Below are 68,641 nucleotides of genomic sequence, written 5' to 3' on the forward strand. Positions count from 1 at the left end.
CCATGGCCGCCTTCGCTCCGTTTTTCTCTCTTAGTTGTGGTCTCTTTGGAGACAAAACTTCTGTCTGCTCTAACTTCCATGTCCTGATCTGGGCGTCTGCTTTCCCTTCACCTCCATGTCTCCTCTCTCCACCTCTTTGATTTTTTCAAATTCTCTCCCCCTCTCAGTCTCTCTCCCCACCTGGCTGGACCCCTCGGGGTCTCTCTGATTGCTCCCCCTGCCCCATCAGTTTTCACTAGGCCCCGCACTAAGGATCGGTGGCGCAGGGGCTGGGTCTGGAGGTCTCCGTTCCGAGGCCTCTGACTCGGGCAGCCGCAGCCTATGTCTCTGGCCTCTTGCCCCTGAGTGGGGCTGGTGGAACCCGAAAGGGCAAGGCTGCCCCCAGCTGCGCTGGTGGACGGAAGAGAGCAACTGAGGCAGAGACAAGCATGGAGAGGTCCAGAGAGAGGCAGAACCAGAGACAGAGAGACAGAGAGAGGCCCAACGGGAGGTCGGGAGGCAGGGAGACAGGGAGGCAGAGAAACTGAGTCACAGGCAGAGACACAGAGAGCACAGAGATGGAGATAGAGGGATGGTTACAGGGAGAGAGCACGAAATAGAAAAACAGGGGGACACAAAGATGGAGACAGAGACAGAGATGCTAAGAGAGGCACAGAGACACAAAGAGGCTGAGAGACACAGAGCCAGAGAGAGAGAAATGGCAACAGACACATGGATGGAGAGAGTCAGAGATACTGAGAGACAGAGCCGGAAGAGACAGAGGTCAAGAAACAGGGGAGAGGACAGGAGAGACAGGCAAAGGCAGAGACAGAGGCTTCCAGAGCAGGAGAGACTGAGGGAGGAGGGAGGAGGGAGGTAAGGCCCGAGAACCCGAGAGGGAGGAGGAGAGGTGCAGAGAGACCCCTGCCAGGCCACAGGGGTGGCAGGTAGCAGGGGGGGCCCCCGGCGGCAGCATTTGCTCCCAGCGGGCACGTGCATGGTGTCTGGATGTGCGCGGCTGTGTCTCCACACTCTCCCCCTCTCCCGCCGCGTCTCACCCAGAGTGGGAACCACACGTGTGCCATGGAGCGGGTGGAGCACCCGCACGCGTGGTGTTTTCGTCGCCGGGCGTGTCTGCGTGGGTTGTGTTGGTGCGTTGCCAGGCATGTCTGTGCGTGAGTGTCTCGTTTCCCCGTGGCTGGCGGATCCACGTTCCTGCATGACAGATGACACGCGAGGGAGAAGGGTTGTGTCTGTGAGTTCCCTCTCCAGTGGGACCCACGGGGCCGCCGGCTGGGTCTCGGAGGTCAATGTGTGCGAGGTGTCTTGTGTCACCAGGCCGGTGTCTCCCCAGGGTTTGGATCTGTTTCCCGACGTCCGGGACACCGTACGTGCTGCTGCATGCAGTGACAGTCCACGTTGCGGGTCACCCTAGGAGTCGCGGTGCATCACCCTGCACTGCATTTGCTGTTCCGTGTGTCACTGTGTTGTGTCTCTGTATGTGCATTGTGCGTGTCAAGGCGAGCTATCATTCAGAGATGTGACCCTGTGTGTCACACCCAGGGGTGTGTCCATTTGGGCGGGCTCTCCTTTCCCTGCCGAGAACACAGCCTGGGTGCCCACACTCGAGAGCATGCTGTGTTTGTGTGGCTGTGTATTACACCGCACCGGAGGGTGTCCCCTGGGGTTGGGTGTGGTGTTGTTGCAGGCCCAGGTGTTGGCTGTGTCAGTGGGTCACACCTGACGTTTTATGTGATCCGTGGTGTTCAGAAAAGGTTGTGTTGGGAAAAACTGTGGCAGCGTGTTTTCTGTCATTCTGTGTTTGTGCGTTGGAGTAGACGGTGTGCCGGGCCGTGGGTGGGTGTGGTTCGGAAGTGGTTTGTCAGTCAGAGGAGATGATGCATTTGGGCATCAGGGTCCATGTAGCCTGAGCCCCCTCCCCAACCCCTGGGGTACCATTCTGGGTCGTGTCCCTGGGACGCACCAAAATATATCAGAATGTCTTTCTTTTTGCTGTTTGGGTTTCTGTATGTGTAGGTGTGCATTGTGGGTCTCTGCACGTGTCCGTTCACACTGTTCTGACCATATGTTTGGAGGGCTCTGGGTGTGGGGCGTGTTGCATGTCGTGGTGAGTCTGTATGTACCGCGAATCGTTCTCCGAGCGTATATATTTGACTTGCCATGTGCCACAATGTGTCTCCGCGTGCATTTCTCTATGTGCTGGGTGCTTGAGGGCTGCCATGGCGTGTCCCCAAACGTCGTGTGTCTGCACATGTCAGCTACCATTCCACGGGTGTTTCACGTAGGGACGCTGTTAGCGCCTGGTCCACACAGGTATGCTGAGTGCAGCATGTGGGTGTCACTAAGTAGAATGTTGTGTGTCCACGGAACCACTGGTATGTGTTGTGCTAATGTAGCAGTAGAGTCTGGGGGTGGCTGTTTGTGCAAGAGGATGTTGTACCAGTTACAACCACAGTCTCTGTGCCTGTGTGTGGACAGTTTGGGTGGTCATGGGCGCCACGGGGCACTGCCTGCCGTGCTGAGTGCCGGCGTGTGTCACACCATCTGTGTGGTGTCTGGGTGTGGCTGTGGGTTGCAGAGCTCATCGGGAGTTGTGAGTCACTCACTGTAGGTTGTGTTGTGTGCCCCATGTGTGTTCGGTTCCGTCTCTGGCCATGCTGTGTGTGAGGATTTATCCTCCCCGGTGTCTTGCGGTGTCTGGGTGTGGCTGAGTTTAGGTGTGTGTTACAAAGCGCAGACCGTTGTGTGTGACGCAATCTATTGTGTGCCAGTATGTGTCTTTATCCACGTGGATGCACGCCTCTTCCTTGCTCTGCCCCAGGACACACCCCAGTCCCTCCTTAGGCTGAGAAGGGAGGTTGGGGAGCCTCCCCTCTGCCCAAGGGCCACGCCAGCCCCTCCCTGCCCTGCCCAGCCGTCACCACCCCCCGAGGGCACAGACTCCTCTGTGCCTCAAAGCAAGAGCCCCAGAGTGAGGAGCAGAGCAGGCCGAGGACCTGCAAGCCACAGTGGCTGCCCTTTGTGTGCTGCGAGGTGGGGGACCCTGGGCAGGAAGCTGGCTGAGCCCCAAGACGGCAGGGGCCATGGGCGGGGAGCTGGTGCCAGGCCTGGGGGCCCTGCAGAGGCGCAAGCAGCTGCTGGAGCAGGAGAAGTGGCTGGCTGGCTGGGCCCTAGTGCTGGCGGGAACTGGCGTCGGACTCATGGTACTACACGCGGAGATGCTATGGTTCGGAGGGTGCCCGGTGAGTGGAGCTCTTGTCCTGGGCTATGGGAGGCTGGGGGCTGAGACTCCTGGGTCTGAGGGGGGAGGGGCTGGGGGTCCGGAGTCCTAAGTCTGAGGGGGGAGGAGCTGGGGGTCTGGACTCCTGGGTCTGAAGGAGGAGAGGGCTGAGGTTCTGGATTCCTGGGACCCAAGGGAGGTAAATGCTCAGGGCTGTCTCTGCAAAAGGAAGGGAACAGGGGTCACAGTGCCTCAGTCTTTGAAGGTTTTCAGTGGGACAGCTGGACGTCCGGGACCCCTGGAGGCCAGGGGGGTGGCTGATCAGATCCTCCAATCTCCCAAGAACAGATCAGGGGAGAGGTAGCCTCAGGTTCAGCGAAGGGAGGGTGGGGAGAAAGATTAACTTCTTCCAAGTAGGCGGCAGCTCCTTGGTCCTTATCTAAACTCAGGTTTACCCAGTGCCTCAGCAGCAGCGAAGGGCAGAGACTAAAAGAAACTGGCTGGGGTGGGGGTGGGATATGGAAAACAACCCCCTGCCCCTCCCATGTCCATCATTCTCAGCCTCCCCAGGGTCTGCAAGCTATTTAGTCTGGGGCATAGTGGAGAAGTAGGTGTACAGTGGCTTGGACTCCTAGGTCCCAGGGGAGGGGGCTGGGAGCCCAGGCTCCTGGGTCTGAAGGAAGCTTAGAGCGTCTTTGGGGGGAAGGGGGGCCTGACTGAGGATAGTGTGAGTGGGGAGGAAAAGGACAGGTGGGGCCAGGACCGGTCTGAGCAGGCTCTCGGCACATTCCAGCCTCGGTCTGGGCAGCAATGGGGCAGATGGAGGACAGGGGTCAGAATCAGTGGATTAAGGACAGAACAGAATTGCTTAACCGGAAAGGAGGGGTTGGAGAACTGTCTAGGGTAAGGAATGTGGAATCGGGCTGGCTGGGGGGCGCTGATGTGAGGATTGAGTTGGGGGGCATTCCTGGAGGAGGGAAGCTCAGGCTTGGATTCGGGGGCCGCGGAGGAGGAGGGCAGTTCCGAAGTGACCAGGAGCCACATGGAGGGTCAGGGCAGGCCAGCTTCCTCTGGCCGGGCAGCCGAGGCCAGGGCAGCAGGCACAGAGGGGGTGGGGCCGCCGAAGCCCATGCCAACAGGAAGCATGGCCAGGGCCTACCCGCCGCTCCCACGCTTCAGCACCCCACCCAGCAGGGGAGGTGGGGACCTGAGCTCCTGGCAGATGGGAAGGGACAGGGGGTCTTTCCTACTCCACTCCCTCTCTTCCCCTTCTCACCTCTCATTTCTTCCCTCCCTCTGCCATCTGCCAGGCTGCTGCCTCCAGCAGCTGGACTCTGGGGAAGCTGCTGCAGCTTTCTGAGCCTCAGTTTCCCCATCTGTAAACTGGGGGTGAGGGGTGAGATATGTGGCCCTAGGGGTCCTCCTCAGCCCCCTTTCTACTTGTGCCTCAACAACATCCATGCCTCCTCCCCACCTCCATCTCAGTCTTAGGAGCTCATTTTGCAGGGACCCAGACACCTGCTCCCCAGGGGGGAGGGGCTGGAGGGGAGGAAGGTGCCCAAGTGGAGTGCAGGGGAAGAAGATGGAGATATCAGCAGGGGGAGGGGCGGAGAGAGACTGCGACTGAGAGACAGAGACACTGAGAGACAAAGGTGGTGTGAGACAGAGACGACGATGCAGTAAGAGACAGAAGTACAGCCACAGAGAAAGACAGAGCTCCCCAAGTTGAGATACACACAGAGAGATGGGAAGTCTGACAGAAACAGAGACCCTCAGACATAAATAGAGATCGAAACAGAAGCATCCCCAGAGACAGGGAAATTTCAGACTGACTCAGGGATTTGGGGGAAGAGGAACCATCCAAGTAGAGAGAAGTGGTGTGCAGTGTGGGCAGGGGGTATGTCTAGTGGAGTAGAGTTTGGGACAAACTAAAGAAAGAGACAGGGGACCAGGGAGCCTTAGAAGGATGAAGGGGTAGGGGAGGACTACCTCCCCTAACAACAGCACCATTGTTCGGGGAGGGCTGGGGGGGGCAGGCCCCCTGGGGCAGGAAACTAGCCCTCTTCCCCTGCACGGAGGTGGGGCCCTGGCCCTGCAGTGGGGAGCTGGCAGACATCTGTGGAGAAACAGGTGCTAAGCTCAGCATGGGAGCCCAGGTGGATCCTTCTCCCTGACAACACTCCTCACAGAGGGACCCCTCCCCACTCCTCCTAGGGAATCCAGCAGTCCCAGTCCCCACTAAACCTCTCCTTCCAGAATTCTAGATCTCTCCAAGGTATTGCCACACAAAGAGAGGGGGAAAAAAATCTCTCTGTGGTTTTTGGAGGCCATGTGCTTCCGGCCAGATCTGCCCTGGGCTTAGAGCCAGAAGAGAGGGCAGGCGGAAGGAGATGCAGGGGCCAGGGCCCCTGAGAGACCAAGTGCCCTGGGTGGGGTGGGGAGTGGGAGGGTGTCATTCACTCCCTGGATATTGGGTGATCATTTCTAGGCTCCTTGGGGAATTGGGAAGGTGGTAGGACCTTCTAGGGCAGGTTGCTTTCTCAGGCCGGACCAGCTGTGTGGTCAGGGAAGGTAAGGGGAGCTTTTTAGAGGCCAGATGTCTGTTTCTAGACCTCCCCACTCCCCCACCCCCTAACTGAGGAACTATTTTTGGTGGGGAAGGGGATGGAGGAATTAGAAAGGGCTGTAAGTTGCAAGGTCTCCCCTCAGGTGTGGATCCTAGGAGAATGACTGAAGAGGAGGGTATATACTGGCGTCTGAGCCAGGGCTGTCAGTCTGGGAAGGAAGAGGGCACTCTCCCTGGGGACCAGATGATGGTTTTGAGAGTTCCCCCAAACTGAGACATCGGGTGGAATCAGGTTGGGGGGGAACAGGCAGGGAGGAATGGGTGGAGGAGGCCAGGAGATTGGGAATTGAGAAGGGATGGCATTATGGGAGGAAGATGGAGGGAACTGACCGGTTGGGGACCTAGGATCTTACCCCTTTTTCTGTCCCTCCCCACAGTGGGCGCTCTACCTGTTCCTGGTTAAATGCATGATCAGCATTTCCACCTTCTTGCTCCTTTGTCTTATCGTGGCATTTCACGCCAAAGAGGTCCAGGTAGGGCAGGCCCCACCCCTGGGCCCCTTCCTTGCTCCCCCCAGCCCCCACCACTCCCTGTCAGCTCACACTTTCCACCCTCCTCCTCCTCCTGGTCTGAGTAATGAGGTTTCTCCACCCTGAGATTTGTCCACACCCTCACCCACGAAGATGAGAATAACCACAGATAGACAGACTGAGCCTCCTGGAGCAACCCAGTCCCATGCTCCACCTGCAGCCGTCTCCCCTTGCATGCCCATGGATGCTGAGAGCTCCCACCCCCAGGCAGCGTCACTCCAGGCCCAGCCCCCCAGATCTCTGTCTTCCATCCCTGAGGACCCACCTATTCTAGCCCCAAGCAATCTGAAATCCAGACTATGTGCCTGAGGGTCCTTCCCTACTCCTGAGCTCCCCACCTCTGTGCCAATTACCCCCTATACCCGGGGGGGGGGGTGTCTTCCCACCCATTGCCCCCCTCCCATGTCGTGTCCCACCCAGACACTCAACTCTTCACCCGAGCTCTCCCCTCATCCCATCCCCCACATCCCTATATCCTGTTGCCTTTACCCCTTCCCCCATCCCCCGAAATCTTTGTATATAAAATGCGGGTTATCCATCATGTGTGGTAATTCCCCCTGCAGTGCCTGCTCAGTAAAAAGTACATAACAGCAGTCATTGAAACAGTTAAGTGGCCTGGATCTGTAGCTCAGCTGTGCTGCTACACCTGAGAGACCTGGGCCTCAGTTTCTGCATCTGTAAAATGGGGGTAAAAAGGCTTTCAGTTTCACTGTGTTGTGAGCATCCCCTGAGTCATAACATGCAAAGGAGATAGAGCAGTGCCTGGCCCGTTCGTTCCAAGTGCCCTGTAAATGTTCGCTATTGTCATTGCCAATGGTATATGCGGTTTTCAGTTAGTTACTACCCCTGCCCCCAGAAACAGGAGGAGATGGCTCCGTGCATCTGGACTGTAAGCTCCGGGGAGGCAAGGCTTTCTGCTCTGTGCACCTGTATCTTCAATATATAGAACAATGTGGGGTACACAGGAAATTCTGGAAGTGGGCTGAGACTGAGGGCCAGGGGGTGAGGAAGAAAGGGGAGAGACGTCCTCCTGAAGGTCCTGTCCCGCTCCTTCCCCACCCTCCCCAACCCCACCCGCCCCCCGGCTGTTGGGCGCGCCCCCCCCATGTCTCGTCATCTCTCGGCTCTGGCAGGCGGGAAGAGACGTCCTCCTGAAGGTCCTGTCCCGCTCCTTCCCCACCCGCCCCGGGCTGTTGGGCGCGCCCCCCCATGTCTCCTCATCTCTCGGCTCTGGCAGGCGGGAGGCCGCCTGACCTTCGTGTGACCCCCTCCCCCGTCTGTCCCCTCCCCGCAGTTGTTCATGACCGACAACGGGCTCCGGGACTGGCGCGTGGCGCTGACCGGGCGGCAGGCGGCGCAGATCGTGCTGGAGCTGGTTGTGTGCGGGCTGCACCCAACGCCGGTGCGGGGTCCGCCGTGCGCCCAGGGTTTGGGGTCCCGGTCCATGGCGACGCAGTCCTGGCCGGGCTTCCTGGATGAGGGCGAGGCACTGCTGTCGCTGGCCATGCTGCTGCGCCTCTACCTGGTGCCCCGCGCCGTCCTCCTGCGCAGCGGCGTCTTGCTCAACGCGTCCTACCGCAGCATCGGCGCCCTCAACCAGGTCCGCTTCCGCCACTGGTTCGTGGCCAAGCTGTACATGAACACGCACCCCGGCCGCCTGCTGCTCTGCCTCACGCTTGGCCTCTGGCTCACCACCGCCTGGGTGCTGTCGGTGGCCGAGAGGTGAGGGTGCTGGGGGTGAGCGGTGGGGGGTCCCTGGCGCATCTGAGGAGCCGTTCACAGCCACAGCTGCCGCGGGCAGTGGTACAGCTTGGGCCCCTTTGGGCCAAAGCAGAGGAGAAAGCTGTTTGTCCACACTCATCCACTGGGGTGGGAGGAACCAACGGGCCAGCTCTGCCCTTCCTCCACCTTCCGCCTCCCGTCTCCCCAGACACACACACACCCTAGCAAGCCCTTCCTTTCCTGCCTCCACACCTGTCCTGCCTCAGGTCTCGGGGCACCTGTTCAGTCTCTAAAGCCAGGTGCTGGGGCCCTGCCAAGAGTTGCAACTTCCTCCTTGGAGGACGGTGACACCTTTTCTGAATTAGCACAGATGCCCTGTAGGTGCTCCCCACGATCCTGGGGCGGTGGAGATTTGGGGCTTCTCTGGAAGGGAATTTCCTGCAGGGAATGGATACAGGATTCCAGGCTGCCTGCTGGACAGACTGGAAGCCGGGCCTCAGGTTCTCTCTCTTACAGATAAAGAAAGTGATGGTAATCTTAGCCAGTGGGTCTTAAAGTGTGGTTCCAGGACCGGCAGCATCACCTGTGAAACTACTGCAAATCCAAATTCTCAGGCCCTACCCACACCTACCAAATCCAAAACTCTGGCAGGTGGGGACCCAGCAATCTGTTTTAACAGGGGATTCTGACCCGGGCTCAAGTTTGGAAACCTCTGGTTTGGTACATCTGGCAAAGGATTCTTCTTTTTTTTAAGATTTTATTTATTTATTTATTTGACAGAGAGACACAGCTAGGAGGGAACCCAAGCAGGGGGAGTGGGAGAGGGAGAAGCAGGCTTCACGCGGAGCAGGGAGCCCGATCCGGGACTCGATCCCAGGACCCTGGGATCATGACCTGAGCCGAAGGCAGACGCTTAACGACTGAGCCACCCAGGCGCCCCCCTTAACTACATTCTTGGCAATTTTTTTCCCCTCCAGAAACAGAAGAGTCTCACTTGCTTGCTTTTGCCAACCCCCTTCCTCTGGCCACACTCTAGTTTGCCAACATCTTTCTTTTCTTTTTTTTTTTTAAGACTCTTTTTTAAAAGATTTTATTTATTTATTAGAGAGAGAGAGCTTGAGCATGACAGAGAGAGAAAGGGAGAGAGCAGGAACAGGGGCAGGGGGAGAGGGAGAAACAGACTCCCCGTGGAGCAGGGAGCCCGATGCGGGGCTCGATCCCAGGACCCTGGGATCATGACCTGAGCCGAAGGCAGACGCTTAACGACTGAGCCACCCAGGCGCCCCTGGCAAAGGATTCTTGAGGGGAAGTGGGGAATGACAAGAACTGGCTTTAGATCCTTCCTCTCTGTTTCCTCATCTGTAAAAGGGGTGTCACATTTTACCATCTTTGAAGTCTCCCCAGCAATTCTCATCTCTCAGGATTTTAAACTCATTCATCTTGTAGGATGTTTTCCTCCCACCATGTTTCTCATCTGAAAAATGGGAGGGTAGGCAGGAGGTCAAATTTCTGAACCCCAAGGCATAAGTTCCTCAAACCTAAATGTACTTCTGGATGAGGGGAGCAGGGCCTAACAGTGCAAATTCAGTCCCCACCTCCAGACACTAGATTAGTGGGTCTGACATGTCTGGGGCCTCATGAATGAAGCTTTCCCTGCTGACCCTGATGCAATGGTCTGCGGGCCCAAGTTTAGATACATCAGGATTTTCAGTCCCTTCCATGGCTGGAACTAAATGTCCCCTTCTATGAAGTGAGGGGAAGGGAGGGCAGGGTCCTGCCTTTTTAGTCTCGACAGGGCCACCTGTAGGCCACAGAGCATCTTTATGGACATTAGAAAAAAGCACTCCTGGCTGGCCTAATCAGTGGAGTGTGCAACTCTTGATCTCGGGGTTGTGTGTTTGAGCCCCACGTTGCGTGTAGAGATTATTTTAAAAAAGTAATAGAATCTTTAAAAAAAAGAAGAAGAAGAGAAAAAGTCGCCCCTTCCCTCTGGGTGGATGCTGACAGGGTGTGACAAGAGGACTTTGGGCTGGGTTTCTGCCCCCCTCAACCCCTCAACCTGCTCTGAAAGCAGCAGTCCTGGTAGCCCAGCTAAAACCAAACAGGCTTTGAAATTGGCTGGATCCAGGTTCAAATCCCACAGCCCAGAGTGGCTGAGTGAATCTTGCCCAGCTCATACAGCTGAGAGGAAGCCAGGCAGGCCCTCCAAAGCCCAGAACTTACTTTTTCTCTGAGTGCTTCTGGGGACTGTAGGTGTGTTAGGAAGGAGAGTATCAGACATCATGGGAACCCTGGGGTAGTGTTTCAGGACTAACCCATCCTTCCCCACAGGCAGGCCATTAATGCCACCGGACACCTTTCAGACACACTGTGGCTGATCCCCATCACATTCCTGACCATTGGCTATGGAGACGTGGTGCCAGGCACCATGTGGGGCAAGATTGTTTGTCTCTGCACTGGAGTCATGGTGAGTACAGCCCCTTCAGGGACCCTACCCCTACCCCCAACTGCTTATCCCCTGGGCCCAAAGAAATCATGGAGCCAACAAAGGCACCCAAGGCCACCCCTCCCAAGAAACTTGGGTGTCTGGATGCCACAGCCCCATTTCATTTCAAAATCCAGGAATCCATCCCCTAAGTCCTTGCTCTCTTTGGAACTTAGGACCCTAGGCCCCACCGTCCTCGGGAACACAGGCCCCTGACTTCCCAGCCCCATTTCCTTCCAGAATCCAGGAATCCAGCCCTGAGCCTCATGAAGGCTCAGACATCCTGCCCCTCACCCCCCTGCCCTCCCAATCATCTAGGACACAGGCCCCTGGTTTCCCAGCTCTAGGCTCCTCCAGGACCTAGGAACCCAGTCTCCAGCCTCCATCAAGGCTTCATCAAAAGCATGCCTGTGGGGTCAGCCTGCCTGGCTTCAAATCCTGCATCTGCCACTTCCCAGCTAGGATCAAGCCTATAATCTCCCAGTTTCCTCATCTATAAAATGGGGATGCTGATACTAGTGTACTCCTCATGCAGTTCCTGAGATGAATTAAACCACGTAAAGGGTCTCAGCACCCAGCACATAGGAAATGCTCGGTAAATGGGTCAAGGGGTGGGGGGCGGGGAGGGAAGGCTTTTATTTGTAACTGGCCCCAAGCATCCAGCTGCCCCTACTCTAGCTCATGTCAGATATGAAGCAGAGGCTCCCCAGAGTCGGGCTCCTCCTGAATCCAGACTTCTACCACGTTCCCTTCATAAACCCAGGCATCCAGTTCCCCCTACCTAGCCCCTATCCTCTTCCAGGACCCAGCACCCAAGGCCTTGGCCTTCACCTACGCATGAGGCTCTGGCTCCTCCCACCCTCAGAAACTCAGGCTGCCAGCCCCAGCCCTGATGTCCCAGAAAGGATACGCTACATTTCCACTGGTGGTGCTTGGGGTGATGAGGAAGTGTGATCCCCTCCCCACAGAAGTGGGAAAGAGGGGCAGAGATTCAGCCAGGGAAACACTCCCAAAGGGTCAGGGACCCTCAGGGCTGCCTGGGACCTCCTCCCTCATTTGACACAAAGAGAAACAGACCAAGAGAGATCAGGCGATTTGCACTTGAGCTCACAGCCCACCTCCTGGCAGAGAGGTTCCCCGCAAAATGGAATCATCATAACTAACTTTATCGAGTACATACTCTGTACCAGACACTGCTCTGATCACTTTCCAGGTGTTAGCTTAAGGAATCCACAGAGTACTACTGTGAGGGCATGCCCATCGTACAGGGAAGAAAGTGAAACCCTGAGAGATTAAGTAACGTGCTCAGAGCTGGGCTTGGAACACGAGCGGTCCTGGAGCCGGCATTTGTGACTAGTAAATTGTTCAGAGTTTTCATGAGCTGAGACACAGCTTGGGAAAGGGGAAGACTTCAGAAGAAAATTCACTGTAACTCAAGGAAGAGCAGCAGGTACCACCAAACAGCTGATGGATCAGAGGCCTAGGGAGAAGGGGAGAGTGTTCAGACCAAGATGCTCGGGCAGGTGAGGCAGAATGAGGCCAGGCTGAGTTGTCTGGAGGAGAGGCCTAGAGCTCTGAAGGCTCTGAAAGCAAGGGTAAGAAGTTTGGGGCAGTGGGAGCCTAGATTAGGGTAAGGGGGCAGGGTCATAATTGTTAGATCTCCCTAGCATCGGGTCAGGAGAGAGGAAAGCTGGAGATGGTCCAGGAGGGAAGGGACGGGGCCAGAACTGAGCAGGAGCCATGGGGGTGGGAGGAAGGGGAAGGACACCTTTGGTGACCTCATGGCCAACTGGGTGTGAGCAGTGGGGAGGAATGGCTCCCGCAGGAGCCCGACCTCTGCCTCTCACCCAGAATCAGCCCTTCTCCCCTTCTCCAATCACACCTTTAACAAAAGAGGGCATTCTGGTGGTATAAACACTACACACACAAGTGGGACTCAGATGCATGACCTCTGATTCTAGCTCTACCCCTCGGGGCTGTGGGACCCCAGTTCCCCTCTCTGGGCCTGCTTGTCTGTCAACCAGGGGTGGTCTTGCCTGCCTTCTGTGGCTGTCGGGAGGGGCTGAGGGAGTCTGATGGCCCCTCCTGTCATAGTGTCTGCTGTGCCCACAGGGGGTCTGCTGCACAGCCCTGCTGGTGGCTGTGGTGGCCCGGAAGCTGGAGTTTAATAAGGCAGAAAAGCATGTGCACAACTTCATGATGGACATCCAGTACACCAAAGAGGTGAGAATGGGCACATGGCACCCACAGCACATGCCTCCCTCAGACCTGGGAGTCCAGACGCCGTCCCCCTCGTCCCAGGGCCCTAGAGGTCTGCCTCCACTGACACTGTGCCCACCCCCAGATGAAGGAATCAGCTGCCCGAGTGCTGCAAGAGGCCTGGATGTTTTACAAACACACACGCAGGAAGGACCGTGGGGCCGCCCGCAAGCACCAGCGCAGGCTGCTGGCCGCCATCAACAGGTGAGGGCCTCTCTCTGTGCACATCTCCTCCCTTCTGCATGGTGTGTGTGAGCGAATGTGAGTGTGTGCCCAGGTCAGGACACCCGTGTTTGGGCTCACCGAACAGTGTCCACCCAGACCTCACAGTGACTCTATCTGTGATGGCTTGTCTTGCATGTCTGCGTCTGTGGGTCCGTGCCACTCTGTGTGGGGGTCAGGATACCTAAGAGATGGGCTCAGGGGTGTTCTAGCTCTGGCAACTCTTCCTCACCGGACCGCGTCTATGTGAGTCTCTCCTCTCCTTATCCCATCCCCGAGCTGGGGTCACTTCTGACCTCCGGCTTCTTCCCACAGGTTCCGCCAGGTGCGGCTGAAACACAGAAAGCTCCGGGAACAAGTGAACTCCATGGTGGATATCTCCAAGGTACCGGGGCCCTGTGGGAGGAGGGGTCTGGAAGAAAAGGGAGGTCGGGGCGGCTGGCAGGGACATCTGGCCCCAGCATAGCGAACACTGGCAGGGGTCTGGCACACACACGCACTCGACAAAGGGTTGTGGTTGAATGAATGATGTGATGGTTTCTTAAACTCATGGAGGGGACTGATCCCTTTCAAGCTTAAAAAAAAAAAAAAAAAAGGAAGAGAAATTGCACAAAGAACTCCAGTGTTTGGTTTTACATTATTTTTATTGTCGAGTTAATGTGGACGGATATAAAATTCCTTCCAGGGGCACCTGGGTGGCTCGGTCGTTAAGCGTCTGCCTTGGGCTCGGGTCGTGGTCCCAGAGTCCTGGGATCGAGCCCCACATCGGGCTCCCTGCTCGGCGGAAAGCCTGCTTCTCCCTCTCCCGCTCCCCCTGCTTGTGTTCCCTCTCTCTCTGAGTCTCTGTCAAATAAATAAATAAAATCTTTAAATAAATAAATAAATAAATAAAATAAAATTCCTTCCAACTATGACTCTTAGACAACAATAAAACCAAAGCAAACATACAAAAACCAAGTTCAAACACAAATGGCAAAACCAATAAAACGCAAATTAACAACACTGACACAGACGGGGCACATTGTTTCAGTAAAAGTCAGTAAGAGGGGCCCAGAGCCACAGCGGCTTCTGTGCTGGGCAGGCTTGCCTGGCCGAGGCAGACTCAGCTTGCTCTTCTTCGGCCGGGACCACCTGATTCAGCCAGTGCTTAGGGATGGTGACGTCACACCTGTTCTCTTGGCTCACAGCACCTTTTGCTTATCAAGCGGCCTTTGCTTTTTCTCATTAGCCCGAGACAAATCGAACAGTGGCCCTTGGCATCAATACCATGGCAAGCATAGCCAGAGACGTGGGCCCGCAGGCCTGCATGGCAGGTCTCAGTGAGGAGGTGGTGGTCTAGATCTGCCAGAATTGGCAGGTCATAATTTCTGAAGATTATCCAGCCAAAAACTGAGAATTAAAGAATTCTCACAGAAAGCTCACACACCCTCAGGGATGAAGCTGTAACTCCTAGTTTGAGAAGGTAATGAAAGGGCTATGTGGATTTTGAAGTCATTTATCAATTCCACAAATACTAGGTGAGCACCTACCTTCTATGTACCAGGCTTTACTCTAGCTGCTGCCTTGGGCATGTCATTTAACTGTTCCAGGCCTGTTTCCATAGTTGTAAAAATGGGAACAGAATTCTCACTCCCCACGCTTTTAAGAGGATTTAAACCATGTGTGAAAAGCACCGAGCCAAGCAGCTGAGATAAGGAGGAAGTCTACCTCAGCCTGCTGATACCTCCGACCCTCTCTCTGCCCAGATGCACATGATCCTGTGTGACTTGCAGCTGGGTCTGAGCAGCTCACATCAGGCCCTGGAGAAGCGGATGGATGCACTGGCAGGGAAGCTGGACACCCTGACTGAGCTGCTTAGCACTGCCCTGGGGTCGAGGCAGCTTCCAGAACCAAGCCAGGAGGCCACGTAGCTGGTGAGGCGGCTGGGACTCGGGCAGAAAAACATCCTGGAGAAAGGGTGCCTTTGGATAGCACCTCATGTGGCTAAAGGGGGAGGGAATGGCCTTGGAGACAATGCTACTCTTTCTCTTCTGCTCTGCCTGTCTGGAGGAAAGGACTCTAAGTTTGGGGCTAGACTGGCAGGGGAGGAAGGAGACATTCCTTCTCCCCTTTGCTGACCCTCAATACCCTGTCCTTTTCTTTGTGTGGTCTGTCTGCCTGTCCCTGGACATGTTCCCGGTCTCTGTCCAAGTGCCCAGTCTCTTGGTGACAGGAACACCCATCCTCTTCCTTCCTCCTCGGTCCACTGGTGTCTGTCTCCACCTCAGTGTCCCTGCTCTTACTCTCCCTCTGGTTTCTGGCCTATCTATCCATCTCTCTGCTTGTCTCCCCAGGACCCATGGAGGAAGAACCAAGCTACTTTCCCCAGGACTGAGGTGGAGGACATTGTCCCTGCTACTCCTGACCCAGCCCTATGAATAAAGCACCTCAAGTGCAAGGACCAAAGGGGCCCCACCTTAGGGTGGGCTCACTCACTGATGGCTGCTGGAGACGACACTGGCTCAAGGAGAAAGGCTGTGGCCACACACACACACCCAAACCCCTGCCCCAAATGGGAAAATGGTCACTACTACCCCATATACCCTGGAGAAAACATCCTTACTATGCTGCTATGGATGACCTCCAGCTTTCAGTTAGAAGTGGAGATGCCTGGGGGCTAAGACTCCTGGGTCCCAGAGGAGGAGGGGGCTGAGACTCCTAGGTCCCAGAGTCCAGGATCCTGGGGTGCCTTAGTTACCACTGGATAGCGGAGCTAAAGGAACCAGGCCTGAGGCTGAGGTGGCAGGAGGGAGCGCCCCCTGGTGGGACAGCAAGGAGGACACAGTTTTCCAGAGCTGCAGAGAATATCTGGTGGGGAGAAGGTGGGGCGGGGGGGGTGGGGAGCACAGCTCACCAGTCTCTGCTCTTAACTTTGTAATAAATGTTCAACAAAGCCAGAAGAAGCTGCTGTTTCTTTCTAAACATACGTATATTCCCAATAGGCAGGTCATCAAGCGGAAGGCCCTTGTCCTGTCCACTTCCCAATCTACAAAGCAGACGCCTCCTCTAAGTCCCCTCCCAGCTCTGTAGGCCAAGACGTCCTCAATAGCGCGCCCCCCCCCCCCCCCAGATCTGAGGCTAAGAGCAAGGGCTTCAAATCCAGGATTTGGTTCAGGGTCCAAAGCCTAGCTCTGCCATCCACCGGCTGTGTGATTTTGGGCAAGCGGCTTCACCTCACCTCTAAGATGGGTTCCCATGGAACTGCTGTGAAGATGGAAACAGAGAGCGGCACAGGGGATCGGGTATTTTGTAAGAACCAAACACACAAGAGATAGTTGATCATTTTTATTATTGCTATTGATTTTCAGACAACGCGTAGCTGCTTTCTTCTGCTGCCCTTTCCCCCCCACTCATCTCACCAGAACCTAGATGACTACTCAACAAGAACCCCAAACCATCCCACATACTCATTTCAATATCTGCTAAGACTTAGACAAGAAAAGGGAAAAGGCTGGGACTTCTGGAGGTCCAACTGTGTGCTCCCTTTCTGTAAATCACCACAACCACTTCCTGCCCTGCTTCACCCCATTGTAAAGATGCAGAAACTGAGGTTTCAAGAGGAGCCAGGTCTAGAGGCCAGGAATCTGGCTGCAGGCCCCTGATTTCACACCCTGCCTGCCCTGCAGCTAAGCCCTCCTTCTGCCCTGTCTGAGGTGAGTCAGAGGCAGAGTGGCCTTGGACCTCCAACCGAGGTTTCACTTCCCACAGCAGCTTCATTCTACTTTGAAAGGCTGATTCACCCTTGCTTCCTTCGATTTGCGGGGAAGCCCGGGCTGCGAGTCATCCTTTTCTGCTGAGCTATCTTTGGATTTCCCTCCATATCCACAGCTAGCCTCATGCTTCAGCCCTGAGAGCTAAACTGGGGGCTTGTACCACCCACTGCCACAGACTGCCCTTCCTCTGGACGCCAGCCCACCTGGGAGTAAAGGAGACAGGAATTAGATGGGATGTCTGATGACATTTCCAACACCCTCCCCCTGCAGGAAGCCCTCCTGTGTTGCCAGATCCCCTACCAAACTCATTCCTCCTAGTCACACCCCACTGCCCCCGGCACACTCCTTCAGGCCTCAGCTTGGATGTCCCCTTCTCTAGGAAGCCCTTTCTGAAGCTCTCGCAGCCCCATGAATCTGTCTCTATCACAATATATTTTTTTTAAGATTTTATTTATTTGACAGAGAGAGAGAGCACAAACAGGGGGAGTGGCAGAGGGAGAGGGAGAGGGAGAAGCAGGCCCCTTACTGAGCAGGAAGCCCGACGCAGGGCTCGATCCCAGGACCCTGGGATAAGGGCCTGAGCCGAGGGCAGATGCTTAACAGACTGAGCCACCCAGGCGCCCCTCTATCACAATATTTTTTGAGCCCAGCACCTTGCTAAGTCCTTTATAGATGAATGACCTCACAAAATCTCTAAAAAGGAGGCAAAGTGGGTATTGTGGCCCTGTTTTACATACGAGGTAACTGAGGCAGAGAGATTTAAGAAACCTGCCCACAGTCACAGTAGAGATGGGGGAGCTGGGATATGACCCAGGCAGCCTGGCTCCAGAGCCCCCCACTTAGCCAAAAGGCCCATCCAGAAACTCAGAGATGACTGCACTATATTTTCATGTTTGTTCTCTACTGTGTCTTCAATGTCAAGGGCTGGCATATGCAGGGCCTCAGTGAAGATCACTGAATGAAAACACCGAACACCTGGGGTGGCCCAAACTCCTCACCTTCTATCACAGTGGTTTCTATGAGACAAGGTAGGAACTGGGTAGAAGGGGCTCTTCACTAAGAAACTAAGAGAACACATGAGAGATCTCCTGCTCTGAAGTATCTTGCCCCTGCCTACCCGCACCCATTCCCCCAGGTGGGGCATCGGTCTTGAGACCCCCCCTTCCAGCAGTTTCTGCACTTCCCCTCACAAAATCAGCACTTCCTGAAGGCCCTGCACCAGGGGCTAGGGCCGTAGGCATGAATCAGAGAGCTCTGTCAAGGGGTGTCTCACAGTGCTTTGGGCTTCTTCCCTCCCGTGCTTATTTTGCCCCCACTCCCATGAGAGGACTGGATGGGGAAAAGAGGGCCCGGAGTGGGGTGGGGTGGGGGCTTATCAGGGTTAAAGAGCTAGTCAGGAACTGAGGCTGAGGCAGACCCTGGCCTCTCTCATGCACCCGCCTCCCCAGACACCAAGGACTCTCTCAACATTCAAATATGACTGGGTCTGGCCCTGGCCCAAAACTCTTCTGGGGCTCCCACCTGCCCTTCTGTCAAAGTCTAGCTCCTTAGCTCAGCTCATTTTTTTCTTTTATCGAGAACCATTTTACATAAAGCATGCACATTTTAAATGCAGTCTCAATGAATTTTTACAGATTTATTCACCTGAGCAGCCACCACACAGATCAAGCTAGAAGTTTCCGGCCCCTTCAAAGCTCTCATGTCCCTCCCTACCCTCCTCCATCCTCAGTAACCACCATCCTGACCTCTTCTGCCCAACTCTGAACCATGCTCTATATGCTAGTGTGTACTGGCTTCTTGGGCTCCACACAGTGACCACGAGATCCATCCAGGCCGCTCCACTCTTTTTCACTGCAGAATAATATTCCATTGTGTTACTATACCCACAGGTCTCACCTGGGGGTGCTCTTCAGGCTCTGGCCCCACCCCTCCTCCAGCCTCCCCCGACCCCATCCTGGCTGCTAATGATTCTGCATCCAATTCCAGTGTGTGGGTTTTTCCCCCCCCCACCAAGCAATTCTCAGACGCTGGCTAGGTGTCCTACACTTAAACTCAATTCCACACTGTCTACCTGGAGACAGTCAGATTCCACAGGTTAAGAGCTCAATCCTGTAAGACTGCACCCCCCCCCCCCCCACCACCACCGCCAACCTTCAGATGCCAGTGGCAAGTCCGGGTTGACACCTGTGCTTCTGACCAACCAGCTACAGATCACAGGTTCCAACGAATTCCCCCTTGGGTTGCATTAATTTGCTAGAGCGGCTCACAGAACTCAGAGAAACACAGAAACATTTTACTTACTGGATTCTTCGTATATCATATATCAGTAATTATTATACACCAGGATAAAAACTCAGGAAGAGCCAGATGGAAGGGACACCCAGCTAAGGTATGGGGAAGGGTGGGAGCTACCAGACTCTCCAGGGGCACCGCTCTCCCCACATCTCCACGTGCCCACCAACCTGGAAGCTCTCGCAACCCTGTCCTTTTGGTTTTTTTTTTTTTTTTTTGTCCTTTTGGGTTTTGATGGAGGCTTCATTACATAGTCATCATTAATTAAATTATTGGCCACTGGCAACTGCTCCAACCCCCTTCTCCCTTCCCCGAAGGCCAAGGGTCAGACCTGAGATTCTAACCTCTAATCACAAGGTTGGGTCCCTGGCAATAAGCCCCCAGCCCTAGGTTACCTAGGTACTTTCCAAAAGCTGCCTCATTAACATCACAAAAGACACAGCTACCACTCTCAGCACAGAAAATTCCAATGGTTTTAAGTGCTATGAGCCAGAAATGGGACGAATACCAAATGTATTATTATAAATCATGGTATCACAGCTGCTCCTGCCAGGGGACTCCTCTTCCCCAAAATTCCTTGTTGTACCTGCCCGCCACTGTCCTCTCCCTCTTGCCGCATCCACTTAGAACAAACATCGCCAGCATTTACCCAGTTCTTCATCATGTTCATAAAGGAAACCCTACCATTTACATCAGCACCAGACTGCAGACCTATCTTGAGCTTTTCTGCTGTGTGGAATAACTGCCAACACAGAAGACACAAGAGTGGTTTTTACAATTTGGAAGGGAGGTCAGATGGCACAGCTTTCCTTTCTTTTACCAGGGTGAACGGGCCCCTCTTCAATTCAAGTCCAATTCCTCTCTCCACCTGTCCTCTGTCAGCAACCCCCCCTTTCCTCTTTCAGGACCCGGTTCCGAAGCGTATGAACATAATGAAACTTCTCCCGCCTTAAAAACACTCCACTAGCACTTCAAGCACCTTAGATCCTGCGTTATGTTTAAAGTTCACTACGTACTTACCGAACTGCAAGACATCTGGAATTCAAATTCAGAGTTTAGGTATTGTAAAATAACCAGGATGCAGAAATCCTTAAAAGCAAGTTCTTACAGAGTCCTACGACAACATGGAAGATGCTCGCAGACATAAAGAGCAAAAGAAACCAGACGCACAGGAGACCTGCTCTAAGATTTCATTTACACGAAGTTCAAGAGCAGCCACGACTTGTCTATGACCGGAGTCAGATCAGTGTGGGGTGGGGGAACTAACGGGAAAACAGCACCAAACAAATTTCTGGAGTGCTGCAGATGACCTCTATCCTGACCTGGTTAGTAGTTACAGCAGGACATACATTCCTAAAAATTCCTAAAACTTCACTGACTGTGCCCTTAAGGTCTGTGCCCTTTGCACCTTATCACACGTAAGCTCCATCTCACCAAAAAAGGGTTGAAGAAAAATACTTGTAAACTTTTCCTCGCAGCAGCTGAATTACGATATTGTGAAGTTAGACTGGGGATAAAAAGAAAGCCATGTTTTTTCTTTTTTAAAATAAATATTTATTTATTTACTTACTTGAGAGAGACACAGAATGAGAAAGAGAAAGCACAAGCGGGGTGGGAGGGCAGAGTAAGAGGGAGAAGCAGACTCCAACACCGCCCCCGCGAAGGGAGCCAGGAACCTGGGATCATGACCTGAGTTGAAGGCAGACACTTAACTGACTGAGCCACCAGGTGCCCCAAAAGCCATGTTTTCTTCATGGTGGACCCCACGCCTACCTCTAACAATTTCCCCGGACCTCTGGTCCCCAGCTGATCTCCGTCTCTTTGGAACCCTTTGTTCCCTTGGCTCCAGGTCACCTCCTCTGCTGATGTTCCTACGGTCAGCCCCTTTCTGGGGTGCTGGTCCTTCCCCTGATTCCTAGATGTGGGAGGCCCCAGGGCCTAGCCTCTGCTCTGTCCACTCACTCAGCCTGGATGGTTTTAGCCAATTCCAGGGCTTTAAGTACGATCTATATACTAAAAGCTCCAAATGGAGCATACTTGTATAGCTGCTAATAAAATGACAAGACATCTGAGATGTGCTTTTAAAAAAGTAAAGAAACTCCAAGTAAAAAGTGTGCTTATGTGTGGGAGGGGAAAAGAGAACAAGAGAAGTAAAACATAGATGACTATCAATACTGAGTGATGGGCATGTGAGAATTCTTCATACCACAATACCTATGTGTTTGCTTTTAAAATTTCACAATGCAAAAAAATTTTTTTTAATAAAATAAAATTTCATAAAGTCAGTAAAACCTGTGTATCTACAAATCCTGGTTTCTCCCCCAAAGTGTCACTCCTTACTTGATATCTAGTGAGTATCTCAGAGTAAGTTCAAAGCTTGTCAATTTCCCGTCAAGATGACTCGTAATTCATCTTCGTAAAAAAGCATTACTCTTCATCCAGTTGGTCAAGCCCAAAACCTTTAGGATAACTTTTAAGTCATCCCTGATTCATGCTTCCTCTCACACAACCCTCTTCCTGAGTCACAATCATCTCCCGTCCAGGCAAGGACATGGGTTTCCTCATCGCCTGTGTCCATGCCTGCCCAGCTGCAGGCCATCTTCCCCACAGCAACCAGCACTGCTTTAACATTTTTGTGCATAAACAGTCACATGGCTCAAAAATGCAGAAGTCTTAAACAGTCATCCTCGCAACTCTGATCCACGGGTCTATGACCCTCATCCCCACAAGCAACCACTGTCATTAATTTGGGGTGTTCACTACAGAAATTTTTATAAAACATACATCCCAACATGCTGGTCCTTGCTCACGGCCTCCAATGCTTCCTGTTATACCTGAGAAGTAACTTCCAAAGTCCTTATCATGGCCTATAAGACCCTATGTAACCTGGCTCCCCTCCATAGCTCCATTCCTAAACAATCCTTCCTCTCTTCCCCTCGCTCTGCTCTAGTCACCTGGTCACCCTGACAATCTTTGAACAGCCGGCTCCACTCCTGCTTCTTCCAGGGGTCTTTCCACTGACTGTTTTTCAGCATCTTCATATGGCTCATTTCCTTACCTTTTTTCAGGCCTCTGCTCAAATGTCACCTCCTCAGAGAGCCCTCTCCAACCACCTGTCACTCTCTGACCTCTGTCACTCAAAATTTCCTTACCCTGACTTTTCCTTCCAAGTATCTTTTACCTGACATCATCTGTTCTACTAGAACATCTGCTGCTAGAGGGCAAGTGCTCTTTCCTATTCACTGTAGGATCTCTAGCCTACAGCCACGCTTGGCAGCTTACTAAACTTCCATAATTCATTCAATAGATGAATAAAATGGACAAGTGAATGAAGAAATGAACAGATCATTTGGCAATAGCTCTCAAAATTCCCAAGTTTATACCCTGGACCCAGCAATTCTACTTCAAACAAGATATCACTGATAATACTACCATATACATACAATCAGATGTATGACGATATTTTTTTTTTTTTTTTTTAAAGATTTTATTTATTTATTTGACAGAGAAAGACACAGCGAGAGAGGGAACACAAACGGAGAGTGGGAGAGGGAGAAGCAGACTCCCTGCCGAGCAGGGAGCCCGATGCGGGACTCGATCCCGGGACTCCAGGATCATGACCTGAGCCGAAGGCAGTCGCTTAACCAACTGAGCCACCCAGGTGCCCCCAGATGTATGACGATATTAACTGCAGCAAATGTGAGAGCTAAAGTTCAGAAACAGCCTAAATGTTTATCAATAGGGAAATGGATAAAAAGCATGGTACATCCACACAACCATGTCATTAATATGAGAAAAGGCAGGTCTCTGGGTGCTTGTTTGCACCACTGACTCACCACTAGGCGGGTTGCCCGCTGCCGGGGGGAAAAAATGTGGGCTTGCTCTGTGGTGAGACAGGCTTGCATTTGAATCCAGGCCCTGCTGCTTCTTGGATAGGGGACTTCTGTAAGGACCTTCTCTCTCAGACTCATTTTCTGCATCTATCAAATGGGGAGGGGAAAAGGTTGTAGTGATGTATATAAAACACAGCCTGGTACACAGTGGGCCCAATGTCAATGTCAGGCCCCTTCTTTTTCCTTTTTAAGTCGTTTCCACCTGAGGGTTGCTCGGAGTTGTGAAACTGGCATGGACGGTGTTCTGGGATTGAGAAATTCAGTGAAGAAAAACTGATAATGACCTAACCGAGATTAAGATGCTAAAGAGGAATACTGACAAGACATAATACAGATGGCCTGATTGTCATGTGTGTCTCTGGGAAACACCCACAGTCTGGAGAATCCATCAACAGGGCTCTCAACTTAGGTCTGTGTGACTAGTGTTTTCACCAAGCCTGTGGCAGCCCGGAGACAGTTCCACCTGGCACAGGTACTGAGAAAATGGCAACAGGGATGAGGGGAGAGGGCGGCTCAGAATCAATCACTATCATTACCACTGTAAACCACAAAACATGACAACACATAGTGCTACTATGCACCAGGCACTGTTCTGGGAACTTTCATCCATTTAACTGCCGTTAATATCACAAGGTGCTGCCAACTTCATTTTAGAAACGGGGGCAGAGAGGGTTAAGGAACTTGGCTAAGGTCGGCTGCCATTTATGTGAACCCACATTTATGTGAACTCAAGCTCTTAACGCCAATGCTTTAAGAGTAGTTCCAGAAGGAAACTGGGAGCCGGTGCTTTAGGAACGGAATATGGGAACCAGAGTAGGAGACTTACTTTTATTGTGTACCCCATTAGGTGCTTCAATTCTGTCAGAATGTACCTGTATTCCCTGTTCAAATAGAAATTAGAAAACATTTCAAGTAAGATCTCAAAAGAAAAATGGTAAATCCCCCACCTCCCCATTCGCCGACATATTTATGAATAACCATCCTCTGGAGCGAGCTTTCCCCCCAAAGGTAACCGCCGGCCCTCGCTAAGGCGCTGCGCATGCGCTCTCCGCGGGCCGCGCTCTCAGCCCGGTATTCCCCTCAAGCGTGCACAGGGCTCCGCCACAGGCGTCTTCAATTTTCGGCCCTTAGTCCTGGGTTCCTCCTCCACTGCGGCCGCCGAGGGACTTAATACGTGGTCCTGTTCCACCCCCCTCCCCCCATCTCCGTCTCCCATACCTTCAGGAAAGAACCTGCCCCTGGAGACCCTTCAGGATCTGAGCTGCCCATCTGTGCGGCCTCACCTCCCACCCCGGGGGAACTCTGAATCCAAAACAGTCTAGACCTTTCCCTCTGCCTGGAGTGCTCCTGGCCGTGCTTCAGAGTCCAACCGGACCTGGGTCCTTTCCCTAAGTGATTTGATCTGTCTCCCTCCACAGAGCGGGTTGTCTTCCAGCACTCACGCCGGTCTGATTCATTCCTGTGTTCTCAGCACTTCCTCGGCCCAGGACCCAAAATTCCTCCCTGCCGCTCCACCCTACCGAATGCAGCCAACAGCACTGACGAGGCGGGACTCGAATCTGCTATCTCCGTAACCACCCTCTCCCCCTCCGTGTTACACTCCCACAGAGGCCCCCGACAGACGCGCACGCGCACTAAGGCGGAACCGCAGCGTTCTCCCTCCTCCCCCTCCGTCATCCGCATGCGTGCTGAGGCCAACCACCTCCATCGACGCATGCTCAGCCCGGCGCAGACACTCCGTTCTCGCTCGCCCAGCCCTCGGCGCATGCGTAAGGCCAGCACCCCGCGGGTCCTGCTCTCAGCTCGGAACCGCGCTACCTCCTCGTCTTCCTCTTTCGGCCCTGCGTTCCTTGAGTGCCACTTCCGGGGTGCTTAGACCGGTTCCGGAGTGACCGGTGCCTGCTCTCTCGGTCTCCCCCACGCTCCTTGTCCCCCAGACGCCATTTACAGGCCCGTGGCTTGTGGTGGAACCTCCCCCCACCAGCCAAAGCGCGCGTAGCGCTGCGCCCCAAGAGCCAATCAGCAGCCGCCTTAGGTAAGGGACCCGCAAGCCCGCGCGAGGCTTGTGCGCCGGCAGGGGGCGGGGCGCGGGGCGCGTTTCGGGGCCCCGCCCCCTTTTCGACCGCTAAACGGTCGCTTGGGCGCCCGGCGGGTGTGCGTAACTGAGTAGGGAGCGAAGAGCAGCCCTTAAAATACCGGGTTGGCCGGCGTTGGGTGGGGACCGATAAATAATGTGTAAATAGGAACTTCGGTTCTGGGAGGGCCTAAGTATTGCAACGGTCCCAACGATAGCGTGTAAAAGGAAACTTAAGTTTTGGGATCACGCTCGCAGAGGGTCTACAAACAGATCCTATGTGCCCGGGAGGTCTTCTAAATACTGCGTAAAAAGAAACTTAAGTTGTAGGGTTCCCCATAGGCTTGCAAGCAGGTGCCTAATTATGGGGGGTGCCCTCTGAGCAAGCTATAGACTCGTAAGTTCCATATCAAACTTGTAAAATTATGTGTTCAGGTGTCAGAGGGTCCTTAGAAAAAGAGTGTGAATCGACTCTTAACGTTCTGGGGGTGGGGGGTGGGCATAGATATGGAGTCAGGAGTTTGCAAATAGACACTTAGGTTCGGGGAGAATCCCCACAAGGGTCGTGTGAAGAGATGCGCAGGTGGTGAGGAGGCTGCCCAGAGAATGCCTTGTTAGATTCCTAACGTCTGCGAGGTTACCGTCAGAGTCCTGTAAATAAACACAGACTGGCTTCAAGCATTTTGGGAGAATCCTCAAAGGAGCCTGGAAACATTGGGGGTCCCCAAATTGCATGTAGGTGGACTCAGATTCTGGGGAGCTCCCCCTTAGAACTGTCAAGTAGACGCAGATACTGTGGAAGTTCCCAGAATAACATGCAAAGGGACCACTTACTGCGTGGGAAGGGGGTCCCCTTGGTGTGTAAACAGATGCTTGAGCGGAATCCCCATTGAGGAAAGATCCTTAAGGGTCCGGGTGGGGGGGTGGGGCTGTCTCCAGACTGGTCTCCATTAACCAACACTTAATGGCAGGGGAGGGTGGAGTCCCGATTTCTGAGGGGAATCTCCCTCAGAGATTGTAAACGGTCATTTAAGTGCTGAGTGGATCGTTTTCCATAAGCATGTGTAAACAGGCCTTGCCCTCCTGTCTCAGAAGGCAGTTTGAGCTCAGTTTGTGGCTGAAGAGGTCACTTGGAGCAATGAGGAGCTAGACAAGCCCCTGCCTGGCTAGCAAAATTACTCCCACATCCTGTAAACACTGCAGTTCTGGAGAAAGAATCTTGCACAGGGACCTGTTAGTCACTGTTTGCTTGGGTGGGAGGGGGGGATTCATAGTATGATTTCACAGACACCTAAGAGCAAAGCAAGGGTCAGCAAACCTTCTGTAAAGGGCCAGAGGGGAATTGTTTGAGATTCTGCAGGCTGTACGGTCTCCGTCTCAACTACTCAGTTCTGCCATTGTATGAAGAAGGCAGCTGTAGACAATTGATAAATTGATGGACGTGGCTGTGTTCCAATAAAACTTTATTCACAAAAACAGAAGGGAGCCCTGATTTGGTCCATAGGCTACGGTTTGCCAACTTGACCTGTGAGCTGTATAGTAAATGGCGTTATAGTCCTGCAAGCAGACTGTTAAGTACTCAGACACTTCCCTAGAATGAAGTGTAGACAGCTGGGGAAACTCCCTAGTGGGACCTATAAAGATAATTAAATGGTAGGGAGTGGATCATATTGGTAGCAGTACATTTTATAACATCTTAGATTAACCACTGGTGAGTGGTGTGTGAGGGATGGCAGACCATCAGAAATGGAAGGTAAACAGACTGATGCCAGATGAGACACCAGATGAAAATAGGCCCTTGAATGCCCTGCATATGCCAGTATTCGGTAATCAAAACAGTAGTTGTCGGACTGAGGATCATGTTACTGATTTGTAAGGAAATGCTTTGCTGCAGTTTGGGAAAGAAGATGTCCCATTTTATGTGACCCTCCCCCTATGAGTTATACTTATGTTGGGGCAAAGGGATTAATAGTTGGGAATAGTTTTGGCTACAAGTAAGAGGAGTGTATTTGTTTATCACCACATCCAGAAGTAGACAACGTAAAGTTAATAATAGGGGACCCCCTAATCTTTTTCTATCATGCCTTCTCTCCTTCCTTCCAGTCCAAGGTGCCTGCTTGAGCTCCAGCCTGCACACCACATTCCTTCCAGCCAGGAGGAGGGCAAAAGGCCAGTGCCAGTGCCAAAATGTGCCAATGTCTGTGAAGGAAAGTTCCTGAAAGCTGCCAAAACACACTTCTGGTTCATATCAGTGGCCAGAAAGAACTTAGTCACATGGCCATCTACCTGCAAATTATGCTGGGAAGTGTGTTCTGGACAGCCATGTGCCCTGCTCAGAACTGAGGGTTTTATATTTTTTGGAAGAAGTGAAGGAAGAGTAGATCTTGAGAGCCAGCTGGCAGCCACTGCCACAGCACAGAGCTCTCTGGAAACAAAGTGCCTTTTTACAGTCCACAGTGAGCCAGATCAGAGAGCGTCTCTTCACCCTGAAATCAACCTCTTTCTCTCTGTAGGCAACCATGTCTGAGTCTGGCCATAGTCAGCCTGGGCTCTATGGGATAGAGAGGCGGCGACGGTGGAAGGAGCCTGGCCCTGGCGGCCCCCAGAATCTCTCTGGGCCTGGTGGTCGGGAGAGGGACTACATTGCCCCGTGGGAGAGAGAGAGACGGGTGAGTGAGTGGACCCAAGGGCAACATCCACATATCCACTCGTTCCACAAATGTTTTTTAAGCACCTGCCATGTGCCAGGCACTAATCTAGATGCTGGGGCTCTATGAACAATACTGACTGGCCTCATGGAGTAAGGGCAGAGAGTGACAAAGGGGCTGTCTTAGATGAAGTGGACAGAGAGACCCTCCCTGAAGAGGTGACGAAATACACCATGACAAGATGTGAGTGAAGGGCATTCTGGGACAGAACAGCAAATGTGAAGGCCCTGAGCCCTGTGTGTGGTGAATTCAGGGAGTAGCCGGAAGCCAGCGTGGCTGCAGAGGCTGAAGAACAGAAGGTGATTGAAGATCATGTCAGAGAGGTAACAGGCCAGATCACGTTGGACCTGAGAGGCCTGGGAAAGGAGCTTGGATTTCACCAAATGAAATTGGCATTGGAGAGTTTGAGCTGAGAGGTGCCATAAGCTCATATTTTAAAGAGTCGTATGATAACAGCAGTAGCTGTTTTTTGTTTTTTTTTTTTTTAAGATTTTATTTATTTATTTGAGAGAGAGCACGCGTGCAAGCAGGGAGAGGGAGAGAGACAGGCAGACTCTGCACTGAGCATGGAGCCTGATGCAGGGCTTGATCCCATGACCCCGAGATCATGACCTGAAGCGAAATCTAGAGTTGGATGCTTAACCCGCTTAGCCACCCAGGCGCCCCATAACAACAGCAGCTGTTACTATCTGTTGAGTGGCATGCAGCATGCTGGGCACCGCGCAAAGTGCTTTTTTTTTTTTTTTTTTTTAGAGATTTTATTTATTTGACAGAAAGAGACACAGCGAGAGAGGAAACACAAGCAGGGGGAGGGGGAGAGGGAGAAGCAGGCTTCCCGCGGAGCAGAGAGCCCGATGTAGGGCTCGATCCCAGGACCCTGGGATCACGACCTGAGCCAGAGGCAGACGCTTAATGACTGAGCCACCCAGGCGCCCCAACCGTTCAAAGTGCTTTAACATCCTTTGGGGTCTTCCTGAACCCTGAGAGCTACCTCATGAAGGAGAAGCTAGGATAGATTTGATTTTCACTAATGAAGAAAATGAGTCTCAGAGGAGAAGGGACTTACCCAAAGTCGAAGAGTCAGTAAGCTTTGGGGCCAGAACTCAAGCCCAGATCCAGCCGAGCCCAAGCACAGCCTGTTCTGTCTGCTACAGTGTCCTGGGCTGGGAATCAGGAGCCTCGGCGTGGGCGCAGGTCCTGCCTTGCTCCCCTCGTGTGATTAAGTGACTCACTGCCAGAACCTGCCCCCCACTCAGGTTCTTTCTCCACCTCTGAGAGAGGTTTGGGGGGAGGGTGGAAGAAGGTATCAATTGGGGCTGGTTTCTGAACCATAAAACTGCAAACATGAAGAATAATTTATTCACAGTGAGCTCAGCTCTTGCTTGTTCCTTCCCTTAGGTTGCAGGACAGGTGAGAACAAAGGGTCTCTCTTCCTTCCACACATATCCTGGGGAACGTTACCATCTTCCTGTACTGTCAGCTTCAGTCCCTGGATAAGCAACTCCAAAGTCTCTTGTCTTTGTCCCTGACTTTGCCATTGACTGGCCAGTGGACTCCTCACATCCCCCGTGTCCCCTGCTGACCTCAGCAACTTCCTCCCATTTCTCCTCCTCCCAGTATCCATGACGGCCCATCGGGCCTCATCCTGGACCCCCCCGCCCATGCCAGTCAGACATGAGGGCTGCGCGCTGTGCCTCCTGAATACATCTCCTGTCCACCATCTTCTTGCTGCCCTCACAGCCTCAGTCCACATATCCTCCCCTCCTCCCTGGCCTTCTGAAGGCCCACAGCCTCGCTTGTAGTTCTGTCACAGCTGTTCTTTCCAGAGCACTTTTGTGCCCTTTTGTTTGTTCTTCACCATCGGCCAGTATTCCCAACATATGGTGAAGAAACAGACCCGGTGAAGGTTCATGAGTTTCCTCAGGGAACCAGAAAAGAACAAGACGCAAACTCAGATCTCTCCCTTTTCTTATCAAGCAGGTCGGGGGTGAGTCAAAAGAAGCACGAGGAGGGCAAGGTGTGGGAATCAGGCCACTGGCTTGGCAGGCACAGGAGTGGAGCTGAGGAGCGAGGATGGCAGCTATCAGGTAGTGAGCACCTGCCACGTGGGCCGCTTACAAGTTCATCTACTTTCAGCCTTGTTGGGAGTCCCCTGAAGAAATGCCTCTCCCTGTTGGCCAAATGAGGAAACAGGCCGAAGTGAGGGTGGTTCCTTATCCAAGTTCACACAGCCAACAAAAGGCAGGGCCAAGTTTGAACCCAGATCTAGCTCCAGAGCCCTAGCTCCTCCTACCTGGGCTTTGTTGTCTGACAGAGGCAGCTGAATGCAGTTCTGGAGCCAGGCTTCCAGCGTTCAAATCCTGGCTCCATTGCTTGTTGGCTGTGTGACCTTGGGCAAGGCAGTTGACCTCTCTGGAACTCAGTGTCTTCATTTGTAAAATGGGGATAATCATATCTATCTCCCGGGGTTGTTGGTGGAATTGAAAAGTTAATATATGACGGCATTTAGAATTGTACCTGGCACATGGAAGGCCTTCGGGAGTGTCCGGGAGAGCCAGGGGAGCCGTTCCTGAGTAACTGCCCTCCCTCACCACAGGATGGCAGCGAAGAGACAAGCTCGTCGGTCATGCAGAAAACCCCGATCATCCTCTCAAAACCTCCGGCAGAGCGGGTGAGCAGGGAAGAATCTTCTGACGGGGAGGCTGGGAGCAGTTAGGGCAAGGATCTCTCCCACTGACTGGAAGCTTCTCTCTCCCATAGTCAAAGCAGCCACCACCTCCAACAGCCCCTGCCGCCCCACCAGCCCCAGCCCCTCTGGAGAAGCCTATCGTCCTCATGAAACCACGGGAAGAGGGGAAAGGGCCTGCGGCTGCAACAAACGCGTCCACCCCTGAGGGCACTGCCCCTGCACCCCCTGCAGCCCCCGCACCGCCCAAGGGAGAAAAGGAGGGGCAGAGGCCCACACAGCCTGTGTACCAGATCCAGAACCGAGGCATGGGCACTGCTGCACCAGCAGCCATGGACCGTGAGTTGGGGCCGGGCAGGATCTGGTTGGGGGCTGGAACGCCCTCACACGGACCCTCATCACATCCTGTCTCCTGCTTTCCCCCCGTCTCCAGCGGTCGTGGGCCAGGCCAAACTACTGCCCCCAGAACGCATGAAGCACAGCATCAAGCTGGTAGACGACCAGATGAACTGGTGTGACAGCGCCATTGAGGTACGCATGCTGGAGCTCGCCCAGGTCCCCCGTCTCGCCACGTCCCCCCCGCCTCCCCACCGCCACCCTCTCGGCAGGCAGTACCAGACTGGACAGCTTTCGGGCAGTTGCAACGAGGAGAGAGGAAAGTCCTCACCTCGCCAGGGCTGAATGGCAGTGGCTTCCATAGATCAGCTGTGCTGGTTGTTAAAATACTGAAATAGTTTGCTCTTGGTTGGCAAGGAGGGACTCCCACTACCCCCCGGATGCCATCCCACAGCAGGGCAGCCCTGGACTCTGCTCCAGTTCCTTTCCGAATTGGGTGAAACCCAAGCTGTACCAGTGCTAAGCGGTTTGAATCTCACTCCTCCCCAGGGGTTCCCTGTCCATCACAGTGGCCCCTGCTCTAATTCAGACCTCACATTCCTGGACTGCCCTACCTCCAGTCTCCCAGGCTTCATTTCTCCTCTCCTGCTGCTTTCCCCCCTAGACCCGTCACATCCCATCCCTGCCCAGATTCTCCCAGATGTGTCCCTTTTCCTTCTCCCAACAGCTTGGACTTACTAAAACAACATGCCAGGCCCACCTTTTACCTGGCCTGCTGCCTTTCTGTGTCCACTGTCTTACTGATACCAACTGGGAGCTTTAAAACGAAACAAAACAAAACAAAAGCCAGTGTCCGGGCCTACTCTTCAAGTAGGACGCTCCGCAGTGTTGAGAGTGTAGTTGCACCATCTAGTGTGGTAGCCACTCTCCTTCTGTGTGGCTCATGGGCACTTACTTATCCACATATCCCCACATGTGGCTAGTATAACTAAGGAGCTAAATTTTTAGCTTTGTTTAATCTTAATTAAGTTTAAATGGCTACATGTGGACAGCATCTACTTTATTGAACAGGGCTAGGCCTAGGTATTCTGCTTTAATGTGTCTAGGGTTAGGCCCGAGGTGATTCTAAGGAGCCAGTTGAGGACTTCTCTGTTTTTCTTGAGGAGTGTCTCTCACACCCCCTGGTGGTGGAAGGCATCAGAACTGGTGGGCCAGAGGTGAAGGTCTCAGGATTTTCCAGGACCCTTAAATCCCACAGACAGGAGCCAGGATGGGCTGACCTCCCCTTCCTGCACTCTCTTCCCTTTTTCATGCTTTCATGTGTTTTCCCAACCTGCCAGAAGCCGAAAGCCCTCCAGGAGTCTGCTCCAGTAGCCCTCGGTTACAAGTCCTGTCTTCCTCCACCTGTCCTTCCTTCCTGTGCCTTTCTCCTTCTCTTCAGCAAAGTCAGGTTCCCCTTTTTCCCACTGTGTTCCAGCCACACTATTAGCATGTTGGTCATGCCAGGCTCTTCTCTACTTGGGAGCTCTCACAACAGTTACTCTGTGTGCCATCACATACATACACAGGCCCTTTGCCCAACTCAGGGGATTGAAGCCATCGAAGTTTTTCTTCATATCTGAAGAGGCAGGCAGGCCAGCCATGAAAGTCTCTGCCCCGCCCCCCTCCCCCGAGTCTCACTTCCACTCCAGCAACTGACACATTTATGAGGGTCACATTCCTTCATCTTCCCACAGTACCTGTTGGATCAGACTGATGTGTTGGTGGTTGGTGTCCTGGGCCTCCAGGGGACAGGCAAGTCCATGGTCATGTCATTGTTGTCGGCCAACACTCCTGAGGAGGACCAGAGGTAAGGGGTGTGGAAGGCCAGGAGGGAGGTGGGCACCCACCTGGGACAGGGAAGGGTGGGCCTTGGGTATGGCAAGTGGTGTTACCAAAGGACTTTGGGATAATGTTTCACCTCCCATGGCCTCAATGCCTTTGTCAGATGAGGTGGTTAGGGGCTGGACGAAATCTTTGTGTAGCTCCAAGGTAACCAATCCTGTTTCTCCCTCCCTCCTTTCCTGCCTTGCCCCCAGGAATGGTACAGAGCCCAGCTTTGGATTTAGGCTGACCTCAGTCTCAGCCCTGCCACTCACCAGTTATTTGACCTTGAGCAGGTTACTTCACTTCCCAATATCTCACTTCATCGTCTGTAAAGTGGTCTTTTGAAGGATAAGATCAGGAAGGCAAACGTTAACAAGAACGTGACACAGAGCAAATGCTCGCAGGATATTGGTTGATAAGGCCTGGTAAAAAGAACGGGGAAAGAGACTCAGATGTAGGGTGTGGGTTCTAGACCAGCCTCAGTCCTGCATTTTTGAGGAAGGACGGGGAATGATTGTAAAGTACGAAGTCACAGGGGAGGATTTGGGGGAAGAGGAAGCTTAAGAACTAGGGGCCAAAACTGAGGGCAGGGGAGGAAAGGGAAACAGGCAGGGACTAGGGAGGAGGGAACATACACAGTCTGATTAAGGAAGACTCAAATTGGGGAAGGAGAAAGGGTAGTAGCCACTTGGGATTGTCTAAAAAAATACAGGGGTTTGGTTTTTTTAATAAAACAGGTGACACTACTTTGTACTCCATGAGTGGGCATCGGGGTCCATGAACCTCCTAACAGTAAACGCAGAATTTTACACGTGTCTGCAGTCAGGCTTTTCTTCTAGGGAAAGGGTCTGTAGTTTCCACTAGATCTTAGAGGGGTCTGATGGAGACCCAGAACAGGTTAAGAACCACTATTGTGAGAATATACATCCTCTAGAACCAGAGTTGTGGGGTTGCCCTTCCTCCCAGGTCCGCGCCATCTCCTCTCTCATAATTTGTAACTTACTTACTTGTAACTTAAGCTCACCTTGGCTCCACTTGGGAGCAGCTCCAGTTCTCTCAGAGAGCATTCTTTCCATTTCAGTTGCCCCCAACTAGCGAAATTTCCCCCCAGCTCTGAGTTCAGATTCCTGAGCTAGAGAGAATTCTACTGGCCTAGGTAGTCTTTCTGAGCCATGTCAGACTGTGGCGTGGTGGATTTTGATACCAACTCTTGCCATCGGGTCTCTTGATTATGGTAAGAATACATCTGCTTTTCCCTTCTTCATTTCTATCTCCTGGTCCAAGCCTCTGACATCTTACCTGGAGGATGCCAAGAACCTCCTTACTGGTCTCCCTGCTTTTGTTCAACTAGTACTTATTGAGTGCTTATGATGTGCCAGGCACTGTTCTGGATGCCGGGCATACAACAGCAAAGAAAATTAGCAAAAATTTTTGTCTATAGCGAACAAAATTTGACACGTTAGAAGATGATAACCACCCGGGAAGGGCTTATAGGGAAGCAGTATGGGCGCTAGATTACAGTTCTAAATCCAGTGGTCAGGGAAGGCCTCACTAAGGGGGACATTGAGAAAAAGCAGACATGAAGGAGGGAGAGCCTTCTAATCAGGGAATGGTAAAAGCTGGCCTCTGAGGCAAGAGCTTGCTTGGTGTGTGTGCAGCACAGTGTGGAGGCCATGGAGCTGGAGCAGAGTGAGCAAGGCAGGAAGTCATAGGCTATCAGGGCAGAGAGGTTAAGGGAGGGGCGCCTGGGTGGCTCTGTTGGTTAAGCATCTGCCTTCGACTCGGGTTGTGATCTCAGGGTCCTGGGATTGAGCCCCGTGTCTGGCTTCCAGCTCAGCAGGGAGTCTGCTTTTCCCTCTGTTCCTCCCCCTGCTTGTGCACTCGCTCTCTCTCTCAAATAAAAAAAAAATCTTAGGAAGAAAAGGATAAGGGAGGCCTGGGGTGACGGGCCTGTAAGTTGTCGTCCACTCTTTCCGCCCTGCAGCCCTCACCGCATAGCACAAGGGGGAGCTTTTCAAAACCCACATCCAGTCCTGTCATTTCTCTACTTAAATGTCTTCAGGGCTTCTTCAGGCTCATTAGCCAAAGCCCCAGCTCCTTACCATGTCCCACAAAGGCCTGCATACCCTCTTCTTGCTCCCAGGCCCCCTTGTTCTCTGCTCTCGCCACACTGGTCTTTGACTCCTCATATACACCACCTGTCTTCTGCCTGGGACAGTCTTTGCTTCCATCCTCCATCCCCGCTGCACCTCCCCTTTAACTTCAGTTGCTTAATTAACTCTCTTCTCTCTCACTCAGTGTGGTCATTTTGCCTCTTTTATGGCATCCCTTCCCAGCTCTACCAACTGAGTTATCCCCACTCAGAGTGCTACACACCTCTCCTTCCTGCCACTTGAAGTTACTGATTTCTCTTGCTTTGTAAGGTAGACCAGAAGCTCCATGGAAGCAGAGCCTGTCCTTATTCACTGCCGCATCCTGGTATCTGGTACATAGGAGGCCTTCAGTACGGTGTTTGTTAAGTGGGAGGACCTTGCTCTGTGTCAGACAGCGTACTAAGCATCTCAGGGAGGTAGGGATTACCTTTTGAGAGATAGGTACCATTACCCTGATTTTACAGATTGAAAGAGGAAATCTCTCTTTTTTTTTTAAAGATTTTATTTACTTATTTGACAGAGAGAGACACAACGAGAGAGGGAACACAAGCAGGGGGAGTGGGAGAGGAAGAGGCAGGTTCCTGTGCTGAGCAGGGAGCCCGATGTGGGGCTCGATCCCAGGACCCTGGGATCATGACCTGAGCCGAAGGCAGAGGCTCAACGACTGAGCCACCCAGGTGCCCCCAACACACTGGCTTTCTTGATCTTGGCCCTGCTCCTTCTGAACGTAGGGGTGTTTGGGGAGGGATTTTTTTTTTTTTTTTTAAGATTTTATTTATTTATTTGACAGCGTGAGAGAGGGAACACAAGCAGGGGGAGTGGGAGAGGGAGAGGCAGGCTTCCCGTAGAGCGGGGAGCCCAATGCGGGGCTCGATCCCAGGACCCTGGGATCACGACCCAAGCTGAAGGCAGACGCTTAATGACTGAGCCACCCAGGCGCCCCAGAGGAAATGTCTTTGTCCGAGCCACAGAATGTGACCAAGTTAGTTCAGTTGGTTTAGGGCAAGACTCAGCTCTGCCTTCTTTGCTCTCCTCTCCCCATCCAGTGCAGGTAGAATCGAGGGAAACTCTCCTCACAGGGGAAGAACTGGGAACCAAGTTCTACAACCAAACAGCCTCTCGCTCTGGGGTGGGGAGTACTCAGTGCTCTATCTTGAGTGCCTGACCTGTGGCAAGTGCACTTGGTCATTAAGAGCTAACAGTTACGCCTCACTGTATATCAGGCACGTTCCTCAGGACCTTACATGTATTAGCCTCATAGTAACCCTAAGGGTTTTGAGACCATTGTTATCCCCATTTATAGATGAGGAAACAGAGGAGAAAGACATTAAGGACTTCCCCAAAGCCACATAGCCAGGAAGAGGCAGAGCTGGGATTTGAATCCCAGCAGTCTAGCAAAGTCCCTACTCTTAAATACCTCAGGCTACTGACTTCATTAAATGAGTTGACAGATCTACTTAGGAGTAAGGGTAAAGTCATGCGGAATAAAATGTAGGCCCCCAGACAGCAGGGGCCACAGATGGAAGGCTTTGTGGGCAGGCAGGGAACCGTGCCTCACATGCTCCTTTCACAGGGTCATACTCCGGAGGTGTCAAAGGCTGAGAACCAGACCTCTAATGCACCCCACCTGCTCCTCTCCACAGGGCATATGTTTTCCGGGCCCAGAGTGCCGAAATGAAGGAACGAGGGGGCAACCAGACCAGTGGCATTGACTTCTTTATTACCCAAGAGCGGATTGTTTTCCTGGACACACAGGTGCCAACAACACATACCCCACCCTACTGCATGCCACATTCAGCTCCATCTCTGAGTATCTTTAAGCTAGAATCCTGCTTGGATTCCACGTGTTCTCAGCCAAGTTGTGTCTCTTATTGGCCTTTAGTCTCTTAGCATATTTTGCCTCCCTCCCCTCCCGTCCATCCTGTACACAGTAGCCTAAAGAATCTTCTAGCAGAGTGGTTAAATGTGTGGGCCCTGGAGTCGGTCTGTGTATGTCCAGGTTCTGCCTTCAATTCTTACCAGTTGGGTGACTTGAAGCAGGTGTTTACCTCCCCTGCCCCCCCTCCCCCGACCTCAGTTTCTTTGTCTATAAATGGGGACGGTAATTTGTTCTCAGCCTCACAGGGTCATTGCAAGGATTCAGTAGAACAGCCCAGGCAGAGTACTTGGCGTAGGACCTGCATGTAGTTAGTGTTCAGGCCCATCACTATCATTAGAACTGTCATGTGTATGCAAGTTTTCCTCATCTTCTCCCTTGCCCTCAGGCAGAGTCCCTGTTCCTTAGCATGGTGTTCAGGGCCTGTGGGGCTTGCCTCCTTCATACTCTAGCTCCCCTCTCTGGTGTAGTGTCGAGCTCCACCACACACACCACGAGGCCTTGCCATGATCTCTCTCCCTTCTGGGCTGTCCTCATCCTGTTCCCTTTATCTGAAACCGCCTATTCCTCAGTTTTCTTAAGTGGGAAGAATATGATGGCCTACCTTGTAGGGTTTTGTGAGGCTTCAGTGAGTGAATACAAGTGAAGTCCTAGTGACAGTGCCGGACATGAAGTACGTACTTCCTACTCTTAGCTGGCAGTATCATGATCATGAGAACACCCTCTCTCCCCTTGCCTTTTTGCCTGGCTGAGGCCTTCTCCTCCCAGAAGCCTTCCCCTCCTCCGAGCACCCGCCAGTGCCGTGTGCACCCTCCGTCGCAGCCCTGCTTTCTCAGCCTGCTTTGTGTGTACTGCCCCCACTCCACACCTGCCTGGGGCTCTTCAGGGAGCAGCTCTGCTGGTCAGGGCCTGGCCCGTAGTTGGTGCTCACCGAATGTTGATGGAACAAAGTTCTAGTCACCACAGGCATTGATGACACAGAGAGTGGAAAATCCACAAATGTGGCATGAGGTTTGTGAGGCAGGCCCTCTGCAGGGGCCACCGGGACCTAGAGACCAACCGAACTGCTGTGTGCTGGGTCCAAGACCCACATGGAGCAGAACGGGAGTCAAGACAGAATAGAGCGTGCAGCGTTGGGAGTTTTAGAAAGCGAGCAGTTGGGAAAGCCTCTTACTTAAAGAATTCCACTCGTGGCAGTAAGAAGTCAAGAAGACTGCCCAGCTGATTTAACTCTTAATGGTTTTTGAATGGAATGTTCCTTTGAGAAAAGGTGATGAACTCACCAGTGATTCTTTTACACCCACTGATGCAGTTTGTAAATCCTCACAATTTTCACACTAATCTTTGTTTTTTTGACCAAAGTAATTATCTTAGTGAAGTTTTAAAAGCATTTGAAACAAGGGAAGAAAAGGCTCTTGAAGGGACATGACTCATTCAAGTCAATATTACATTTATTAGCACTAGGGGAGTTCTCTTGAGCATGAGGCACTTGAGAGCAGTGATGATTTGCAAAAGAGCTGGGGGGAGTGTATTTGCTTTGAAACATTCTTCTTTCACCTCCTCTTGCTGACTAGCACTTACTCATTAGAAACTGCCCATCTCTCTCACCTCACTTTGTCCTGAGAGAGGCGAGGTATTTGCCTTCAACGTGTGGAACTTGGGTGGCTGCAACCCTTAGGGTCCCGACCACCAGCCCCTTTCCTGACACCTTCTCTTCCTTGCTGCAGCCCATCCTGAGCCCCTCCATCTTGGACCACCTTATCAACAATGACCGCAAGCTGCCTCCAGAGTACAACCTGCCCCACACCTATGTTGAGATGCAGGTGAGGGGGCCAAGCCAGTCCTAGGGGAGAGGTCTCACCCTTCCCCTCAAGATTTGTGATGGGGAGTTGGATATGGGTTTTCCCTAGTTTCTGCTTCATAAAGAGCCCTGGGTGCCCCAAGAGCTGTAGGAAAGAAGAGCATTGAGAGGCCTGTCTGGCTCTGCTCCTGACTGTGCTCCTCAGAAAAGTCATTTCCTGCCCCCTCTGCCTTCAGGCCTCGTTACCTGCCTGTGTAAGATGGGGGTGATCATTCCTACCTTGCCTAACTTAGGGATGGCCATAAAGGAAGTGCCAGCGTAGTCTGAGGCCCTTGCCCTGCTGCCCCCTCGGCTAAGTCCTGGGAACAGGGGCCCCAGTCTGGGCAGAGAGGACCTTCAACTCTGTCGTCCCTTCCTGCCCACTCTCAGTCACTCCAGATTGCTGCTTTCCTCTTCACGGTCTGCCATGTGGTGATCGTCGTCCAGGACTGGTTCACAGACCTCAGTTTATACAGGTGAGGAGCAGGTGGGGAGGGGGAGCCAGGCAAGACATGGGGACCAGAGACTCAGCCACTTGGCCAGGTCTCACATGTTCCACATAGCAGCCACGGGACCCCTTTAAAATATGAGTTGGAGGGGCGCCTGGGTGGCTCAGTCGTTAAGCGTCTGCCTTCGGCTCAGGTCATGGTCCCAGGGTCCTGGGATCGAGCCCCGCATCGGGCTCCTCGCTCCGCGGGAAGCCTGCTTCTCCTTCTCACACTCCCCTTGCTTGTGTTCCCTCTCTCGCTGTCTCTCTCTCTGTCAAATAAATAAATAAAAATCTTTAAAAAAAAAAAATGAGTTGGAGTGGGTCACAGCCACCCAACATACATACACATACTTACAACTCTCCACTGACTTTTGCCATCACTCAGAATAAAATCCATAGTCCTTCCCAAGCATGGCCTACAAGGTCCTACAGGTACAGTCCCGGTCATCTCACTGACCTTCTCTCTCACCACTTTCCCTCACTCCTTCCGTTAAAGCCCTAATGACCCCATGGCTATTCTTCATGCAGCCTAGAACCTCTGCACTCCATCCCTCGGCTGGAAATATTCTTCCTGCGAACCTCAGACTCTCTCGTGTCCTTTGGACCACCTCAGGCCTTCCCGATACAACCCCCCTACACTCCCCACTTCCTAGTCTACTGTGTTTTCCTTCATTTGCATTTATCACTCCCTGATTGGACATTGCAGATCTCTTTACCGGTCCGTCTCCCCCCCATTAGAATGTAAGCCCCAGGAGCCCCAGTGCCTCACACAGTGCCTGGCACAAGGTAGATAATACATGTTTGTTGAGTCAAGAGTATCATCAGGATCTGGCTTGTCCATCTTGTCCATCTCCTCCAGGCGTGGGTACCATTCCGTTGGTACCCTGGCAGACAGGAAAAGGGAAGGAGTTGGGATCTGGCAGGAGTCCTGCCTGAAGCAGCTGGAGGTTCTAGAAATGCCCCCCCAGACAGAACTGGCTTAGAACCTGAGGCACAAGCGTTCCTCTTGGCCTCAGGCCCTAGGGGATAGCAGTGTGGAGGCCAGCTGCCTTGGGCACAGGGCCCAGACAGAAGGAAGGAACAGGAGCTCATGGGGAGGGGAGAGCTGAGCCAAGGGAAGCAGATGTCTCCAAAGTGAGGCAGCCCTGGGTTTGAGCCCCAGCTCTTACTAGATGAGTGTTTTTTTTCTCTTAGCTCCTCATAGGCAGATTGTTTTATGCAGATTAAATGAGTTAAGGAATTCAAAGCATTCAGCATAGCGTAGTACCTGGTACATAGTAAGCAATTGATGAATGGAAACTTAACATTTATATTAGTAACCCCGGGGGTGGGGGTGAACTGTGGGTCTGGCCAACAGTAAAAATGGCTTTCTGGGAGAGCCAGCTGTTGGGACTAGATCGAAGTGTCTTATTTCTGAAACACCTCCCCCCACCATTGTGTATTTGAATTCATTCACATGACAAATATATTGAACGTTTATGGATGCCGTTCACTGTTCTGGGCACTGAGGACACAGGTTTGAATAAAACAGACTGCCCTGTGGAGTTTACATTCTTTTTTTTTTTTTTTTTAAGATTTTATTTATTTGCGAGAGAGACGATGAGAGACAGAGAACATGAGAGGGAAGAGGGTCAGAGGGAGAAGCAGACTCCCTGCTGAGCAGGGAGCCCGATGTGGGACTTGATCCCGGGACTCCAGGATCATGACCTGAGCCGAAGGCAGTCGCTCAACCAACTGAGCCACCCAGGCGTCCCTGGAGTTTACATTCTGATTGGGGCATAGACTCAGGATGGCACATGGCAGAGCCTAGCGATGGGCTTCTTAGCAGGTGAACCCCTTGAAACTGGATGACATATGTAAGTGTGTCTGTGTGAGAATATCCATAGCTTTTTATTGGGTCCCATTATCCCCTACCTCAGATAGCATTTATTTTATTTACATATTTGGAAAATTTATTTTAAAATAGCATAAATTGAAATTTAGGTCCACACAGAAACCTGCACATGGATGTTTATGAAGCAGCTTTATTCATGGGGCTCCTGGGTGGCTCAGTCGGTTAAGCGTCTGACTCTTGATTTTGGCTCGGGTCATAGTCTCAGGGTCCTGAGATCAAGCCCTGCATCGGGCTCCGTGCTGTGTGTGGAGTCTGCTTACAATTCTCTTTCTCCCCCTCTCCCCACTTCTGCATGCTCACGTGCATGTTCTCTCTCTCAAATAAATAAAGCAGCTTTATTCATAATTGCCCAAAGTAGGAAGCAATCAAGATATCTTTCAGTAGGTAAATTAATAAACTGTGGTACATCCAGACAATGGAATATTATATCAAACCATGAAAAGACATGGAGAAAGTACATATTCTTAAGTGCATATTACTAAGTGAAGGAAGCCAATTCGAAAGGGCTACTGTAGGATTCCAACTATATGACATTCTGGAAAAGGCAAAACTGTGGAGACAAGTGAAAAGCTCGGGTTGGGAGGGGAAGGAGGGGTGAATATGTGGAGCACAGAGGATTTTTAGGGCAGTGAAACCGTTCATTATAAGACTGTGTGGTAGATACGTGACATTTTGTCAAAACTCGGAATACACAACACCAAGAGGAAACCCTAATGTAAACCATGGACTTTGGGTGATGATAATGTCTCATAGGTCCATCAGAATGGTGATAGTGGGGGAGGCTCTGCGTGTGTGGGGGCTGGGTGTCTATGGACATCCCTATACTTAGTACTCAGTTTTGCGGTGATCTCAGACGCTGTAAAAAATGGAAGTATTTTTCGTTGGGTTGTTTTTTTAATAAGATTTTTTGTTTATTTTTTAACAGAGAGAGAGACAGCGAGAGAGGGAACACAAGCAGGGGGAGTGGGAGAGGGAGAAGCAGGCTTCCCGCCGAGCAGGGAGCCCGATGCGGGGCTCGATCCCAGACTCCAGGATCACGGCCTGAGCCGAAGGCAGACGCTTAAGGACTGAGCCACCCAGGCGCCCCATTATCCATAAACTTTTTTTTTTTTTAAAGATTTTATTTATTTATTTGACAGAGAGAGACATAGCGAGAGAGGGAACACAAGCAGGGGGAGCGGGAGAGGGAGAAGCAGGCTTCCCGCTGAGCAGGGAGCCCGATGCGGGGCTCGATCCCAGGACCCTGGGATCATGACCTGAGCCGAAGGCAGACGCTTAATGGCTGAGCCACCCAGGTGCCCCTGTTGTGTTTTTTTGTTGTTGTTAGAAGTATTTTTTTTAATAGCATAAGCTCATTAAAAAATGCACACATCTGGCAGGGGTCCATGGATTGGTGTCTGAGAGAGTTGTCTCTGAATTCCCTAAAATTGTGTGAGAAATGGGGTGTGGATGCAGCGTTTATCTGAGTGTGGTTGTAGTTTTTATCAGACCCACAGAGCTCTGTCCCTAGGCTGTGGGATGGGAGTGCCAGTGCCAGAGCTCCAACCTCTCACCCCAAACCCCAGGTTCCTCCAGACAGCAGAGATGGTGAAGCCCTCCACCCCATCCCCCAGCCATGAGTCCAGCAGCTCGTCAGGCTCCGATGAAGGCACTGAGTACTACCCCCACCTGGGTGAGAGACTTTCTGGGGGCTGGAGGGGTGGGCAGAGGAGGAATGGGGGGCAGAAACAGGGAGCACTGGGGAAGTGGGGAGCTGGGAGGAAGAAAGAGCAGAATAGCTGCTCCTTCCTCTGAGGGTCCCACCTGGCTGGCCACCAAGGGTACAAACCCCAAGTCTGGGTCCGGCTCCTGATCCGAATGAGAGCCTTTTGCGGACAGGACCCACGTATGCCCCTTTCTGTGACCCTGGCGTCCCCGGCACAGACTTAGGGAGTGAGTGTTGCAGTAACCCGAGTGGCCCCAGGCACCCTGCTCCCCCTCCCTCAGCCGCACGCAGGCCGAGCCTGTGTCCGCTCCGTCCTTGTCCTTGCTCCGCTGTGCTCTGCCCACACACTGCTCTTCTACGAAGGTCTAGTTCATTTCGGTCACCCTAGGCCGAGATTTCCCTACTTCCTCTGTCTCACCAAGCCCCTGGTGCCTTCCCGGCTTACTTCTGAGCCTGTGCCTGTCTTCCTCTTCTGTCGTTTCCATCAGACCAGGGGCTCCTTGGGGGCGGAAACCACATCTGACTCACGTCTGGGTCCCCAGCATCACCCAGCACAGGGCCTGGTGCTAAAGCAAAGTAACTGTCATGTAAACATTCACTAGTGCTCTGAGCCCAGGGGTAATGGCAGATCTTTGGCATGAGAGGGGAAGTCCACACAGCCAAGCCCCAACGGCCTCACAGGACTGCATCTCTCTTCCCACCCCTCAGTCTTCCTGCAGAACAAAGCTCGCCGAGAAGACTTCTGTCCTCGAAAGCTGCGACAGATGCACCTGATGATTGACCAGCTCATGGCTCACTCCCACTTGCGTTACAAGGGTGAGGGTCCCTGAACCACCCCCAAGCTGGCCAACGGCCTCTTGATTCCTGATTTGATCCCGTGGCCCAGACGTCCAGACTGGCCTCCTGACCCTAACTTGACACTCATCCATGTACCTCCCCTGCCCTTCAGCATAGTACCTGCAGGCTGATGGGTTCTCTCCTCCAGGTACTCTGTCCATGTTACAGTGCAATGTCTTCCCTGGGCTCCCAGCTGACTTCCTGGACTCTGAGGTCAACTTGTTCCTGGTGCCCTTCATGGACAGCGAAGCAGAGAGCGAAAACCCACCAAGAGCAGGTATGGTTCCCCCTGGAGGGAGACACAGGATGCCCTGGTGTGGGGTGGTAGGGACCCACACTGCTCTGAGGGGAGACTCTGGCTTGTCCCGAAGGTGCTTGGACCCTTTCTTAGGAGTGTGTGTCCAAGTCGTGGAAGTACAGGAAGAGCTGGGCTGGGTCTGAACGGGGAGGTACTCCTGGCATTCCAGCCCAGGATGCTGGGTGACCGGGAGAAAGGAAAGGCCCTCTCTTGGCAGGCTGGCCCTCTTATCCTCCTCACCTCAACGTTCCAGGACCTGGTTCCAGCCCGCTCTTCTCCCTGCTCCCTGGGTACCGGGGCCACCCCAGTTTCCAGTCCTTGGTGAGCAAGCTCCGGAGCCAAGTGATGTCCATGGCCCGGCCACAGCTGTCACACACAATCCTCACTGAGAAGAACTGGTAAGAGCTCTTGGCAGAGGGGTCGGCGTGAGGGCCCCACCCTGGTGCAGGCAAGAGGAAGGTCTCAGTGATCTCTCCCTATCTCAGCTTCCTTTTCTGAAACATCGATGATTGCTTCCATGCCGGGCAGCATGCTGCTTCATGTGATCTTGAGTCTTCCCGAGTAGCCAGCAGGGTTGAAGTCTTGTCACCAGTTTTACTAGTGGGTAAATCTAGGCTCAGAGAAAGGAAATGTCACATAGCACCGTCACACACATGTGGCCAGGTGTCATTTGACAGTGAGGAGTAGGAACAGTGAGCCCAGTCAGCCTGAGGAGTGTTTATTCTGAGGCCCTGAGGACAGAAAGTGTGGCCTCACAGGAGGGGACACTGGGATGTCCCCACAGCAGCTGCATTCTCCAGCTCTCACCGGATGGCACAGTCGCACTGTCCCCCTCCACCTTCCCTCCTTCTCTGCCGACTAGCTTTCTCTCCCCTGCTCTCACAGAGCCCTGAGCCCCCCCAGCCCCGACTTCACACGACTCTGTGTCCGGAGCCCACGGCAGGTCTGCCAGATCCAGGTCGGCACCATCTCCTTTCCGGGAGACACACATTTGAGAGGGAGATGGCTTGGCTCGGGGCAGCTCTAGCGTGGCTCCCCGGGGTCTGCGGTCGGCTGTGGCCAGAAGGGGCCGGGAGCTCTGTTCCTCTCACTGCCTGTGGCAGAGCTCGGGGGGGCGAGGGTCACGCAGCTGTTAGACTCATCATTAGAAGACTGGAGGGAGATAGAGGTAGAAAGCCAACCCACAAAGGCCAACACCGAGTGAAGTGGGGAGAAGTTTGGACTCGGAGTTGGGGCCTGAGGCCTAGGGTCCAGACCGGGCACCTTCAGCTCGGCTCACCCTGGGTGAGGTCTTAGAACCCGGGCCAGTCCCGTCAGCATTACCGTCTTCCCTGCGTCCCGACCGAGGAGGCTCTTGTCTCGGGGCGTACGGGGCGTACGCAGGACCTGTTCTCCCACCTGACCGGGGTCAGTGCAAGGCTGGCCGGCCGCAGCCAGGGCAGCTGACTGCTGACCTCCTCCCACAGGTTCCACTACGCTGCCCGGATCTGGGACGGCGTGAAGAAGTCCTCTGCCCTGGCAGAGTACAGCCGCCTGCTGGCCTGAGGCCGAGGGAAGGCACGTCATGCAGAGAACCCACTTCTGGGTCCCCATGGATGGTGAGGGAGCACACGTGTCCTACCCCCCTGGTGGGCTGGAGAGTGGCAGCAGGCCTGATGGATGAGGGACCGCGACATTCTCGCCCAGAGACATGAGGTGTCCAGGGCCAGGCCCCCCCGCCCTCAGGGGAGTATTGTTCAGGGGGCTACTTTGAGATCCCACCTCCAACCTGGGACAGGGCGGCCCATCCTCAGTTCCCCTCAGGGACAGGCAGTGGGAGTAGTCTGAATGGTCCCCAAGAATCCCAGGTTCCATCTTGACCTCCCTCTGCAGGGACAGGAGCAACAGGTTCCTCCTCCCTGACTGTAAGCCCTTTCCTATAAGGTGCAGCAGGGTCTGGGGAGCTCTTCGTTGGGGCAGATCTGGTGGTTCGAATAAAAACAGTCACGCAAGCCTGTTCTGGTGCTTCTCTTCTTCCCCTCTCCCCAGCATGCTGTCCTGGGGACCAGGGCAAATTGGGGTCCCAGCCTTTGGGGGCAGAGTACCTGCAGCCACCATTGGAGCCTGAGTGAACTTCCCATGGGAGCACATCCACTGTAGGTCATAGAGTTGGCAGGAGCAGATGGAGACCAGTGTCTGCTAAGGAGGAAGCCCCTAGAAAGGGGTATTCTGTTTCCTGGGATGACATCAAGCCTCCCATCTCCGTGGTACTGATAGGAAAATACAGTGCCCTCTTTTGGCTAAATGCAGTTCCTACCCTCGTGTCCTCTGCTTTCAGTTGGGGACAGTGCCTGCCTTCGGTGAAATGCCTAGTTAAATGCAATGCCTAATTCAATACATGCTTAAAAAATAGAACATATCCCAGTTCAAGATAGTACTTACCCTGTGTTGAAACAGCTTCTACCCTTATGCAAATACTCCTACCTTACTTACACACAGTGCCTACTGTTGGTTAAATATGGTGGCTTCCTTTCCCCACAGACTTCATCTACCCTTGTTTAAAAGTAGTCTCTACCTTTAGGGGCGCCTGGGTGGCTCAGTCGTTAAGCGTCTGCCTTCGGCTCAGGTCGTGGTCCCAGGGCCCTGGGATCGAGCCCCACGTCCGGCTCCCTGCTCCGTGGGAAGCCTGCTTCTCCCTCTGCCTGCCACTTCCCCTGCTTGTGCTCTCTCTCTTTCTCTCTCTCTCTCTCTCAAATAAATAAATAAAATCTTTAAAAAAAATAAAATAAAATAAATAAAAGTAGTCTCTACCTTTAAATCCAGAACTGACTCTCAGTCAGATACACCGTACACTTCAATATAGGACCTACCCTCATCTGCTCAGTTTAAATAGGCTACGTCTTGGCTTGGTGTTTGCCAAAGTATGTCTCCAAATTGGTCTGGCCCCCTCACCCAACCCCAACTAGTCCTGACCTTGAAATCCTGCTGTTCCACGCTTCTTCACATTGGTTCCAGTCACCAGCCGAGTCTGCCCGCTATTCCATACCCCTTCGGTCTCCCTGCCTTCCTCCTGCCCTTGGGCATACCCATACAGTCCTGGTGTCCTTGTCATGGGAATCCCGGGGGGTGTTGAAGAAAACACTCAAGCCGGGAGTGTTTTCTCTCTCTTGAGCAGATCTCTCAGGAGCGAGGCGCTAAGGTTTGGGAGGCCCGAGACCCAGGGCAGGCTCTGGCCCTGCCACTTGCTGACCGAGAAAACGTTAGGCAAGAACCTCCCTTGATGATCCTCAAGGCCCTTCCGAGCTGTGACGTTCACTGTCCTCTTAGGGAAATGCTTCTGAACCCTTTGCCCCACTGCCCTGACCTACACCGGCACCTTCCAAAGTGCCTTCTCTAGCTAGACGACGGAGTTCCTCCCTCCCTTGTCCCATGTCCTGCCCCCTCCCTCTCCATCCCAGGGGGCACTACTGGTTGCCGTGGGGGTTCAGAGCAGGGAAGGTGGGGGCAGTGGCCAGAGAGGGCATAAGACCCCGGGCTCAGAAGCACAAACACAGCACACGGGCTCAGTCCAGGAGAGTTGGAGCTTGAGTTTCTTTCCATCCCCCGACACCACCCAGCCTGGGGACAGATAGAACCTGTATCTTCCCAGTCCTTCGCTGCCACCTCCAGCTGGTCTAGGCTCAGGGCTGGGATCATTGATCGGATCTCTCCGGGAGCTCGTGGTCGGGAGTTGTCGAGGAAGGCCTGAAGCAGCACTCTCTGGGCGTCCTTGACTGCCTCGTCCAGAGACGTGCGGAGCATCTGGTAGATGGTGGCGAAGGAGAGGCCACAGGTGGCCAGGGTGCCGAGGACGGGCACGTTGAGGAGCTCCTGGGTGAAAGCAGAGGCATCCCGGGAGGCCTGGCCCAGCAGTTCCACCACCAGCGCCTCGGTGACGGTCTTCGGGCCCCGTGCCGCCTCCAGGATCTTGTGCAGGGTTTGGCCCGTCTGGCCCGCCAGCGTGACAAGGGAGTCCTCGTCCAGGCCGAAGCTGCGGCGGTAGCCTTCCAGGGAGTCGATGAGCATGTGTAGGTCACACGCCACATCCTGGACACCCGGCACGGGGCTCGGGTTGACGCCACCGGCCACTGCGGCCACCAGCCAGATGAGCTGCCGTAGCGAGGCTGCCTTCCTCTCTAGGACGGGCTCGGAGACGGCGGGCATGGCCAGCAGAAGCACGTGCCGCTCGTGGCTCTCGAGGTCCTTCGCCATCACCTCCTCCAGCCGGTGGAAGTCGTACTTGCCCAACTCAAACGTGGAGAGCAGGAAGACCTTGGGGTCCTTCAGGCCCCCCGCTGCGGGAGACAAGAGCACCGAGCGGTTTTGGCGCTGGGGCAGGCCACGGTGTCCTGACAGCTGCCAAGGCTCGAGCACTTGCCAGGAGCGCACGGCACGAGGCTGGAGAGTGTTGGCCCCGGAGCCAGGCTGCCTGAGTTCCGATCCCAGCCTTGCTCCTTACCACCCGCGTGGCCTTGGGCAGGTTACCAGATCAAAGCAGGGGATGGATAATTGCACCTCCCTCCTAGGGATGCTGTGGTGGTGAAGTGAGTGCATGAAAATGGTGCCTGTGTAATCCCTTAATAAATGTTAGCTACCCTCGGCCACAGGTGCCAGCATCCCGTGGGCACGTGGCATTTGCACTGCTCTAACTTGGCAAATACACGAGCCAGCACACGGCCTGTTTCCTTAATGCAGGTGATTGGTCTCTGTCACCTGTGACTGAGAAGCGCCAACTCTCAGGAAATGAATGGCAGCTGTGAGCATCACTTCGCTGCAGGGCCGAGCTGGGTCACGCAGTGTGACATTGGACGACCCCTTTCCCCACTGCGGGCCTCCGCTGGAGGAGGAAGGGGAAGGGGCCGGCGGTCCCTCCAGAATCCACCCGGCCCAGCCGCCCAGAGCCTGCCCCTCACCCTCCAGCCGCCGCCAACAGTCCTCCCAGATCTGACTGAGCACTCTCTCCTCTGAGAAGGTGCTGGGGCGCCGGCTGCGGGAGGCGGCGATGTCCACGTCCACCTTGGAGCGGATGAGGTAGAAGCGCTTGCCCAGCTGCAGGATCTCACGGGCCAGCTGGGCGTGGTGGGTGGTGAAGCTCATCACATCATCCGAGGTGATGATGATGAAGAAGTCGTAACGGGCCGGCAGCACCCACTGGAGGTAGTTTTCAGCCTGGAAGGTGGGCGTGCTGATGCCCGGCAGGTCCCAGGTGATGACGTTGGGGTACTTAGAGTGTGCGTATGGCGTGGGCCCCACCGTCATTTCCACCACGCCCGTGTAGGCCGATTTGGGGTCCTCGTCTCCCAGCCCCCTGATGGTATTGACAAAGGTCGACTTGCCTGAGCCTGTGCCCCCGGTAATGCCAATGTCCAGCCTGGCATTCTCCAGCGAATGAAGTGTGGTCTGCAGCTTGGCGGCTACTGCCGACAGGTCGCCCTCCTCGAAGGCTCCCTTCAGAGCACTGGTGTCCCTCCATAGCTCCGGGATCTTGGACAGGCTGAGACTCGACTGGAAGACTCTGCTCGCCATGGGCTACCCGACATCCAGGCCTCCGTCTTCAGGATCGGTGACCTTCAACAGGACAGGTAAGGGAGCACTTGCCCTCTCTTCTCTACATCCCTCAGCATGCCTCAAGTACTTGAGGCGTCACCAGCCATCGTACTGAGAGTACAACCATATGCCGGGCCCGGTGCTAAATGCTTGAGGTCGCTTCGCTTTTATTCATCACTGCCAGGTTCTCCTCCTGGAGTATCTCAGAAAATCCTCCTAACAGCCGGAAAAGGAGATTCCCTTACTAGCCACATTTGGCAGTGAGAGGAGAAATCAGTTGCCCAAGGCCCCCAGCTAGTGCATGGAGTGTTGGGAATGGGAATTGGGTCTTATGATCATAGAATTCAATTCTTTTTTTTTTTTTAAGATTTTAGTTTTAAGTAATCTCTACACCCAACATGGGGCTCAAACTCCCAACCCTGAGATCAAGAGTCGCACGCTCCACTGCCCTAGCCAGCCAGAGGCCCCTAGAATTCAAACTCTTAAATAACACTGTATGGCATTTACTGTGCACCAGGCACTCTGATCGGCAATACAGGGCAGTAATGAAGAGCTGGACCCGTCATCATCGCCGATAGCAGTTAATGTTTGTTTGTTCACTGTGTACTCGGGGCCAGCCACTGTTCTAGCCACAAGCATCATTTCATTAAGTCCCCACTGTGCGGAGTAGGAAACCGAGGCACGGGGAGGTAAAAGTCGCTCACTAAATGTCTTCCAGCCTGCACCGGAGCCAGGACATGGACCAGCGCCCTCCCATCCTTTTGACATACAACCTCCCCACCCCATCCTTGCACAGCTGAGCGCCCGCTATGGGCCAGGCAGGACCTCTTTGGGCACTGCAGCTCCAGCACCAGGAAAAGAGACTCGGCGGGACAGGCCTGGTGTACTTGTGAAGACGCTGCGCCCAGTGCTGCTGGCTTCTGAGTACCCACATCTGCTCGGGGAACCACAAGCCCTGCCCGGCCTCTGAGCCTCAGAGTCCTCACTGGTGTGATGGCCTGGGGCCCCAGCGCTGACACTGGGAATGCATGACTGCAACCAGTCCCGGCCGTGCCAGGGACTTGGGTGCCGGTAGCTGGGTCATGTCCCCTCTGCAGCCTTTATTTCCCCTATCTGTTCGGTTCCTCACCTGTGAAGTGGAGCGATGACTCCCCCTGTTTTAGGAAGACTCAGGGTCTTTCTGTTGACAAGCTTCAGAGACCAGCTTGGGAAGGGCTTGGAGCATGAGGCTGAGCTTGATCTTTCTCTGGGGTACCATGGAAGGGTATTGAGCAGGGAAGGGAGAGGTGCACGGTGGACATTGAAGAGCCCCCTGTGGCCTTTGGGGAATGACACTGGAGCCTGGGAGATGAGGCAAGGGGCAGGGGCAGGAGCTGGTGGAGAGGGTGAGGCCTGTGCTAAAACAGGGGCTGAGGGGGTGGAGATGGGGAATGGGAAAGGGAGAGCTGGAGGCAGAAAGGACAGGACAGGGCGACCAGTTGATCTTAACCTGTGTAGGGAGCATCACTATTCATGCCTGACCTTTCCATCCCAGCCACTCGGGCGGAGCCCATGAGTCCTGTGTTTCGGATGATGTCTGAGGGTGCACAGCTGTAGAGATGTGAGCTGGATTTTTGAGAACAGATTTGGAGTGGACCATCTGTCCTCGTATCTGGGGGTCTGGGATTTCCCTACCATTATCCCCCACACCCTCCTGGGTGCAGAAAGGTCCATGTGAACCCAAAAGTAGTCCTGGCAGAGCCACCGGGAAGGCCTTCCAGAAAGAGAAGAATCCTGTTGCACAGAACTCTTCGGCAGAGCGGACTGGCACCCCCTCTAATCCTCCAAGTGAAAGTGGCCCCTCTTTGTCTGGAACTGTTTCCTAGGTTCAAGGTCATTTGAGGCCCCAAATTAGAACCATCCCCAGATCTGGGAGTATCCATAGGTGGTATTTGTGAACACCTAGGGGTGAGGCCACCTCCCCTGCACTGCAATCCCCACTCCACCACCGGCCTTGTACACAGCTTCCAGAGCCTTCTTGCGAATTCCTGGAAACTCACCTTTCTCAAAGACACCTAAGTCTGACCCTTCCCTGACCCCGTGTCCAAGTCCACAGAAGCCCTCGGGGCAGCCCTTGTCCTGTCCAAAGACCCTAATCAGGTAGTTTTTTAATCTTCTATACGTATGTGACCCTTGACTTGGCACGTGAGGTCAGGCTTGAGCGGGTAGGAGGGGGTCAGGTTCACTTTTGCATTCCCACTGAAGAGCCAAGGACAAAGCAAGAGGGAGTGCCCGGGGCTTGGTTTCACAGACACAGACCCCCTCACCTCGTGTTGCGCCTGCCCAGCGACACCTGCAGCCACATGCCCCCGCCGCCTGGCTCGGCCCCATGGCCTTCAGCACAACCCCAGCACTCGTGCACCCACACAGCCATGTGGACCCAGCGGGTGAAATCCCAGTCGGCAGACTGCTCACAACCTCAGACCCACAGCATCAAAATCCCGGACACTTACCCATGCTCCTCCCAATCACAGACACACCGGAAAGCTTATCGCCACAACATATTCCCGCACACACACCTGCACGCTCTCCAAAACGACGTGTTCTAGGTGGCGGGATTCGCCCTCTGCCCCCTCTCTCCTTTGGTGGGCAGAGAAAGAGCCCACCAGCCTTCCAGCCCAAGGCCATCGGGCCTCCCCTTCCCCAGCCCCCCACACCCACCATCACTCACTAGCAGCCGGGCTGGCCCAGGATGTCCCCTGTCCCCTGCCCTGTTTAACCGGTTGCTAGGCACCATTGTGCCGATCCTGGGCACCGATTGGCCGCCCCTCCCCCCGCCCAGAGGAGGCCTGTGGGACACTGGGCTTCCCAGAAAGGGACTGGAGATGGCAGCAAAATAAGTACCGTAACCAGCCCCAATCTCCACTAAGTTACCCGCGCACATTGACAGTTGACGCCTGTCTTGGATCCAGGCCGGGCTATTGCCCCACAAATCTCCCTTGGCTCCCAGGGGACCAGGGAGAGAGATCCCACCAAGGCGCCCTTGGCCCGCCATGCATACCTTGAAGCTCTGCCCACCCGGAGCAAGGCCCATCCCGGTTCAGTGTGTCCCACAGGCCTCCTCAGACCCCTCCGAGCCTCCCTCCCCGCACACCTCCCCCCCTGCCCCGCCGAGTTGGGAGCGCTGGCGCCCTCAGCAAGTGCAGGGCACGTTTTCACTACACTGGCTTTGTTTAGCTGGTTTTGGTAAGGCTTGGTTTGTGGGTGAGGCAGGGGGTGGGGGCCGCACGCTCATTTCTCTTCTGACAAGTCACGCTTCTTCCAGCTGTCGAGAATATACTTGAGGAGGAGGCCGAGCTTCCGGCGGACCGAGAGCGGAGCTTCTTCACAGCCTCCCTCCCCGGAGCCCCGCTTCTCCGCACCATTGTCACCGGCTGCCTCCAGGCTGACCTCAGACTGTGGCTCGTCCTCCTCCAGGGCCTTGATGCGGACCCGCTGGGCGTCCTCAGCCATCTCATTGAGGCAGCCCTGGAGCATGGTGTAGACGGTGCCGAAGCTGATGCCGCCGGCCACCAGGGTACCGAACACGGGGATGCCCTTCTCAAAGGCGCGGGCCACGCGCATGGCGCCGTCGGACGACTGCGAGTAGAGCCGCAGGACGGTTTCCGGCGAGACCTCGTTGGCCAGTGGCGAGCGGATGACAGAGCGCAGGTCCCCCGCCTGCTTGCCCACCTGCTCGGCCAGCTTGGCCAGCGAGTCTTCGTCCAGGCCAAAGCTGCGGTGGTAGCCGCGCAGCGAGCGGATGAGCAGCGCGTCGTCGTAGGCGGCCGCCAGCCCCGGCACGGGCAGGGCCTGGATCACGCCCGACACCAGGGCCGTCTTGAGCACCTGCTTCTGCAGCATGTCCTTCTTCTTCTGCAGGGCCTCCAGCGAGACAGCAGGCAGCGACAGCAGGCCGGCGTGGCGCCGGTGGGCCGGCAAGTCGTGCTCCCAGGTGGACACGAGCAGCGGGAAGTCATAGCGCACCGGCGACAGGTTGGACACAAGGAAGATGCGGGGGTCGCTCACGCCAGCCACCCGAAGCCGCTCGGCACAGTGGTTGCGGATCTCCTGCAGGACGGCCGCCTCGCTGAAGCCCGAGGGCCGCTGGGTGCGTGTGGCCGCCAGGTCCTCGTCCACCTTGGTGCGCACGAAGTAGAACTTCTTGCCCTGGCGCAGGATCTCCGAGGCCAGGCGGGTCTCCACGGCCCCGCAGCGGCGGGGGGAGACCAGCAGAAAGAAGTCATAGCGGCCGAAGTCCACCTGCTTCAGGTACTTGTCAGCCGGGCAGCCCGGAGAGCCGGCCCCTGGCAGGTCCCACAGGGTCACGTCGGGAAACTGGGGGTGCGGGTAGGGCGAGGGCTGCACTGTGGTCTCGACGACGCCCGTGAGGGCCGCGCCGGGGTCCTCGGCCCCCAGGCCGCGGAGGGCGTTGATGAGGGAGGACTTGCCAGCGCCCGACTCGCCAGTGACGCCCACCTCCAGGAGGATGCTCTCGGACGAGGCCAGTAGCTCCCGGAGGCGAGAGGCCGCCTGCGGGAGGTCGCCCGACTCGAAGGCCGTGCGCAGGGCCTCCAGCTCTTCCTTGGCCATGAGGATGGTGGTCTCCTCCTCCCGGGGCACTGCTGGCAACTTCGAAGTAGCCATGGTGACCAGCGGTTCAGAGGGTGCGGGGGCTGGGGGAGAGTCACGGGACGCGGGGTTCTCAGCGTCTGCGGGGTAGAAGGGAGCCGTTCACTTCTCCTGGGCCTTGGCACAGGGCAGGGAGAGAGGGACACCAAGGATATAAGGGAAGTCCCTCTGGCCCGCCCCTTCTCAAAAAACCCCGGGTACATTATTCGACACGAGGTAGGGGGCTTCGGAGTCTCACAGGCCCAGGCTCACATCCCATCCCTGCCACTGACTTGCTGTGTGACCTGGGGCAGAGTGAGGTACCTCTCTGAGCCTGTTCCTCTGCATAAAGGGCATAGTGACTGACGTGCCTTCTGCGGTGCTCAGGAGTCTTCAGGGTAAAGGTTTGATGGCGGCTTGTGACCCAGGCAGCCACACGGGGCCCCACGCTCGGAAGGCTCAGCTCTCGGCTTAATGCTCTTCTGACACTGACTGAAACTCTTAATGATATTCGACCCGGGGCCCTGTGGTTTCATTTTGCACCGGGCCCCACAAATGTGGGAGCCAGGCCTGCAAAGGAAAGGGCTTACGCCCAGCACCCGGGCGCAGGCAGAGCAGGCCACGCTCCTGCAGCTGCTAGGGTTGGGAGCAGCGGGAAGGGGGAATGAAGGGGACCCAGACCCTGGAGCCGAACCCAGGGTCAGACCCTGACTCCCCAGCGTACGCGCTGAGTGACTGGGGCAAGTGACTTGAAGCTCTCCGCCTCATTCCCTTCATCTGTACGATGAGGCCAGTAACTATAATAGCAAACCACCTCCTCGGGTTGTTGAGAATTGAGTTAATGCATAGAAAGCATTTGAAACGGCGCCTGGCCCACAGCAGGTGGTCTGTGTTACCAGTGGCAGCATCATTATTATCCTTGTTAGTAGTCCCAGCTGTGTGACTTGAAGCCATCCCCTGCCCTCTCTGAGTGCACCACGGAAGACAACGTTGCTACCGCACAGGGCAAGTGAGGCCTGCGCGATCGTGAGCCCGCCCATCTATCCCTAGGCCAGCCTTCTGGGGTTCAGCTGGTGGAAGGAGCCTGGAATGAGGGGATGCCCAGACAGCGGGAGTCCTCCTCCTTAAACACCCAGATCTGCCCTGGGTTGCTAAGCTCAGCTCACACTAGGGATCGCTGTCCCCATCAGACAGAGAGGGACCGAGGCTCAGACTACACAATGAGGTCCCTGCACAGAGGCCCAGCCAGGATTCAAAGGCATGTCCCTGGGCTCCCTCATCCCTCTGAAGCTCTCTGTTCAGCTACATGTCTTTGCCTCCCTCCTTGTCTTCTGGGCTGTCCTTGTCCACCCCCCCCAACAGAAATTTGTCCTTATTACCTTGTTCCTACCAGGTCTGAACCCCCATCCTGGGTGGGGGCATTTCTCCCATGCTATGCCCCCTCTCCCTGCACCCTGTCCCCCCAAGGCATGTAAGGATAAGGCCCAGGGAGAGGTGAGCAGGTGCTGGGGCAGGTCCCAGCAGCCGGGGCCAGTCAGGTCAGTGGCCCCTGGGGTGGGAATAGGGCTGAGGGATCTAGGGTTGGTCCTGGAAGCCCCTGCCTCCCTTCACCCACAGGGCCCAGCCAGACAGTCCTGCCCTCAGGGGACTCACCTGCCCTGCAGGCTCTCCCTCTCCCCTCACACTTTCCCCGCTGGTGGGGTCTCCTCTCTTGTTAGCCCAAGGTCAGACCCGTTGCTAGGACCCATTATAACAGCAAGCAGCAGCTGATTGGTCAGCCAACCCTAGCGCAATAATGTGACAGTGATGTCAGGGGGCGGGGTCCCCACCCCCCAGCTGCTCCTAGGGCCCCCCTCTCGGTCACACTGGGCGCTCAGTCCCCCCACAAGGGACCCACAGAGATCTTTGTTCACCACCCGTCTGTGGTCTCCATCACCCACAGGACACAGTCCCGGCTCCACCACCTGGCATCCAAGGGACTGACTCTGCTCACCACCCACCCTCTGTTTCTCCTCCTTCCAGGGGACTGTTGCCCAAACAAGTCATTCATGTCCCCTTCTCCGCACTGTCTACTCACCTACCGCCCGACGACGTGTTGTGCGAGCTCCGGGGGTGCTGGTTAACTTCGCCAGCGCTGGCTGTGGGGAGAGGCCAGGTCTGAACCCACCCACAGGGGCATTGCCAGCACGCCTCCGCCCTGCCCTGGCCAGGACTGGCCCCCGCGCCGCAGCCCCACAGGGCCACTCCCCAGGCCAGTGTCTGGCGTCCAGGCCTCTCCTTGCCCAGCCTAGCCCGTCCAAATCCCAGCTCAGTGCCCACTCTAGTGTAACACCCCGGTCCCCTCTGTCCCTCTCCCTCCTCTACTTCCTCACGACCCCTGAAGTTGGCAGCGCTGTGACAAATTGGGAAGTGGAAGCAGGGAGCCATGTAAAAGAGAAGACAGGCTGAGGCAAAGGCCCCCGAGACAAAGGGAGACTCCCCAAGAAAAAAGCGGAGGGAGCGTCCGGCAGGAAGACCAAGTGGGCGAGAAACCACCTCAGAGAGAACCAGGGAAGGACAGGTCAGAGGCTCACATTACAGAGGGGATGAGAGGACACAGCCAGAGAAATGGGACCAAGGGGCGGAGACAGAGATGCAGGGAGGGAGCCGAAGGTCAACCGATTAAAAAATATTTGCAGATGTTCCCAGACACCAAACACACAGACCTGGACTCCTCCCCTAAATTCACAGACACGCGCACCCGGCCCAAGAGGGAAAGTATAGAGTCCCGGACCCTCCGACACAGTTATTACCGAAAAGCAGAAGTCAGGCCAATGTGTAGCCCACACACATTCAGGCACACACAGACCTGCAGCCCAGGAGAGACTCCATTACACACAGACAACACACACGGGCCGTGGCCCCTGGAGCCCACCTCCCCCTTCACAGCCCTCATTCATTCGGCCCCTGCTCCTGATCCCCAGTGCTCTGCCCTCAGGGGGCTCCGGGTCAGAGGGGAGGGAGATGGGCACAGCCCGGGGTGACTGAGGGCCAAGACAATGCCCGGCACCTGCAGAAATGCATCTGACGCAGGCTGGCACGCTGCCAGGCGCACCTCTACCAGCTCCTGGCCTGTCTTCCGTGTTCATTCATCATACCTTCAGCACCTCTCCAGGCCCCATCCTGGGCAGCAATGACCAAGACAGCCCTGGGCTCTGTCCCATGAAAGTCCCATCCATCCGCAGACAGTGACGACCCAGGACTGGAATGGAGGACTCCGGAGGGCTGTGGGAATGCCAAGGGGGCAGCTGACCCAGCCTAGGGGTCAGGGAGGGCTTCCTGGAGGAGAAGGCACCTGAGCTGAGATCTGTGAGCCTGGTGGCCTGCTAGGGAGTTGCATCCCAGGCCATGGCCCAGCGCGTGCAAAGACCCTGAGTTGACAGAGAGCTCTCATTCACCCAGTAATTCACACGGTTATTTGGTCACTCCACAAACATTTGCTTCGACCTGGCCCTAGGCCAGTCCCTGTACTGGTCCAGAGGTGTGAGTCGCACTCATCCCTGCCGTTACAGACCTCGCAGGCTGCTGGGGGCGGCTGATACGGCCACACACAAGGCAGAGCGCCCACTTACTGGGTGTTTACAACGTGCCAAGCGCCGTGGGAAACCCGTCAGGTGAGGTAGCTCATTTAACAGGGACTAGAATTCTCTTCTCCCACCTGTCATCCCCAGACAGACGTAAAACCCAGGAGCTGAGACCAGAATCGAGAGGAAGACAGAGACAAATGAGATTTACACATTTATTCATTCCTTCTTTCCACGGGTTTCCTGTATAATCAGATCGAAGGTGCTGCTGGTCGTCAGCTGCATCGTTTTCCATCCCCCTAACAGGGGGACAAATTGCTGCCAATACCAATAGGACATGACATTTCCTTATCACTTAAAATTTTTATTTCACACTTACTCTTTATAGACTTACGTGGAAAACACAGATTTTTTTTTTTTTATCATATATCACTGTGTGTGCATCTAACTGGGAAAATACAAGGGAAATAAATTGGCTAAGCTGTTCCTAACCACAGAGTCTGACTCCGTGGGCTCACTTCTGCCTCTGAGCAGGGGTCGCCCCTGCCTTCCCACACTCCGCGTCCTTCCGTGCCATCAGGAGCAGGGACGATGCTATTAAAAGCAGCTCCATTATCACCTCCAGGCAGTGACAGCCGTGTCACAATGGCCTCCTGGCTGACGGTGTTTGTAAGGTGCCATCAGCTGCGACTCGTCCTGATTTCAGAATTGCTAAAACGTGGGGGCGGGGGCAGTGCATCTTAGAATCAATGAAGGTGATTCCTGAGTGTCCACTCGGTCTCTGCCAGGCTGGGGACAGCAATGACGGCGACAGCCCTTCCCCACAGCGGGGCGGTTTCTGCAGCACATGATCATTGTGCACCAAGGACCCGTTGGTTGATGTTCGGAACCCAGCACAGGACTCACAAGAGTCCAGTGAGGGTCACAGAACCCTCCCCTGACAGAGACAACCCACAGGGGGTAAAGTAGGGATGGAGTCCCCAGACGAGCGTTAGAGCCAAGGGGATGCCTGACCCAGCGCGGGATGGGGTGGCGTCGGGGAAGGCTCTTTGGAGAAAGTTCATTCACTGAACACACACTTGCTGAACACCTGCTGTGTGCCAGGCCCTGCCTCCCTCACGAAGCTCCCGGTCCTCTGCCTCCTCTTCTTCTTCCCATTTCTCCTGCCTACTCCTAACCCTCATCTCCTCCCTGTCCTCCCTCTGTGTCTCTTCAAAAGCCTAAAGCACTTCCCTAGGAACGTCGACACATGTGGTCTTCACCTTGTCTCCATTCGCCATAATCCTGAGGAAACCGGAAGTTAGTCCCCAAGGACTCATTCATTCATTCATTCATTCATTTATCCATTCCAGTACGTACTGGCTAGACACAGTTGTAGGCACTGACAAACAGACGGGCCCTACCCTCATGGAGCTTATATTTTTTTGAGAAAGAGGAAGAGAGTAAACCAAAATAAGGTAGTATCAAAGAGTGAGAAGAAAAAAGAACAAGAAAGCAAGGATGAGGTTGGTAGGTTACCTGTAACTATGGCCGCCAGCCATTTCTCCCATCTCTGCAAGCACATGCCACTCTTCCCACCAAGAGCGGGAGTCTCTGCCCTCTCCCCTTGAAACTGGGCGGGTCTTGTGGCTTGCTCTGATCAACGATATGTAGCTGAAGGGACTTTCTGGGACTTGCAAGCTCAGGCTTAAGAGGTGGTGGCTTCTGTTTTCCCTTTATCAGAACCTGAGCTACCAAGTAGAAGTCCTGCTACCCAGCTGGAGAGACCCCATGGAGAGACAGAAGCCACCCAGCACATTCAGGTCCCCACTGACTTCCAGCTGAATGCAGCCACAAGAACCACCCCAGGTGCTACCACATGGGAATAGAAGAACCAGCTGAGCGTAGAATATCCCACTTGTGGGACAGACTTGTGGGAAATAAAGCATTGCTTTAGGCCACTAAATAGCCAAGTGACTTGGGGGAGGAAGTGTTCTATTTTTGATGGAGTGGTGCAGGAAGGCCTGAGAAATTGACATTCTATTTGAGCCGAAGTCTGAATGAAGTAAGGAAACAAGCCATGTGGACATCAGGGGGAAGAGCTTTCCAGACAGAGGGCATGGACATGCAAAGGTCCTGAGGCAGAACTGAGTCTCATGTGTCTGGGGGAGAATCACAATGGCTGGTGTGGTTGGAGCAGAGTGACTGAGGAGAGAGTTCTAGGAGATGAGATCTGAGAGGCAATCAGGGCCCAGATCTCATGATAGTCCACAGTGACGATATATACACCTGTTACCTGGGAGAGCATCAGAAGCCTTTTGGAGAGTGTCATGAAAGGGGCACAGGGATGAGGCAACGATCCTTCTGCACTCAGTGACACAGTTTGGTTAGAACTAGGGCCAGGACTATGGCCAACAAGTGAGACACTGGCCTTAGGTGCAAAATTTAAGGGGGTGCCAAAAAACTCAGTTATCGAGATAAATGATATTGTAATACTTTTTTAAAAATAAAAATTAATGCAAAAATCCATGACATTTCAATGAAGAAGATCCCAAAATTTTAAATAAAGACCAGCACCATGCTGGACCATGTTGGTGCCTGAAACAAAAGGAAAAACGTGCACCCCTGGCTTTGATGGAAGCAAACTCATCAATAATATATATTTTTTTAATCTGCATCTTAGCTTATCACATTTTGTTTTAGAACTTTTGGGGGAGAGAGAGAGCGTGCGTGCATGCACAGGAGTGAGGGGAGGGAACAGAGGAGGAGGGAGAGGAAGAGGGAAAGAATCCCAAGAAGACTCTGCACTGAGCACAGAGTTGGACGTGGGGCTCCATCTCACGACCCTGAGATCATGACCTGAGCTGAAACCAAGAGTTGGACGCTTAACTGACTGAGCCACCTCGGCTCCCCTTATTGTATTTTCAATCAAGAGAATTTTCATGATTGACAGTTTCTCTTGACCAAATGATGTTGTTAAATAAATTTTAATTAACTTACACTGAAATAAAATTATGTTAAATTCTGTCTTGGTATAAATAAAATAAAAATAATGTGAATTTTAATATGCCCCACTTATATTTTTTCAATATTTATTTCAACTACTTTAGTGTTCTGGGAAAAAAATAATTTAAAAAGAAGCCAAAGTATGTATACAGGGCCTTTGCCATCAGGCTTCAATATGGCTCAGCATGGCACTGGTCAGAACCCCAAGATGTTGCTGAGAAGGGTCAGGGAGATAGGGCAGATCTGTTTCCTGAAGGTGGTAAGCAAAGAGGGAGGGCTGGGAAGTCAAGGTCTGTTTGCAGAGAGATAATCAGGTGCCCCCACGAGAAGGTCGGGCTAAAGAAGAAACACTTGAGGCCAAGCTTGCATCACCCATTAGTGAATTAAAAGCACACGTTCCTTCCAACCCACATCCCTTCTCCTGAAAATCTACCCCATAGATGTTCAAGGGCTGAAGCAGTTTAATTGACTGCTTCCTGAAGTCTGTGGGGGGAAGGGATGTCCAGGAGGCCTCAGCTGGGTAAAGGTGGCACCGTGACACCAGGGAAGGCAGGCGAAGCTGCTCCTTCAAACAGCCCACACACCCCCCACCCCGATTCTCTGTCTTTTCATTCTTAACTTTCGATTCCACTTCATTATACATTTTAGAATTGTCTTTCAATGCATTAAAGACATATGTCATTCAAACTTTTAAAATGTAGCAGACATTTTCTAAAGACATACAGAAACATATACACTGCTGTCATCAGGATGTTTACGGCTGACTCTGATGATGGGGAGGGGCAGAAAGCGAACCATACATCACACACACACACACACACACACATCACACACGACCACACATCGGTAGGACCGCGACTGAATCAATGTTGGTACATCTACTCCATGGGCCAGGAAGACCACACCATCCAGCCACTGAAAGGGGGTGAATCAGAAGACTTGGAGAATTTCCACGAGGTGCTGTTGAGGGAGGAAAACAAGATGCAGAGAGCGATGGCTAATATCCTATTAAAGACCAAAACACCCTTATAGACCAACATCCATGTGTATGTGTGTATGTGTCTACACATAGACGGGTATCAACACATGCATATGTATGTATCTATGTGTATTCATGCACCAAACGTCTATAGGGGATTATTTGACTTTGGGGAATAACAGGAGGAGCTCGGGGAGCCTGTTAACATGAAATCCCTGGGAGGGGGAGGTCCCTGGGGAGAGCCTACGGGGAGGAAAGAGGGAGAGGAGGGAAAAGGAAAAGGGGAAAAATTCAAAGCATGTATATTTGTAGCAAAATTACAAGTATGGTGTTCAGGGTGGCACTTATCTCGGGAGAGGAAGGAGGAAAGGCAGTGGTCAGGGAAGGGGCCGCGGGGGATTGCAGCTGTTTTGATGCTTCCTGTCTGCTGAGCGGCGAGAGACACTGCTTACTCTCTGTTTTTGTATGTTTTAAGTAATTTGTAATAAATTTGAAAAACTTGAATAATATACTCACATTGGTGCCCTTACAGAAAATTAGGAATGTACAATAAAATTAAACTCTCTGCTCAGGCTCGACTCCCAGCACCCCCTCACCCCCCTACCCCTCATCCCTCCACACCCCCAACCCCGTGGACTCCAGGGTCATGGTCACCAGATGGCTATTTCTGCCTGCAAGCATTTCCTGAGCACCTCGGTAGGCTCCCAGCTCAGGCGAGGTGGATCATATCCTGGCCCCATCCCCTGGGCCTCCAATCTCACAGAAACATCTCTTTCCTTCCTCACCACCCCAGGCTCCTCTGCACCCCACCTTAAAGCAGGCATCCATCCAGGCAGACAGGAGGCCATACTGGGTAAGCAAAAAGAAAGGGGTTATCTATCAGATATCTATCCCACACTCTACTACCCCCAAACACACATCTCGGCCGTGTGACCCAGAGGGCGCTCCCCCTCCCCAATGATAGCAGTTAAAGGCTATTATTTACTTGTATTGAACTCTGATTTCTGTGCATGTATTGTCCTCACCCAAGGTCATAGAACTAGTAACTGGCAAACCTGGCATTATGACCCCAGACAGACTGGGACCAGAGTCCAAACTCTTGTTTTTTGTTTTGTTTTGTTTTTTGAGAGAGAGAGTGAGGAGGAGCAGAGCGAGAGGAAAATAGAATCTCAAGCAGAATCTCCACGCTGAGCGTGGAGCCCAACTCGGGGCTCTAGCTCATGATCCTGAGATCATGACCTAAGCCGAAATCAAGAGTCAGACGCTTAACCAACTGAGCCACCCAGGTGCCCCCAGAGTCCACACTTTTTTTTTTTCTTAAAGATTTTATTTATTTATTTGAGAGAGAGAGAATGAGCAGGAGCAGGTGTTAGGGGCAGAAGGAGAGGGAGAAGTAGACTCCCCGCTGAGCAGAGAGCCCGATGCGGGGTTCAATCCCAGGAACCTGAGATCGTGACCTGAGCCGAAGGCAAATGCTTAACCACCTGAGCCACCCAGGTGCCCCCAGAGTCCACACTCTTAACCACCATCTCTCTTTTGGGTGCGACTCCCATCTGCATATCGAGATAGGCACTTCTGACATGATTTTTCTATGAAGATTGGGAAGAATACCACAGCCCCCGGGGGTGAGGGGGGACCCTCCCCCGGAAGGCCAGGACATTCCAGGGCCTTTTGCTAATGGACAGGGATGCGGGCAGGTCAGGTCAGGGAAGCTCTCTGCTTTATTTTAGTCTGTCCTCCCTCCCAAGAAGGACACGTAATGCAGAGGTTATGCGTGCAGGCTCTGATGCACAATGAGGTATTTCTGGGGAAAACGCAATGTCTGGGATTTGTTTTAAAACTTCTTGGCACAAAGCGGAAGGAAGGGAGGAGGGGTAGGAGTAGGAAGGGAAGGGAGGGAGGGGGGAGGGCAGAAGGAAGAGAAGACAGATGGAGGGAGAAAAAGAGGAAGAGAGGAAGATATGGAGGAGAGGAGGGAGGGAGGGAAGGAGAAGGGAAAGGGGATATAATTGGCAGAATGTGGGTAGAGGGTGGGATAGATAACTGAAGGTTCATTATACTATTTTCTCTACTCTTATGTGTGTTTTGACATTTCCTCAGTGTTTAGTGGGGGCAAAAGTTTATCCTCTAGAATCAGGCAGATGTGGGTTCAAATCCCATGGCTACCACTTACTAGCACTTTCTCCTGCGAGCCTCCATTGTCTCTTTCACACAAATAACAAATAGTACAGCTGTCGTGATGAGTCCACACCCTAGGACGTGACTAATTCCATCCGTTGAAAGTTTAGGACGTGCCAAGCCTTTTGCTTGGCACACCTGACAGTAATGGGAGGTCAAACGATTACTACCTCCCTCTTCCAAATGGGAACGCAGGGCTCAGAGGTGTCCCGAGATTTTCCAAGTCCACACAACAGGTCACTTGTGAAGCCACACTACAAACCCAAGTCTGAGTCCAGAGATCTTAACCACGACCCTGTCTAAGGCGGCAGTTTTGAGATGCGTGGCTCTACCCCCCAACATCTGCCTTCCGTTCCCTCTGTGATCTCTGTACCAGTCAGGATGGGCCAGGTGATTCCCGACGTCTTACAACAACAACACAGTTTATTTCCGACTCACACGGCATGTCCACTATGGGTGAGGCTGATGAATTCTGTGTGGAGAGTCCTTACAAGGACATCCCCATCCTTCAACACTGGGCCCGGTGACCCTTCAGTCCTCAGGAATCATGAATCAGTAGCTACAGATGAGTCTAGCTACTTGATGCGTGACCTTGAGATGGAGACTCAGAGGTCTCCATCCCTTATCTGCAAAATGAGGGTCTATAGCGCCTACGTCATAGGGCATTAAGATAAATGATCTGAAACACCGACAGGCTGCTCACCACAAATCCTTCCCTTTTCTCTCTCAGCAGTGTTAGGAAGTGAATGTTTGTGTCTCCCTAAAATTCATAGGTGAAAGCCCTAGCCCCTCAAGATGATGGTATTTGGAAGTGGAGCCTCTGAGAGATCATTTAGAAGAGGTCATGAATGCGGGGCCTCGTGATGGGATTAGCGTCCTTACATGAAATGGGGAGAGACCAGTAGAAGCTCCCTGTCTCTGCCACGTGAGGACACAGCAAGAAAGCGTGCACCCAGAAACCAGGAGGAGGGTCCTCACCAGAACCCAACCACACTGGCACCTTGACCTCACACTTCCAACTTCCAGAATTGTGAGAAAATGTCTGTAGTGTAAGTCACAGGGACTGTGGTGTGTGGTTATGACAGCCCGAGCTGACTAAGACAAAAAGCATCCTCACAACCACCATCCACTGAAAGCTTATTACCTGCTAAACACTATCTAGATACATTTACTTTTTCAGGAACAATTACTACTCCCGCGTTACAGACTAGGAAACCGGGCCTGAGAGAGAGGAAGGGACTGGCCCAATGTCATGGTTCTTCGTTTCCATATCCACCCCTCTCTGCCCTATCACACTGAGGCTGGGAGTTGGAAAACTACATTTCCCAGGCTCCTTTGCCACTTGACCTTTGCAAAGAGGAAGCACTCCAGGTCAGAGGGTGAAGCGTTCCTCCCCCACTCCCGCTTCTGGCCGCATCCATGGAACTGGCCGGGCTGTCTCCTGCGTGGCCCCAGCCCTGGCCACACAGCCTGGGTGGCTCAGTCAGTGAAGCGGCCAACCCTCGATTTCAGCTCAGGTCATGACCTCGGGGTGGTGAGATCGAGGCCCGAGTCCGACTCTGCTCAGTGGGGAGTCAGCGCCTGCTTGAGATTCTCTCCCTCTCCTGCCCCTCCCCGCTGCTTGTGTGCTTTCTCTCTCTCTAAAATAAATAAGTAAATCTTAAAAAAAAAAAAAAAAAAGAACCCCATTTTGTGCAAAATCTGGGGGCAGCCATGTACCTTATGAGAGGCCTCTCTCAACCCCAGAGATGGAATGTTGATTAGGTGAAGTCAATCAGGATTACCATCACCTTGACAGGGATTGGCTGGCTCCATTTTGGCCAATGGGGACATGAGGAAAATCGGCCAGGGGACAGGGTTTCTGGGAAGACAAGGATGGGAGGCCACCTCCTCCGGCTTTGGGTATGGTCCCATGAGGGCACGATGCTGGAGCTCCAGCCACCATCATGCACACAGCAACATGCTGAGGATGGCAGGGCAGCAAGTTCAGTTCTCAGTGACTCCTTTGAACCGCTCAATTAATGACCCCTGAGGGCCCCTACCTCCATTCTTCCTTACTGCTCCTACCTCGGGACCTCTGCCTTTACAGTTCCCTCTGCCTGGAATGGCCCCATCCACACCCCACACACCTGCATGGCCCTCAACCTCACCCCCTTCGGGTCTTCACTCAGATGTCACCCTCGTGAGGCCTCTCCTATAAAAGTGCACCCCTTCTGCAGGCCTCCCCCACTCCTCTTCCCTGCACTGTGTTTATTAATCTGTCTCCCCCACTGAAACATAACCCTCCTGAGAGCAGAGAATTTTCTTTACTATGTATCCTCGGTGTCTAGAACTGTGCTTGATACACAGCAAGTGATCAATAAATATTTGTCTAATTAGCACCGAGTGAATGCTTTCGGTTCTTTTTGTTGGACTTTGTATTACTTTCAGCTGAAAGCAGATGGTTCTTGGCTTCCCGCCTCCTGTTGAGTTCCCCAGCTTTACCTCTCTGCTCAATCCTCTGGGTCCAATGCTGGCTCAAAAATGACACTCCATGGGCGCCTGGGTGGCTCAGTTGGTTAAGCGACTGCCTTCGGCTCAGGTCATGATCCTGGAGTTCCGGGATCGAGTCCCACATCCGGCTCCCTGCTCAGCAGGGAGTCTGCTTCTCCCTCTGACCCTCCTCCCTCTCATGCTCTCTGTCTCTCATTCTCTGTCTCGCAAATAAATAAAATCTTAAAAAAAAAAAAAAAAAATGACACTCACTCCAGACTAAGCATTTGCTCTTATGCCCCCCCAACCCCCGGCTCCCAGACACCGTCATCTGCGGGTCCCCTCGGGTCCTCGCATACCCGAAGGAGAGAGCAGACCACATCAGGGCCCTGTTTGAGGCTGCGATGCAAGAAGGTAACCCAAACCACTTGGCATTGTGGGATGCGATTCATTCACATTTGGTGACAGTGGGGAGACTGAGCCCAGACAGAAGAGGGACTGTGGTAGGGGTGGAAGGGGTGCTCTAAAAGCCTGGGAAGAGGGTGTATTTGGTCCTCAAACCCCATCTTGGCCGCCCGAGGCTTTGCTAGACCCTAAAGAGGGAGACAGAAGGAGCTGCTTCCCAACGTTCAGAAAAAGAGACAGAGCCCTAGTCGGAGGGAGTAACGTGGTGTTGGGAACCCCTGAGTTTGAGGAAGGAGGCTTAGTCTTTGGGGCCCATGGAGGCGTCTCTAGTCTGAGGTTGCGGAAGTACAGCCTAGTCTGAGGGAGGAGGTATAGCCTTTGGGACCCTGGTGTTAAGAAAGAGGACTAGCCTTGGAGAAGCCCTTTGTCTGAGGGAGGAGGCTCACCCTCCTGGTTTCTGACTTTTCTCACCAGAAGCCTCCAGGCCTAGAGATGCCGGAAGTAGGGGGGAGCCAGGGCGCCAGCTAGCGAGGTGGGACACAAGCGGGGTTGAGTGGCTGCGGGGCGAGGGCGGTCGAGGCGGGCCTGCTCAGGAGAGGGCCGCGGCGCCCAGGGCCACCAGCAGCACAGACAGGGCGAGGCGGAGGCCGGGCGGCGCGCCCGAGCGGCACTTGGAGTCCATGATGGCCCGCTGGCTGGTGCTGCAGTGGGGCCGGCGGGCCAGCCGGTGGCCGGGCAGCTCCAGCAGCCCCTCGGTGGCGGCGGGGGCAGCGCACAGGTCCCGGGAGCCGCAGCCGCTCACACTCACGTTCTGGCCGCCTGCGGAGACGCGGGAGGACGCTCGTGACGCTGCGCGCCGGCAGGTGTCCCCGCTGCGCACACGCACCTGCCACCGCACGCCAGCCCGGCCAGCCCCCGTCCCCGCGCCCGGGCTTCGGAGGGGACCCCTGACCAAGCCCGTTTCCCCGCAACTCCCTGCAGCCCCGCGGGGCCGCCTGTCTCCCCAGGTCGGACAGAGCCTTGGGATCTGCTAGCGACACCATCGCCGAGTTTTCATAAAAGACAAGACTGTCACATCCAACAGGAAACGTGGGAGCGGGCCAACCCTGGAGGCTGGGGAGGCCCTCTGCCCCACGCCCTTCGGGAAAACTCACCGGAAAATGCTGGGATCCTCAAGCTGGAGCCTGGTCCCACTGTGCCTTTCATTGTTACTCTTTATACCTTACATGTATGTTGCAGGCTTTCTTTTACTTGTATTCAATATTCATAATACTGAATGTATTAATAACTGTGACCCTGGGAGGTCACTCTATTTCACACACCCCTCCAACGGACTTGGTGCACAGCTTTCTCAGCTTCTTCCTATGCTTCCTCGGAGCTACATATGATGGAAGATGGTAGGATGTGATCCATTCTTATATTAATATACAAACGTAACCGGTTTATTGAGGATTTGGTGGGGGATATGAAAGAGATCCTGTCTTATTTTACCAAGGAGGAACAACACCTCACAACAATTGTGGCTTGTTTTTAAGTCCTTATCTTTTAAAGAAATGTATGGAAATACTTAGGGTTCAAGTGATATGATATCTGAGGTTGCGTTCAAAATAATGTGGGGCGGGAGTGGAGATGAAACAGATTGGCCGTGAGTGGATGATTACTGGGGTTGGGGGAAGGGCACATGGGATTTATTAAACTGTTCACTCCTTTATTTATCTTTGACCTTCTCCATTAAAAAAAAAACCCTCACAGCACAGTCTGTATTTGTCTCAGTTTGCCCCAAACTGGGGTATGTTCCTCGCAGATCCATGATGGTCGTAGATTCACTGAAATGTCATACACAGCACTTACTATGTTCTAGAATTTTCTTTCTTTTTTTTTTAAAGATTTATTTATTTGAGAGAGAGAGAGTGCGAGCAGGGAGAGGGGCAGAGGGAGAGGGAGAGAGAATCTCAAGCAGACTCCCTGCTGAGTGCAACGCCCAACACAGGGCTTGATCCCACGACCCTCAGATCATGACCTGAGCCGAAATCAAGAGTGGGACGCTTAACTGACTGAGCCACTCAGGTGCCCCTGTTCTAGAATTTTCAATACAGTAGCC

At 53.7% G+C, this 68,641-nt stretch overlaps 4 protein-coding genes and 1 long non-coding RNA gene across 5 annotated transcripts; 2 read left to right on the top strand and 3 right to left on the bottom strand.

Moving 5' to 3' along the window:
- The first annotated feature begins 3,076 nt into the window (after positions 1-3,076).
- On the top strand, positions 3,077-15,641 carry KCNN4 (potassium calcium-activated channel subfamily N member 4). The gene is made up of 9 exons (XM_021681135.1): positions 3,077-3,242; positions 6,224-6,319; positions 7,671-8,098; positions 10,430-10,565; positions 12,696-12,806; positions 12,928-13,046; positions 13,380-13,449; positions 14,810-14,977; positions 15,398-15,641. Exons 1-8 carry the CDS (start codon positions 3,084-3,086, stop codon positions 14,972-14,974), a joined length of 1,284 nt encoding a protein of 427 aa, XP_021536810.1. The 5' UTR covers positions 3,077-3,083; the 3' UTR covers positions 14,975-14,977; positions 15,398-15,641.
- Positions 15,642-22,883: 7,242 nt separating this feature from the next.
- On the bottom strand, positions 22,884-24,395 carry LOC110572746. Its single transcript, XR_002479878.1, has 3 exons — positions 24,326-24,395; positions 23,828-23,882; positions 22,884-23,088 (listed from the first exon to the last, which is right to left on the bottom strand). It is a non-coding gene; the product is annotated as an uncharacterized LOC110572746 (long non-coding RNA).
- A 626-nt stretch (positions 24,396-25,021) lies between these two features.
- Positions 25,022-45,752, top strand: SMG9 (SMG9 nonsense mediated mRNA decay factor). Its single transcript, XM_021681131.1, has 14 exons — positions 25,022-25,036; positions 27,589-27,744; positions 30,380-30,454; positions 30,544-30,808; positions 30,903-31,000; positions 32,542-32,654; positions 36,468-36,579; positions 38,428-38,523; positions 38,931-39,016; positions 42,490-42,596; positions 43,338-43,445; positions 43,615-43,743; positions 44,018-44,162; positions 45,231-45,752. The coding sequence occupies exons 2-14, from the start codon at positions 27,595-27,597 to the stop codon at positions 45,307-45,309; spliced, it is 1,563 nt and encodes a 520-aa protein (XP_021536806.1). The 5' UTR covers positions 25,022-25,036; positions 27,589-27,594; the 3' UTR covers positions 45,310-45,752.
- Positions 45,753-47,207: 1,455 nt separating this feature from the next.
- Positions 47,208-49,308, bottom strand: LOC110572667 (interferon-inducible GTPase 5-like). The gene is made up of 3 exons (XM_021681053.1): positions 48,696-49,308; positions 47,379-48,077; positions 47,208-47,278 (listed from the first exon to the last, which is right to left on the bottom strand). The coding sequence occupies exons 1-3, from the start codon at positions 49,306-49,308 to the stop codon at positions 47,208-47,210; spliced, it is 1,383 nt and encodes a 460-aa protein (XP_021536728.1).
- Positions 49,309-52,524: 3,216 nt separating this feature from the next.
- LOC110572744 (interferon-inducible GTPase 5) lies at positions 52,525-55,689 on the bottom strand. Its single transcript, XM_021681129.1, has 2 exons — positions 55,612-55,689; positions 52,525-54,059 (listed from the first exon to the last, which is right to left on the bottom strand). The coding sequence occupies exon 2, from the start codon at positions 53,992-53,994 to the stop codon at positions 52,600-52,602; it is 1,395 nt and encodes a 464-aa protein (XP_021536804.1). The 5' UTR covers positions 53,995-54,059; positions 55,612-55,689; the 3' UTR covers positions 52,525-52,599.
- Positions 55,690-68,641: the final 12,952 nt, after the last annotated feature.

This window comes from Neomonachus schauinslandi, chromosome 16 (assembly GCF_002201575.2).
Source record: "Neomonachus schauinslandi chromosome 16, ASM220157v2, whole genome shotgun sequence".
NCBI classification, from domain to species: Eukaryota; Metazoa; Chordata; class Mammalia; order Carnivora; family Phocidae; genus Neomonachus; species Neomonachus schauinslandi.

What these genes read in the sequence shown, in the direction of transcription:
- KCNN4 (XM_021681135.1), top strand. Translation starts at nt 3,084, where the DNA reads ATGGGCGGGGAGCTGGTGCCAGGCCTGGGGGCCCTGCAGAGGCGCAAG. An exon ending in TATGGTTCGGAGGGTGCCCG is followed by an intron (nt 3,243 to 6,223) that starts GTGAGTGGAGCT and finishes CCCTCCCCACAG; the next exon opens with TGGGCGCTCTACCTGTTCCT. An exon ending in GTCTCTGCACTGGAGTCATG is followed by an intron (nt 10,566 to 12,695) that starts GTGAGTACAGCC and finishes CTGTGCCCACAG; the next exon opens with GGGGTCTGCTGCACAGCCCT.
- LOC110572667 (XM_021681053.1), bottom strand. Translation starts at nt 49,308, where the DNA reads ATGGCGAGCAGAGTCTTCCAGTCGAGTCTCAGCCTGTCCAAGATCCCG. An exon ending in CTGTTGGCGGCGGCTGGAGG is followed by an intron (nt 48,078 to 48,695) that starts GTGAGGGGCAGG and finishes TGTCTCCCGCAG; the next exon opens with CGGGGGGCCTGAAGGACCCC. An exon ending in GAAGGACTGGGAAGATACAG is followed by an intron (nt 47,279 to 47,378) that starts GTTCTATCTGTC and finishes TGTGCTTCTGAG; the next exon opens with CCCGGGGTCTTATGCCCTCT.
- SMG9 (XM_021681131.1), top strand. Translation starts at nt 27,595, where the DNA reads ATGTCTGAGTCTGGCCATAGTCAGCCTGGGCTCTATGGGATAGAGAGG. An exon ending in TGAGTACTACCCCCACCTGG is followed by an intron (nt 42,597 to 43,337) that starts GTGAGAGACTTT and finishes CCCACCCCTCAG; the next exon opens with TCTTCCTGCAGAACAAAGCT. An exon ending in ATCCTCACTGAGAAGAACTG is followed by an intron (nt 44,163 to 45,230) that starts GTAAGAGCTCTT and finishes CTCCTCCCACAG; the next exon opens with GTTCCACTACGCTGCCCGGA.
- LOC110572744 (XM_021681129.1), bottom strand. Translation starts at nt 53,994, where the DNA reads ATGGCTACTTCGAAGTTGCCAGCAGTGCCCCGGGAGGAGGAGACCACC.